The following is a 72,089-nucleotide window of genomic DNA, read 5'->3' as shown; positions in this document are numbered from 1 at the left end:
TTCAAGAATCAGGAATCGTCACATCACAAATGTATGGAAACAGCGCTGGTTGAGCCACTCAAACAGGGTAGCAACACAGCCAAATAATTCAACACAGCAGACACCAAGAGGCCTTATTTTTTGTGGTCATTCAGCCGTGTTGACAAACAAATACCCTGCATGTCCATGAAGCCGCATCTCTATAAAATTGTTGTCACCACTGTAAGTAAAACTCTGTTGTACTGATTCTTTTACCTGCACGCTGCTATTTGTACAAGAGTACATACTCCAATGTTATTTTATATTGCCATGGATGCAATTTCTCTGTGACTAACATATCAAAAGCTCTACTGAATTCACTAGAAACAGCAAACACACATAAAACGAACTTGCTCAAAGGCAGTGTTTTACCAAAATATTGAATGAATAAGGTCAACTAGACATCACACCAGTAACCAATCTGATTGAACCTTTTAGTACACTAGCAGGTTGACAATCTGCATTAATGGATTTGGGATAATCATAATAACTAATTATTATGGACAAGAAAGCCGATTATAGTATAATTTAGCCACATGGAACTAAAACCTGTCAAGAAAAAAGCCAGTGCTAGGCAAACCAGACCAAGAGTAACAATGTTCTTCGGAAATGACATTATGCTTCATCTGTAGTTTGCCAGGTATTGTACTGAACTGGAAATCAAGCCAGCACGAGCGTAAGTACCAGCAAATTGAGCGGCATGATTCAAGCAGATCCAAAGTACATAGACAAATAGTTCAGCCGACAGAAGAGATGGTTCTTGGAGGAAGCACAGGCGTGGCTTGAGGGTAAAGCTACTGCCCATCTGCATCTGGTAAAGCCACTGATAGTACAATTGCCCAACGACCCAAGAAGCGCACTCATGTTCTCAATGACTGAGAGTTTCTTGTGGCTCTTCATCAGAAACAGGATAGGCATCATGACTGGCTGAAGCGTCAAATGCAAAGCCTCTTGGTGGATGTTAATCGCATTCGCAATCTTGCCACCAAGAATGCCTTTGTTGCCCATGAAACCTCTCGCCGCACATGGAAAGGGCTGACGCTGATGTGCTCTGAAGATGATCTTCAAGAGGATGGCTTCTTTGAATGCTTCAAGTTTGACTCCACACCTCCTCGAAGGGCAGTGCTGCGACGAACTCCATCTCTTGAAGACTCTGAGTTCTCTTCCTCTGCTGCAACTGTGAATGCCAGAGTGATCGAGGATGAAGACGATGCTCCTTCACTGCCACCTCCTTCAGCCCGCTTCGACACTGCTCCAAGCTCTACTGCACCACCGTACACCACCGACGACCCTGCTGCTTCACCTACTCTTCATGGGAACGAGTAGATGCTCTATGTCTTCGAACCTTTTTGGTCCTTACTGACAAAAGGGGGAGAAGCATATGAGTTTGATAGTCTTCAAGCGGGTCCATATGGGCGGGTGCTTTATATTTTGCTTCGTGTTTACAACTCTCGTTTTGATACATTTGGTTCTTTGAGTTGTAACACTTAAACTTGATGGTCGTCTGCTACTTATTTGCCACCTTGTGATGCGATGATAAATTCCGCATGTGCGACGATAAATTCCGCACTTAGATCATTTTGCAGACGTCCATTTTCCATTATGCATGTCATTATCTTCACATACCTTCACATGCATAGTGGATTGTCATCATAAGTTGAAGAGGATCTCCACAAGCACAACCTGCCATGTGCATTTGCATTCCAAAAGCAAATTACTTATATGCACATCTTCAGGGGGAGCCCTTGCAACTTATGAAGACAATTCCTTATCCTTTACAATTTCACATATTATATTCCCCGTTGAAAACTTCAACTAGTTTGTCATCAATCACCAAAAAGGGGGAGATTGTAAGTGCATCTAGTGCCACCCCTAGTTGGTTTTGGAGTATTGACGACAAACCTAGTTGAGGGACTAATGTGTTTGTGAGAATTGCAGGATAACACAGGTAGAAGTCCCTTATTGATTCGGTTTTCCTACCAGAGATGACCCCTAAAAATGTATGAAGACATTGATGTCAAAGGTGGTATATGAAGATATTCACATTGAAGACTATGACAAGAGAAGACATCGCATGAAGCCTATGGAGCTCGAAGACTTAGATCTTTCGTAGTTCTTTTTCTTCTTTGTTGAGTCATAGGAACCACTGTACTGTTAAGTGGGGTCCAAGAGAACCTGTCAGAATGACTGAAGTGATGCTTAACCAAAACCTATGTCTTCGAGTGAAGACTATGAGAGCGAATCTTGTCCAGAGTCGGACAAGTCAGCTTTGCTTGTAGCCCAAGTAAAGTTGACGTGTGAGTTTGAAATCTGACCGTTGGAACACGTGTCAGTTCCTTAGTGACCCAGGGTCATTTCGGACAAATCAGGTCGGGTTGCCTAGTGGCTATAAATAGCCCACCCCCTACAACCATAAACGGTTGGCTGCTCAGAGTTAGAGTACGGCTTTTGTCGTTTGAGAGCAACCCACCTCGAAGCCTTTGAGAGAGAATTCCTTGCGAGGATAAAGCCCTAACCACCCAGAGCCAAAAAGAATTAGGCATCACTTAAGTCTTCTTGTCTGTGTGATTTGAAGACTTATTACACTTGAGGACTGTGAATCCTCCAGCCGGTTAGGCTTCGCGTTCTGAGCGTCCAAGAGACATTGTGGATCGCCGGTGAACGAAGTCTGTGAAGGTTTGGGAGTCTACCTTGAAGACTTACCAGAGTGATTGGGCGAGGTCTGTGTGACCTTAGCTGAAGGGGAATACGGTGAGGACTGGGTGTCCTGAGCCGCGTGTTCAGGACTGGGTGTCCGGGACTGTGTGTCCTCAGGTTTAAATACCTAGCCGCCCTAACCAGACGTACAGTTGTCACAGCAACTGGAACTGCTCCGACAAATCAGTGTCTTCAACTAGTCACTGGTTTCATCCTTCCCTTCCCTTTACTTACTGTTGGTCCTTGTGAACTCATTGTATGATTGCTCTATCTTTTGTCTTCACAGAGTGACTGCGTGTTCTGTTTGGCTTCATAATATCTTCCTACCTGATCCTTACTACCTAGCTGCTATTAGTCATTGTGCTTTCACTTTATTGAATACTTGACTATGGTTTACCTAGTGTAGTCTACCTTCCGCTGCATGGTAATAGGTTTATTTCTATCGTTTGTCTTCAAAACTTCCAGGTTTTGAAGACTTTCATAAAAATCGCCTATTCACCCCCCCTCTAGTCGATATAACGCATTTTCAATTGGTATCAGAGCAAGATACTCCCTTGTTCTGTGTGATTCGGTTTAATCACCTGGAGTTTAGCTATGTTGACTGCAGGGATAATTAAAGTCTCCGCTGCGTGCCCCGTCTTCGATGGAATTGAATATCCCTACTGGAGGAATAAGATGCGCATGCATCTTGAAGCCATTGACGTCGACCTATGGTATGTCGTCATGAACGGCGTTCCCAAGGCTGGAGAAGGTGTCACTGCTACTGATGTCAAGAAGTTTGTTCAACTGGACTCTACTGCCAAGAATATCATCTGTGGTCATCTGACCAAAGGACAGTATGGCCGTGTGAGTGCTTTGGAAACATCTAAGCTAGTCTGGGACTGGCTCTCCAAGGTCAACGAAGGCGTATCAACCCAGAGAGATCAGAGAATCAGTGTCCTTCGCAACCTCTTCAACCTCTTCAAGCGAAATGACAATGAGAATGTACAGCTCACGTTTGATCGACTCACTGACATCACAAATGAGCTTCAAGCCCTCGGCGCTACTGAATCACCAAGCATGAAGTCGTCAAGAGACTACTGAGATTACTTGACAGTTCGTTTGACACCCTAGCCCTGATGATTCAAGAACGCCCTGATTTCAAGACACTCGATCCATCCGACATACTTGAGAGGCTCAACACACATGAGTTTCAGCTTTCTGAGAAAAGAGATATCTACGGTCCAAACTATGGGCGAGCTCGTGCCTTGAAGGCAAAAGTTGTCTCCTCATCTGAAGAAGAATCTGACAGCAGTTCTGATGACCCTGAAGACATTGGAAAGGAACTTGCTATGCTTGTGAAGAAGTTCCAAAAATTCACCAAGAAGAAAGGCTTCAGGAAGTCTTCATGATCAAGCTCAAGGAATGATGAAGCTTCTGCTCATGACTACAAGAAGAAAACATGCCACAAGTGCAAGAAAACTGGCCACTTCATCTCTGAGTGTCCGCAGTGGGACAATGAGAACAAAAATAAAAAGAAGAGCAAGGAATATGACTCTAACGACAAGAAGAAGAAATACTCAAAGTCTTCATCCAAGTCTTCCTCAAAGTCTTCGTCACACAAGAAGAGCTCATCTGGCAAGGCACGTGCGTTTGTTGGCAAGGAAATGGATTCAGAGGAGGAGTCCGCTTCTGAGGAGGCGGAGGTGGAGTCTGAGGAGGAGTCTGATTCTGGCGTTGCAAGTCTGGCTACAACATACGTTGCCAAGTCCATCTTCAACACTGAAGACAATGACTTCATCACCGACACCAATGCAAATGACAAGGACTACTCCGCTCCTACCTACTGCTTCATGGCACGCGGTGCCAAGGTAAACACGCGCACTACTCACTATCAAACATCTAGTGAAGATGACTCTGATTGTGGTTCAAGACCCAGCTACAAAACACTTGCTAAAATTGCAACTGAACAACAGAAAGCTATGGAACATATTCAAAAACTGTTAGACAAAAGCGATGATCTGTTAGGCACTGAAATGACTCGATCTGAGTCCTTAATTGAAGACATAAAAAATCTTCACGTTAAGTATGAGGAACTTGAAAGTCGTCATGAAACGCTCTCAACAACTCATGAAAAGCTTTCCTATGATTATCTTCAAAGGAAGCAAGATCTTGAGAAATTGAGAGCGGCTCATGAAGATCTTCAAAAGGAAAACGAGTCACTTCGCGCCGAACAGATCAGTCCCGCTCAGGAAGGATTTGAACCACCATGTCTTAAATGCATTGAGCGTGATAATGCTACTTCTGTTGTTGAATGTTCTACTGCTGCTACTGTTGCAATATCTTCAACTGATGATGTGGTAACTAACCCCTCTGCTGAGGATACCACTGCTACTGCTGATGAGAATGCTAGGTTGAAGACATTGCTTGAAACAGGGATGTACAAAAGTCTTAAAGGGCATCAGACACTATGTGATGTCCTCAAAAGGCAGATTCTGAACCAAAACCCGAGGAAAGAGGGTGTTGGGTTCGTAAGGAAAATGAATGTTGATGGCTCTTACTGGAAACCTGAGCAGTACCCCAAAACCACATGGGTTGCTGCAAAGGAACCTTCAGCAGATCCATCCAATCTATCTGGCTTCACTTGTGCTAACCACATTGTCATTGATGAATCCTTTGATGCAAACTATAAACTGTTTAAGAATCAGAATGGTGAAGTGTTTGCCAGGTATATTGGTACTAACTGCAGGAATGGGCCGCCTATGAAGAAGATCTGGGTGCTGAAAAAGTGTTTGGAAAATCTTCCTGTGAATGTCATCATCACACCACAGGTGAAGAAGACAAACCCCAGACCACAGGCTTCATACGGTCCAAAGGCTTCATACAGATAGAGGACTCACCTGAGTCGCACTAACGCAAATGTTTTGCAGGGAAACCATACTCAGGCCTATGAATATGAGCGCGGTTCATCGAACCGCCATGTTCATAAGACCAAGAACTATTCTGCTTATTCTTATGAGTACTATTGTCCGTCTGCAAGACTTTTTGCTAGGGCTCCAAAGCCAAAGTTCTCAGACGCTGCACTCAGACTTATCGCTTCTAAGCCACCCTTGAAGATGTGGGTGGCTAAGAAAGCTTAACTCTCTTTTGCAGGGAAAGGTCTCCAGCAGAAAACCAAAATCGTCTGACGCTATTGCTGGGGACCTTAAACATCTTGTAGGGCGCAAGATCAAATGCCCGAATGGTCTTACTATGTACTTCGTTCCTGAATCGCTTGCTACTCTCCCTATCAGTCCTAATCTGGATCTAAGCTTTCATAACCCACTGGTTTGTCAAATGTTTTTGCTTCACAATTCTCTTCATGAAGCCTATCCCCCTAACTGCACTGTAGGGTATGACACCAGCGTCTTCAGAATGGATTATTGATAGTGGGTGTACCAACCACATGACTGGCAAAAGAAGCCTTCTTATGGACTCAACCTTACGTCCATCCGACAAGAGTCACATCACATTTGCCGACACTGGTAAAAGTAAGGTATTGGGTCTAGGTAGAGTTGCAATCTCAAAGGATCAACACATGGATAAAGTCATGCTTGTTGAATCCCTTGGCTTCAACTTAATGTCTGTCTCAATGCTTTGCGATTTGAACATGATCGTAATATTTGGAAAATATCGTTGCCTTGTTCTAATGGAATCTGACAAGTCTCTAGTGTTTGAAGGGTATCGGAAAGATGATTTGTACGTGGTAGATTTCTCAGCAGGACCATAGCTTGCCGTATGTCTTCTAGCAAAAGCTTCAGAGTGCCGGCTCTGGCATCGGAGGCTAGGGCATTGTAACGCCCCGGATGTAACTTTTCCAATATGTATTCCAACTCTTGCCGTTTCCGGCGTTAAGTTATTTTATTTTCTCGGGTTCGGGTCTTTGTCTCCGTGTGTTGTTGTCGTTGTCATGCATCTCATATCATGTCATCATGTGCATTGCATTTGCATACATGTTCATCTCATGCATTCGAGCATTTTCCCCGTTGTCCGTTTTGCATTCCGGCGCTTCGTTCTCCTCCGGTGGTCAATTCTACCTTTCTTTCGTGTGTGGGGATTAAGCATTTCCGGATTGGACCGAGACTTGCCATGCGGCCTTGGTTTACTACCGGTAGACCGCCTGTCAAGTTTCGTATCATTTGGACTTCGTTTGATACTCCAACGGTTAACCGAGGGACCGAAAAGGCCTCGTGTGTGTTGCAGCCCAACACCCCTCCATTTTGGCCCAAAACCCACCTAACTCTGCTCCATCATCTAGAGCGTTTGATCATGATCGCGTGGCCGAAAACCGCACCTCATTTGGACTCTCCTAGCTCCTCCAATGTCTATATAAAGACCCCCCGTTTTTCGGATCTCCTCCTTCCCCCGAAACCCTAGAAATCGCCCCCGCACCGGCCGGACACGTCCGCCCCGGCCGGACGCGTCCGCTCCACCGCCCGCGCCCACTCCCACGCTGCCACGTGGTGCTGTGCCCACTTTGTCGTCGCCCGCCGCCGCCGGCCCGCGGGGCCCGTTCCCCTCCGCCCTCCGCGCCAAGCTCCAGGGAGAGGAGCTCCCGAGCCCCGGCGACCTCCACTCGGCGTCCTCCGCCGCCCGCCGCCCGGAGCCGCCCGCCGCCTCCAGCCGCCTCCGCCCGGCGCCACCGCGACGCCGCCGCCTCCGCAGCGCCGCCCCACCGCAGCCGCCGCCGCCGACTCCGCCCGGCCAGATCGGGTCGCCGCGCCACCGGATCCGGCCACCGCCTCCTCTCGCCGGCCGCTGCTTCTTCTTCCCGGCGACCGTCGGCGAACAGTGCGTGCCGCCGCCTCGATCTGCGTGCCTCGGGTCAAACCCTAGATCTGGGAGGCTGAAATTTCGTCTAAGTCCCTAAAAATTGCAGATCCAAGTTGCTATGTTCGTGGCCCCGTAACTTTGCATCCGTAGCTCCGATTCATGCATATAGCATATCAGAATGTTCATCTCAGAGAGTACATCATTTCATTCCATTGCATCATTTTCATTTGAGTTCATCTTGATGCACGAAATGCTGTTAGAAGAGGGCTACTTGAGTTAATTGTCAGATCTGCTACTCCATCTTAGACATTTGTCATTTTTGCCATGATTAATGTGTGCATGATATGCCCTGATGCTTTACATATGTTTTCTTAAGGGTTTTGTCATCTTTCCAGAGGTGCAACCCATGTATTTTTGTGATGTGTGTGGTGGCTAGTGCAAGCTTGCAAAGTGTTGCACTTGGTAATTCTGTTTTCAAGGACTTAGTAATTTCACTAAGTCATGGGATCGTTCATCTCATGATGCCATATGTTCATGTTGTTTCCTAGTGATCCGTGCCTCTTTTGAGGATGATCAGTAAAGGAGTTTTGTTAATATTGTGGTGCTCTATCCATCCATGCCTTTGTTTGCAATTATGGAGCACCCTAGCTTGAGTCAATCGAGCTCTACTTTTGCTACTTTGTGAATCTGGGCAGATTGTCAACTTGTTTGCAATTTTGCCGATGATGTTGTAGTTGATCCGTGCATGCTATGCCATTGTTCTTGCCATGTCTAGCTTGCATTTTGTGCCTTCTTAATGGATGTATGCTTGTCTTGCCATGACTTGCTTCGTAGTGAGTGCATCGAGCTCGTAAACATGCCTACTTGAGTTATGTTTCAGCATGTGTCAGTTTTCACTAAGTCTGAAAACTGATTATGTTTTTGCGATGTTCACGTGCTTGTTAGTATATTTTCTGATCCCTTTTGGCTCAAGGTCACTAAGGGACTTTTGTTAAGCTATTTGAGTAGCTTCATGCCATGTTTTACTTTGCCATGTTCAGGTCCTGTAGCATGTTGTTTTGTTGCTCCGAAGAGTGCTACTTGGTCTGAAATTCCAGACAAGTGTTGATTTCACAAAGTCTGAGATCTGTTTGCCATTTGCATTTTTGCCATGCTTGTTCGAACCTGTTAATGGATGAATTGGCCGTAGCTCAGTGCTAGAATTTTGTTAAGCATCTTGAATGCTTCCCTGCCATGTATTTTGATGCCATGTTTGAGTGCTGTAGCATGTTCATCTCATTGCATTTAGATGCCTACTTGCTGTAAATCGCAGACCGGTGCCAATTTTGAATCGCTTGCCATTTCCAAACCGTAACTCCGATTCCGGCGTTCTTTATATCGTTTTCAAGCGATTTCATCTCATCTTTCCAGTGACAAACTTGGATTTCCACGTTGAGGCCAGATTCATGCATTTCCTGTCACATCTTGCATATGCATCCCGCATCGCATCCCGCATAGCATACCATGTTTGCATCTTATTGTTTGATCCTTGCACGTGGTTGACTGTGCCCTTGTTGCTTGTTTGTCTTGTTTGGGTAGAGCCGGGAGACGAGTTCGCTAACGAGGAGCCCGTTGAGTTTGCTTTCGAGGATCCAGTCAACTCTGACAGCTTTGCAGGCAAGATGATCATACCCTCGAAATCACTACTATCTTTGCTATGCTAGTTTTTCTCGCTCTTTTGCTATGCCAATGCTGCGATGCCTACCATTTTCTTGTCAGCCTCCCAAATTGCCATGTCAAACCTCTAACCCACCTTGTCCTAGCAAACTGTTGATTGGCTATGTTACCGCTTTGCTCAGCCCCTCTTACAGTGTTGCTAGTTGCAGTTGAAGTTTGAAGGCCGTTCCTTGTTGGAACATTTATTTACTTGTTGGGATATCATTATATTGCCATGTTATTTTAATGCATCTATATACTTGGTAAAGGGTGGAAGGCTCGGCCTCTCGCCTAGTGTTTTGTTCTACTCTTGCCGCCCTAGTTTCCGTCATATCGGTGTTATGTTCCCGGATTTTGCGTTCCTTACGCGGTTGGGTTATAATGGGAACCCCTTGACAGTCCGCCTTGAATAAAACTCCTCCAGCAATGCCCAACCTTGGTTTTACCATTTGCCACCTAGCCCCTTTTCCCTTGGGTTTCGCGGACTCAAGGGTCATCTTATTTTAAACCCCCGGGCCAGTGCTCCTCTGAGTGTTGGTCCAACCTAGAGCACCGTGCGGGGCCGTCCCTTGGCAACTTGGGTTACGTTGGCTCCCGTACGCTTAGCTTATCCGGTGTGCCCTGAGAACAAGATATGTGCAGCTCCTATCGGGATTTGTCGGCACAGCGGGTGGTGTTGCTGGACTTGTTTTACCATTGTCGGAGTTGTCTTGAAGAACCTGTTGGAAATATGCCCTAGAGGCAATAATAAAAGTATTATTATTATATTTCTTTGATCATGATAATTGTCTTTATTCATGCTATAACTGTATTATCCGGAAATCGTAATACACGTGTGAATACATAGACCATAATATGTCCCTAGTAAGCCTCTAGTTGACTAGCTCGTTGATCAACAGATAGTCATGGTTTCCTGGCTATGGACATTGGATGTCATTGATAACGGGATCACATCATTAGGAGAATGATGTGATGGACAAGACCTAATCCTAAGCATAGCACAAGATCGTGTAGTTCGTTTGCTAGAGCTTTTCCAATGTCAAGTATCTTTTCCTTTGACCATGAGATCGTGTAACTCCCGGATACCGTAAGAGTGCTTTGGGTGTATCAAACGTCACAACGTAACTGGGTGACTATAAAGGTGCACTACAGGTATTTCTGAAAGTGTCTGTTGGGTTGACACGGATCGAGACTGGGATTTGTCACTCCATATAACGGAGAGGTATCACTGGGCCCACTCGGTAATGCATCATCATTATGAGCTCAAGGTGACCAAGTGGTTGATCACGGGATCATGCATTACGGTACCAGTAAAGTGACTTGCCGGTAACGAGACTGAACAAGGTATTGGGATACCAACGATCGAGTCTCGGGCAAGTAACATACCGATTGACAAAGGGAATTGTATACGGGGTTGATTAAATCCTCGACATCGTGGTTCATCCGATGAGATCATCGTGGAGCATGTGGGAGCCAACATGGGTATCCAGATCCCGCTGTTGGTTATTGACCGGAGAGTCGTCTCGGTCATGTCTGCTTGTCTCCCGAACCCGTAGGGTCTACACACTTAAGGTTCAGTGATGCTAGGGTTGTGAAGATATGTATATGCAGTAACCCGAATGTTGTTCGGAGTCCCGGATGAGATCTCGGACGTCACGAGGAGTTCCGGAATGGTCCGGAGGTAAAGAATTATATATAGGAAGTGCTGTTTCGGCCATCGGGACAAGTTTCGGGGTTATCGGTATTGTACCGGGACCACCGGAGGGGTCCCGGGGGCCCACCGGGTGGGGCCACCTGTCCCAGGGGGCCACATGGGCTGTAGGGGGTGCGCCTTGGCCTAGATGGGCCAAGGGCACCAGCCCCAAAAAGCCCATGCGCCTAGGGTTCCACTTAAGGGAAGAGTCCCAATGGTGGAAGGCACCTCTAGGTGCCTTGGGGGGAGGGAAACCTCCCCTTGGCTGCCGCACCTAGGAGATTGGATCTCCTAGGCTGGCGCACCACCCCCCTTGGCCCTCCTATATATAGTGGGGGAGAGGAGGGACTTGAGACACCAGCCCCTGGCGCCTCCCTCTCTCCCCGTTACGTCTCTCTCTCATAGTATAGGCGAAGCCCTGCTACTGTGACGCCCTGCATCCACCACCACGCCGTCGTGCTGCTGGATCTTCATCAACCTCTCCTTTCCTCTTGCTGGATCAAGAAGGAGGAGACGTCTCCCGTCCCTTACGTGTGTTGAATGCGGAGGTGCCGTCCGTTCGGCGCTTGCTCATCGGTGATTTGGATCACGTCGTGTTCGACTACATCATCACCGTTCTTTGAACGCTTCCGCACGCGATCTACAAAGGTATGTAGATGCATCCGATGACTCGTTGCTAGATGAACTCCTAGATGGATCTTGGTGAAACGAGTAGGAAATTTTTGTTTTCTGCAACGTTCCCGAATAGTGGTATCAGAGCTAGGTCTATGCGTAGTTCTCTTGCACGAGTAGAACACAATTTGTTGTGGGCGTTGATGTTGTCAACTTTCTTGCCGCTACTAGTCTTATCTTGCTTCAATGGAATTGTGGGATGAAGCGGCCCGGACCAACCTTACACGTATGCTTACGTGAGACCGGTTCCACCGACAAACATGCACAAGTTGCATAAGGTGGCTGGCGGGTGTCTGTCTCTCCTACTTTAGTTGGAACTGATTCGATGAACAGGGTCCTTATGAAGGGTAAATAGAAGTTGACAAATCACGTTGTGGCTTTCACGTAGGTAGGAAAACGTTCTTGTTAGAACCCTACTTCAGCCACGTAAAACCTGCAACAACAATTAGAGGACGTCTAACTTGTTTTTGCAGCAAGTGCTTTGTGATATGATATGGCCAAAGTTGTGATGAATGATGAATTATCTATATGTGATGTATGAGATGTTCATGCTATTGTACAAGGAATCACAACTTACATGTCGATGAGTATGACGGTGACAGGATGATCATGGAGCCCCAAGATGGAGATCAAAGGAGCCATGTGATATTGGCCATATCATGTCACTATTATTATTTGATTGCATGTGATGTTTATCATGTTTTGCATCTTGTTTACTTAGAACGACAGTAGTAAATAAGATGATCCCTTACAACAATTTCAAGAAGTGTTCTCCCCTAACTGTGCACCGTTGCTACAGTTCGTCGTTTCGAAGCACCACGTGTTAATCGGGTGTGATAGATCCTTACGTTCACATACAACGGGTGTAAGACAGTTTTACACATGCAAAAACACTTAGGGTTAACTTGACGAGCCTAGCATGTACAGACATGGCCTCGGAACACAGAGACCGAAAGGTCGAACACGAGTCGTATGGAAGATACGATCAACATGAAGATGTTCACCGACGATGACTAGTCCGTCTCACGTGTTAACCGGACACGGCCTAGTCGACTCGGATCGTGTAACACTTAGATGACTAGAGGGATGTCTAAGCTGAGTGGGTGTTCATTAATAATTTGATTAGATGAACTTAATTATCATGAACTTAGTCTAAAATCTTTACAATATGTCTTGTAGATCAAATGGCCAACGTTGTATTCAATTTCAACACGTTCCTAGAGAAAACCTAGCTGAAAGACGATGGCAGCAACTATACGGACTGGGTCCGGAACCTGAGGATCATCCTCATAGCTGCCAAGAAAGATTATGTCCTACAAGCACCGCTAGGTGATCCACCCGTCCCACAGAACCAAGACGCTATGAACGCTTGGCAGACACGTACTGATGACTACTCCCTCGTTCAGTGCGGCATGCTTTACAGCTTAGAGCCGGGGCTCCAAAAGCGTTTTGAGAGACATGGAGCATATGAGATGTTCGAAGAGCTAAAAATGGTTTTTCAAGCTCACGCCCGGATCGAGAGATATGAAGTCTCCGATAAGTTCTTCAGCTGTAAGATGGAGGAAAATAGTTCTGTCAGTGAGCACATACTCACTATGTCTGGGTTACATAACCGCTTGACTCAGCTGGGAGTTAATCTCCCGGATGACGCGGTCATTGACAGAATCCTCCAGTCGCTTCCACCAAGCTACAAGAGCTTTGTGATGAACTTCAATATGCAGGGGATGGTAAAGACCATTCCTGAAGTATTTTGCTATGCTGAAATCAGCAGAGGTAGAAGTCAAGAAGGAACATCAAGTGTTGATGATGAATAAAACCACTAAGTTCAAGAAGGGCAAGGGTAAAAAGAACTTCAAGAAGGACGGCAAGGAAGTTGCTGCGCCCGGCAAGCAAGCTATCGGGAAGAAGTCAAAGAATGGACCCAAGCCTGAGACAGAGTGCTTTTATTGCAAAGGGAAGGGTCACTGGAAGCGGAACTGCCCCAAATACTTAGCGGACAAGAAGGCCGGCAACACCAAAGGTATATTTGATATACATGTAATTGATGTGTACCTTACCAGTACTCGTAGTAACTCCTGGTTATTTGATACCGGTGCCGTTGCTCATATTTGTAACTCACAGCAGGAGCTGCGGAATAAACGGAAACTGGCGAAGGACGAGGTGACGATGCACGTCGGGAATGGTTCCAAGGTCGATGTGATCGCCGTCGGCACGCTACCTCTACATTTACCTACGGGATTAGTTATAAACCTCAATAATTGTTATTTAGTGCCATGTTTGAGCATGAACATTGTATCAGGATCTCGTTTAATACGAGATGGCTACTCATTTAAATCCGTGAATAATGGTTGTTCTATTTATATGAGAGATATGTTTTATGGTCATGCTCCGATAGTCAATGGTTTATTCTTAATGAATCTCGAGCGTATTACTACACATGTTCATAGTGTGAGTACCAAAAGATGTAAGGTTGATAATGATAGTCCCACATACTTGTGGCACTGCCGCCTTGGTCACATAGGTGTCAAACGCATGAAGAAGCTCCATGCAGATGGACTTTTAGAGTCTCTTGATTATGAATCATTTGACACGTGAGAACCATGCCTCATGGGAAAAATGACCAAGACTCCGTTCTCAGGAACAATGGAGCGAGCAACCAACTTATTGGAAATCATACATACTGATGTGTGCGGTCCAATGAGTGTTGAGGCTCGCGGTGGCTATCGTTATGTTCTTACCCTCACTGATGACTTGAGTAGATATGGGTATGTCTACTTAATGAAACACAAGTCTGAAACCTTTGAAAAGTTCAAGGAATTTCAGAGTGAGGTTGAAAATCAACGTGACAGGAAAATCAAGTTTCTACGATCAGATCGTGGAGGAGAATACTTGAGTCACGAATTTGGCACACACTTAAGAAAATGTGGAATAGTTTCACAACTCACGCCGCCTGGAACACCTCAGCGTAACGGTGTGTCCGGACGTCGTAATCGCACTCTATTAGATATGGTGCGATCTATGATGTCTCTTACCGATTTACCGCTATCTTTTTGGGGCTATGCTTTAGAGACTGCCGCATTCACTTTAAATAGGGCTCCGTCGAAATCCGTTGAGACGACACCGTATGAATTATGGTTTGGGAAGAAACCTAAGCTGTCGTTTCTAAAAGTTTGGGGATGCGATGCTTATGTCAAGAAACTTCAACCTGAAAAGCTCGAACCCAAGTCGGAAAAATGCGTCTTCATAGGATACCCTAAAGAAACTGCTGGGTATACCTTCTACCTCAGATCCGAAGGCAAGATCTTTGTTGCCAGGAATGGATCCTTTCTAGAGAAAGAGTTTCTCTCGAAAGAAGTAAGTGGGAGGAAAGTAGAACTTGATGAAGTATTGCCTCTTGAACCGGTAAATGGCGCAACTCAAGAAAATGTTCCTGAGGTGCCTGCACCGACTAGAGAGGAAGTTATTCATGATGATCAACATACTTCTGATCAAGCTCCTACTGAAATTCGAAGGTCCACAAGGACACGTTCCGCACCAGAGTGGTACGGCAACCCTGTCTTGGAAATCATGTTGTTAGACAATGGTGAACCTTCGAACTATGAAGAAGCGATGGCGGGCCCGAATTCCAACAAATGGCTAGAAGCCATGAAATCCGAGATAGGATCCATGTATGAAAACGAAGTATGGACTTTGACTGACTTGCCCGTTGAACGGCGAGCCATAGAAAATAAATGGATCTTTAAGAAGAAGACAGACGCGGATGGTAATGTGACCATCTATAAAGCTAGGCTTGTCGCTAAGGGTTATCGACAAGTTCAAGGGGTTGACTACGATGAGACTTTCTCACCGGTGGCGAAGCTGAAGTCCGTCCGAATCATGTTAGCAATTGCCGCATTCTACGATTATGAAATATGGCAAATGGACGTCAAAACGGCATTCCTTAATGGTTTCCTTAAGGAAGAATTGTATATGATGCAGCCAGAAGGTTTTGTCGATCCTAAGAATGCTAACAAGGTGTGCAAGCTCCAACGCTCGATTTATGGGCTGGTGCAAGCATCTCGGAGTTGGAACATTCGCTTTGATGAGATGATCAAAGCGTTTGGGTTTACGCAGACTTATGGAGAAGCCTGCGTTTACAAGAAAGTGAGTGGGAGCTCTGTAGCATTTCTCATACTATATGTAGATGACATACTTTTGATGGGAAATGATATAGAACTCTTGGACAGCATCAAGGCCTACTTGAATAAGAGTTTTTCAATGAAGGACCTTGGAGAAGCTGCTTATATATTAGGCATCAAGATCTATAGAGATAGATCAAGACGCCTCATAGGTCTTTCACAAAGCACATACCTTGATAAGATTTTGAAGAAGTTCAAAATGGATCAGTCCAAGAAAGGGTTCTTGCCTGTTTTGCAAGGTGTGAGATTGAGCTCGGCTCAATGCCCGACCACGGCAGAAGATATAGAAGAGATGAGTGTCATCCCCTATGCCTCAGCCATAGGTTCTATTATGTATGCCATGCTGTGTACCAGACCTGATGTAAACCTTGCCGTAAGTTTGGTAGGAAGGTATCAAAGTAATCCCGGCAAGGAACACTGGACAGCGGTCAAGAATATCCTGAAGTACCTGAAAAGGACTAAGGAAATGTTTCTCGTTTATGGAGGTGACGAAGAGCTCGTCGTAAATGGTTACGTCGACGCTAGCTTCGACACAGATCTGGATGACTCTAAGTCACAAACCGGATACGTGTATATGTTGAATGGTGGAGCAGTGAGCTGGTGCAGCTGCAAATAGAGCGTCGTGGCGGGATCTACATGTGAAGCGGAGTACATGGCAGCCTCGGAGGCAGCACATGAAGCAATATGGGTGAAGGAGTTCATCACCGACCTAGGAGTCATACCCAATGTGTCGGGGCCAATCAAACTCTTTTGTGACAACACTGGAGCTATTGCACTTGCCAAGGAGCCCAGGTTTCACAAGAAGACAAGGCACATCAAGCGTCGCTTCAACTCCATTCGTGAAAATGTTCAAGATGGAGACATAGAGATTTGTAAAGTACATACGGACCTGAATATAGCAGATCCGTTGACTAAACCTCTCCCTAGGGCAAAACATGATCAACACCAGAATTCCATGGGTGTTCGATTCATCACAATGTAACTAGATTATTGACTCTAGTGCAAGTGGGAGACTGTTGGAAATATGCCCTAGAGGCAATAATAAAAGTATTATTATTATATTTCTTTGATCATGATAATTGTCTTTATTCATGCTATAACTGTATTATCCGGAAATCGTAATACACGTGTGAATACATAGACCATAATATGTCCCTAGTAAGCCTCTAGTTGACTAGCTCGTTGATCAACAGATAGTCATGGTTTCCTGGCTATGGACATTGGATGTCATTGATAATGGGATCACATCATTAGGAGAATGATGTGATGGACAAGACCTAATCCTAAGCATAGCACAAGATCGTGTAGTTCGTTTGCTAGAGCTTTTCCAATGTCAAGTATCTTTTCCTTTGACCATGAGATCGTGTAACTCCTGGATACCGTAAGAGTGCTTTGGGTGTATCAAACGTCACAAGGTAACTGGGTGACTATAAAGGTGCACTACAGGTATTTCCGAAAGTGTCTGTTGGGTTGACACGGATCGAGACTGGGATTTGTCACTCCATATAACGGAGAGGTATCACTGGGCCCACTCGGTAATGCATCATCATTATGAGCTCAAGGTGACCAAGTGGTTGATCACGGGATCATGCATTACGGTACCAGTAAAGTGACTTGCCGGTAACGAGACTGAACAAGGTATTGGGATACCAACGATCGAGTCTCGGGCAAGTAACATACCGATTGACAAAGGGAATTGTATACGGGGTTGATTAAATCCTCGACATCGTGGTTCATCCGATGAGATCATCGTGGAGCATGTGGGAGCCAACATGGGTATCCAGATCCCGCTGTTGGTTATTGACCGGAGAGTCGTCTCGGTCATGTCTGCTTGTCTCCCGAACCCGTAGGGTCTACACACTTAAGGTTCGGTGACGCTAGGGTTGTGAAGATATGTATATGCAGTAACCCGAATGTTGTTCGGAGTCCCGGATGAGATCCCGGACGTCACGAGGAGTTCCGGAATGGTCCGGAGGTAAAGAATTATATATAGGAAGTGCTGTTTCGGCCATCGGGACAAGTTTCGGGGTTATCGGTATTGTACCGGGACCACCGGAGGGGTCCCGGGGGCCCACCGGGTGGGGCCACCTGTCCTGGGGGGCCACATGGGCTGTAGGGGGTGCGCCTTGGCCTAGATGGGCCAAGGGCACCAGCCCCAAAAAGCCCATGCGCCTAGGGTTCCACTTAAGGGAAGAGTCCCAATGGTGGAAGGCACCTCTAGGTGCCTTGGGGGGGAGGGAAACCTCCCCTTGGCTGCCGCACCTAGGAGATTGGATCTCCTAGGCTGGCCCTCCTATATATAGTGGGGGAGAGGAGGGACTTGAGACACCAGCCCCTGGCGCCTCCCTCTCTCCCCGTTACGTCTCTCTCTCATAGTATAGGCGAAGCCCTGCTACTGTGACGCCCTGCATCCACCACCACGCCGTCGTGCTGCTGGATCTTCATCAACCTCTCCTTTCCTCTTGCTGGATCAAGAAGGAGGAGACGTCTCCCGTCCCGTACGTGTGTTGAACGCGGAGGTGCCGTCCGTTCGGCGCTTGCTCATCGGTGATTTGGATCACGTCGTGTTCGACTACATCATCACCGTTCTTTGAACGCTTCCGCACGCGATCTACAAAGGTATGTAGATGCATCCGATGACTCGTTGCTAGATGAACTCCTAGATGGATCTTGGTGAAACGAGTAGGAAAATTTTTGTTTTCTGCAACGTTCCCCAACAGAACCGAGGTACCGAGTCTGATCGGAACGTCTCGGGAGGAGGTCTATTCCTTCGTTGACCGTGAGAGCTTGCCATGGGCTAAGTTGGGACTCCCCTGCAGGGATTGAAACTTTCGAAAGTCGTGCCCGCGGTTATGGGCAGATGGGAATTTGTTAATGTCCGGTTGTAGATAACTTGAACCTTAACTTAATTAAAATGAATCAACAATGTGTGTTACCGTGATGGCCCCTTCTCGGCGGAGTCCGGGAAGTGGACACGGTGTTGGAGTAATGCTTGCACAGGTTGCTCTCTAGTTTCTTGCTCGCGCTTTGCCTCCTCTTCTCGCTCTCTTTTGCGAATAAGTTAGCCACCATTTATGCTAGTCGCTTGCTGCAGCTCCACATATATTTACCTTACCCTACCTATTAAGCTTAAATAGTATTGATCGCGAGGGTGCGAGATTGCTGAGTCCCTGTGGCTCACAGATTACTATTACACCAGATGCAGGTCCAGGTGATTCCGCTCCAGGTGACGCATTCGAGCTCAAGTGGGAGTTCGACGAGGACTCTCAACGTTACTATGTTTCCTTTCCTGATGATCAGTAGTGGTGCCCAGTTGGGGGTGATCGGGACCATGTCGCTTGTTGGGTTATCTTTCATTTTGGCGCCGTAGTCAGGCCATGAGTGTTTGGATGATGTATGTTATTTATGTACTTGATTGACATGGCGAGTGTAAGCCAACTATGTTATCCATTTTCATTATCTATATTACATGGGATGTTTGTGATGATTACCTGACTTGCGACATATGCCTTCAATGCGATTATGCCTCTAAGTCGTGCCTCGACACGTGGGAGATATAGTCGCATCGAGGGTGTTACAAGTTGGTAATCAGAGCCTTCCCCGACCTTAGGAGCCCCATTGCTTGATCGTTTTTAGCAGCCGAGTTGTGTCTAGAAAAATGTTTTGAGTCATTTTGGAGTTATATATCGGAGAGTTTAGGAATTCTTTTTACTTCCCAGTCTCCTCATCGCTCTGGTGGCATCCTGACGTAGAGTTTTGACTCTTCTCTTCTCAAATTTCACTAAAAAAAATTTAGGATCATGCGGGTATCTTGGAATCGTTCCGATGGTTTTATGATGAGAACATTGTCTTGGTGCCTCCTGTCAGGGGTTTAGTGGAAGTGTCCCGGGGAGTTGAGCTCTGAGGTGTTGTCATCATAATTTTATCGTTGCAATTCTGGTATACCTAATTTTAGTACGCCGACATCGAAAATCTCTTTTATGCAGTTCGTTGGTGAGATAACCTCGACGCCACCCAGTACTGGGGCGGGAGTTCGGGAGTATCGCCATAACTTGTATAACGGATGCTTTTCGAAGGTTGAGGTAGATGGTTTCCGAAGGTTTCTCGGTTATGTGTTGAAGGATGGATACAGCTGGATGTAGGATTTGCTAGTTTGGGTGAGATATTATGCTTCCCCTGTATCCCCAACACCTGATTGCATAACCGGAAAGGTTCGGGAGTTTCATAGGTGGGAATTCTTGTAGCTCTAGTTTCTTCTTCCACGGATATTGGTTTGAGATGGGGATTTCTTACCGATTATTCGTTCTTGACCCGTACCTTGTTGATTTATGTATCTACCTTCATTCTACGTGGCTTCGCAATTTATGGATGTGTGACCATTTCAAGAGGAATGCATTCGTTCATTTTGTTCGGATGTGAAGACTTTATGTTGCAATTTTCATTCCGTTGGATTCAGCTTCAATATTTGTCTATCAATGTGCTAATGGATGTCAACCTCTTCAGGATGGCTCCTCCAACGCGCACGACTCCGAATCCTGATCCTCCACCACCTCCACCTCCTCCGGAGGCATGGCAAGCTGTGATGGCCGCAACCAATGCAAACACACAGTTGATCATGCAAATTCTCCAAGAGCGCAATCAAGGCAACCAGGGGAATCAAGGCAACAATCAGAATCACTTTGCTACACTCAACCAGTTCCTTGCTAATGGGCCAAAGACGTTCAGCAATTGTGTTGAGGCAACCGATGCTGATGATTGGCTCGTGGATCTGTGTAAGAATTTTGAGTGCAGCAACGTCAGGCCTGAAGATTTCGTCAACTTCGCTTCTTTCCAACTCAAAGATCAAGCTACAGAATGGTTCCAGCAGTACAAGGATTCCAGAGGTGGACGTCTGATCACTTGGGATGAATTTCGTCAAGATTTCCGAGCTCATCACATCCCTAAGACCGTGGTTGAAAGTAAGCGTGAGGAATTCCGCAACTTGAAGCAAGGCTCTTTGTTTGTCTATGACTACAACAAGTTGTTTCAGAAGCTCGCCCGCTTTGCCAAGCAGGACGTACCTGATGAGAAGAGCATGATATACCAGTTCAGGGGTGGTCTCAGAGAAGAAATCCAGCTCGCTCTTGTCCTCTTTGAGCCCTTGAGGTACGATGAGTTCTACAACATGGCACTGAAGCAAGAGGCCGCTCAGTTGAGGTGTGATGCTTCCAAGAAGCGAGTCAGAGACACTACGCCTTCTTCCTCTACTCAAGTGGCCAAGCAACAGAAGTATTGGCTCCCTCCTCCTCCGTTCCATCAGCCGTATCAGCAGAAGAGCAAAGGTGGCAGTGGTTCTTCCCACCCACCCAACCCTGGATTTCAGAACAAGACTTCGTCTCAACCTCCAAGATCGAGTGCTCCGTACCACCGTCCGCTTTCAGAGGTCACGTGCAACAAGTGCCAAGAAAAGGGTCACTATGCCAACAAGTGTTCCAACCAGAGGCGTCTTCCTCCTCCTCCTCCTGTGAGATCGGCAAGTACAGCTGTGGTCAAGCATAACCCCAAGCACGCCAAGGTCAACTTGCTGAATGCAGCTCAGGCAGACGACTCATCAGATGTTATCATGGGTAACTTTCCAGTTAACTCTTTTCCCGCAAAAGTTCTTTTTGACACGGGTGCATCGCATTGTTTCATGTCAAGATCATTTGCTTCCAAGCATGACTTCGTTTCACAAATGTTGGGTAAACCGATGGGAGTAGTTTCTCCGGCTAAGTCTATGAGGGCTACTTCAATAGTCCCGGATATTTCTATCATGATGGGTGATTTCAAGTTTCTGGCTTCTCCAATGGATCTTGGTAACTCGGATATTGATCTTATTCTCGGAATGGATTGGCTTTCTAAGCACAAGGCTCAGCTTGATTGTGCAGCCAGGCAGATTCAATTGACTCATTCGTCTGAGGATGTAATTGTCTTTGCCGCTAATGATGATACAATCCGTCTGTTTTCTCTCAATGAGAAGGGTGAACTCGATGCCATCTCGCAAATTCCAGTCGTTTGCGAATATCAAGACGTCTTTCCAGAAGAGCATCCAGGAATGCCTCCGCACCGACCAGTTGAATTCGTTATTGATCTTGAGCCTGGTACGGAACCTGTGTGCAAGCGTCCTTACAAGCTCGGACCTGAAGAGTTGAAGGAGCTGAAGAAACAACTCGATATTCAAGAAAGAATGGGTCTCATCCGGCCTAGTTCTTCTCCGTGGGGTTGTGGTGTTCTTTTTGTGAAGAAGAAGGATGGAACGGACCGACTTTGTGTTGATTACCGTCCATTGAACAAGAAGACCATCAAGAACAAATACCCACTTCCCAACATCAATGAGCTGTTCGAACAACTCAAAGGTGCCCAAGTATTCTCCAAGCTTGATCTCCGTATGGGTTATCATCAGATTCGAATCCGTGAGCAAGATATTCCCAAGACGGCTTTCAGGACAAGCTATGGTTCATATGAATACACTGTCATGTCTTTTGGCCTCGTCAACGCTCCTCCGACGTTCTCTCGCATGATGAACTTCATCTTCAACGCCTACACCAATGACTTCGTTTTGGTCTATCTCGATGACATTCTGGTTTTCTCGAAGAACAAGGAAGATCATGCCAAGCACTTGCGTTTGGTGCTCGATAAGCTCAGAGAACATCAGTTCTACGCCAAGTTTTCCAAGTGTGAATTTTGGCACGATGAGGTTCTTTATCTTGGTCATATCATCTCTGCCAAGGGCATTGCCGTGAATCCTGAGAAGGTGTCTGCAATTGTAAATTGGGAACCTCCTCAGAACGTGAAGCAACTCCGTAGCTTCCTCGGTCTCGCAAGCTATTGCCGAAGATTCGTTGAAAACTTTTCTAAGATCGCGAAGCCTCTCTCTAATCTCCTCCAGAAGCACGTCAAGTACGTTTGGTCTCCGGAGTGTGACATTGCTTTCAACACTTTGAAAGAGAAATTGATCACTGCTCCAGTTCCGACTCCGCCTGATGAATCCAAACCGTACGAGGTCTTTTGTGATGCCTCTCTCCAAGGTCTTGGCGCAGTGTTGATGCAAGAGAAGAAAGTTGTTGCTTATACCTCTCGCCAGTTGAAGCCTAATGAGAAGAACTACCCCACTCATGATCTCGAGTTGGCGGCAGTTGTGCATGCTCTTTTGACTTGGAGACATCTTCTATTGGGAAGAAAAGTGGACATTTTCACTAATCACAAGAGTCTCAAGTACATCTTCACTCAGCCTAATCTCAACCTCAGGTAAACTCGATGGGTCGAAATGATTCAAGAGTATAATCCGAGTATCGAGTATACTCCAGGCAAGGCCAATGTGATTGCTGACGCATTGAGCAGGAAGGCTTATTGCAACAGTCTGATTCTTAAGCCTTGTCAACCCGAGCTTTCTGAAGCTTTCCGCAAACTTAATCTGCAAGTTGTTCCTCAAGGTTTCCTCGCCAACCTTCAAGTCTCTCCTACCTTGGAAGACCAGATTCGCCAAGCCCAGCTTCTTGATGCTATGGTGAAAAAGGTGAAGGTTGGGATTGCCAAGAGTCAACCCAAGTACAAGTGCTACCGCCTTGATGACAAGGACACTCTCTTCTTCGAGGATCGTATTGTCGTGCCCAAAGGTGAACTTCATAAAGTGATCATGAACGAGGCTCACAATTCTCTCCTCTCCATCCACCCTGGGAGCACGAAGATGTATCAGGACCTTAAGCAAGCTTATTGGTGGACTCGAATGAAGCGCGAGATCGCTAAATTCGTGAATGAATGTGATATCTGCAGAAGAGTGAAGGCAGAACACCAAAGGCCAGCAGGTCTCCTCCAACCTCTTGCCATTCCAGAATGGAAGTTTGACCACATTGAAATGGACTTCGTGACTGGGTTTCCAAAGTCCAAACGTGGCAATGATGCTATATTCGTTGTCATCGACAAACTCACCAAAGTGGCTCACTTGCTGCCTATCAAAGAGTCAATCACTGCAGCTCAATTGGCAGAACTCTATACCTCTCAAATTTTCTCTCTGCACGGTATTCCACAAGTGATATCTTCAAACCGTGGCAGCATCTTTACCTCCAAGTTTTGGGATTCTTTTCAGAAGGCCATGGGCACCAACATCCGCTTCAGCACAGCTTTCCATCCTCAAACAAGCGGTCAAGTCGAGCGTGTCAACCAGATTCTTGAAGATATGCTCAGGGCTTGTGTGATCTCCTTCGGCATGAAGTGGGAGGATTGTCTTCCTTATGCTGAATTCTCCTACAACAACAGTTTTCAAGCAAGTTCGGGCAAGGCCCCATTTGAAATTCTGTATGGCAGGAAGTGCCGTACCCCTCTCAACTGGTCTGAAACCGGTGAACGTCAGCTTTTGGGCAATGACTTAATCACAGAAGCAGAAGAAATGTGCAAAGTCATTCATGATAACCTCAAAGCAGCCCAATCCCGCCAGAAGAGCTACTATGATAGTAAGCACCGTGATTTGGCTTTCGAGATCGGAGATCACGTTTACCTCCGCGTCTATCCTATGAAAGGTACTCGTCGCTTTGGTATCAAAGGGAAGCTTGCCCCTAGATACGTGGGACCTTTCAAGATTTTCAGCAAGAGAGGCGACCTCGCCTATCAACTCGAGCTTCCGTCAAACTTTGCAAATGTTCATGATGTGTTCCATGTCTCTCAGCTCCGAAAGTGCTTCAAGACTCCTGACCGCACCGTCAACTTCGAGGACATTGAGCTCCAAGAAGATCTCTCTTATCGTGAGCACCCAGTTGCTATTCTTGAAGAGACTGAACGCAAGACTCGCAACAAGTCAATCAAATTTCTCAAAGTCAAGTGGTCACACCAATCCGACCGTGAAGCTACCTGGGAATGCGAGGATCACCTCCGTTCTGAGTACCCGGCGTTCTTTCAGTCCTAGATCTCGGGACGAGATCCTTTCATAGTGGTGGAGTGTTGTAACGCCCCGGATGTAACTTTCCCAATATGTATTCCAACTCTTGCCGTTTCTAGTGTTAAGCTATTTTATTTTCTCGGGTTCGGGACTTTGTCTCCATGTGTTGTTGTCATTGTCATGCATCTCATATCATGTCATCATGTGCATTGCATTTGCATACGTGTTCATCTCATGCATTCGAGCATTTTCCCCGTTGTCCGTTTTGCATTCCGGCGCTTCGTTCTCCTCCGGTGGTCAATTCTACCTTTCTTTCGTGTGTGGGGATTAAGCATTTCCGGATTGGAACGAGACTTGCCATGCGGCCTTGGTTTACTACCGGTAGACCGCCTGTCAAGTTTCGTATCATTTGGACTTCGTTTGATACTCCAACGGTTAACCGAGGGATCGAAAAGGCCTCGTGTATGTTGCAGCCCAACACCCCTCCATTTTGGTCCAAAACCCATCTAACTCTGCTCCATCATCTAGAGCGTTTGATCACGATCGCGTGGCCGAAAACCGCACCTCATTTGGACTCTCCTAGCTCCTCCAATGTCTATATAAAGACCCCCCATTTTTCGGATCTCCTCCTTCCCTCGAAACCCTAGAAATCGCCCCCGCACCGGCCGGACACGTCCGCCCCGGCCGGACGCGTCCGCTCCACCGCCCGCGCCCACTCCCACGCTGCCACGTGGTGTTGTGCCCACTTCGTCGTCGCCCGCCGCCGCCGGCCCGCGGGGCCCGTTCCCCTCCGCCCTTCGCGCCAAGCTCCAGGGAGAGGAGCTCCCGAGCCCCGGCGACCTCCGCCCGGCGTCCTCCGCCGCCCGCCGCCTCCAGCCGCCTCCGCCCGGCGCCACCGCGACGCCGCCGCCTCCGCAGCGCCGCCCCACTGCAGCCGCTGCCGCCGACTCCGCCCGGCCAGATCCGGTCGCCGCGCCACCGGATCCGGCCACCGCCTCCTCTCGCCGGCCGCTGCTTCTTCTTCCCGGCGACCACCGGCGAACAGTGCGCGCCGCCACCTCGATCTGCGTGCCTCGGGTCAAACCCTAGATCTGGGAGGTTGAAATTTCGTCTAAGTCCCTAAAAATTGCAGATCCAAGTTGCTATGTTCGTGGCCCCGTAACTTTGCATCCGTAGCTCCGATTCATGCATATAGCATATCAGAATGTTCACCTCAGAGAGTACATGATTTCATTCCATTGCATCATTTTCATTTGAGTTCATCTTGATGCCCGAAATGCTGTTAGAAGAGGGCTACTTGAGTTAATTGTCAGATCTGCTACTCCATCTTAGACATTTGTCATTTTGGCATGATTAATGTGTGCATGATATGCCCTGATGCTTTACATATGTTTTGTTAAGGGTTTTGTCATCTTTCCAGAGGTGCAACCCATGTATTTTTGTGATGTGTGTGGTGGCTAGTGCAAGCTTGCAAAGTGTTGCACTTGGTAATTCTGTTTTCAAGGACTTAGTAATTTCACTAAGTCCTGGGATCGTTTATCTCATGATGCCATATGTTCATGTTGGTTCCTAGTGATCCGTGCCTCTTTTGAGGATGATCAGTAAAGGAGTTTTGTTAATATTGTGGTGCTCTATCCATCCATGCCTTTGTTTGCAATTATGGAGCACCCTAGCTTGAGTCAATCGAGCTCTACTTTTGCTACTTTGTGAATCTGGGCAGATTGTCAACTTGTTTGCAATTTTGCTGATGATGTTGTAGTTGATCTGTGCATGCTATGCAATTGTTCTTGCCATGTCTGGCTTGAATTTTGTGCCTTATTAATGGATGTATGCTTTTATTGCCATGACTTTCTCCGTAGTGAGTGCATCGAGCTCGTAAACATGCCTACTTGAGTTACGTTTCAGCATGTGTCAGTTTTCACTAAGTCTGAAAACTGATTATGTTTTTGCGATGTTCACGTGCCTGTTAGTATATTTTCTGATCCCTTTTGGCTCAAGGTCACTAAGGGACTTTTGTTAAGATATTTGAGTATCTCCATGCCATGTTTTACTTTGCCATGTTCAGGTCCTGTAGCATGTTGTTTTGTTGCTCCGAAGAGTGCTACTTGGTCTGAAATTCCAGACAAGTGTTGATTTCACTAAGTCTGAGATCTGTTTGCCATTTGCATTTTTGCCATGCTTGTTTGAACCTGTTAATGGATGAATTGGCCGTAGCTCACTGCTAGACTTTTGTTAAGAATCTTGAATGCTTCCCTGCCATGTATTTTGATGCCATGTTTGAGTGCTGTAGCATGTTCATCTCATTGCATTTAGATGCCTACTTGCTGTAAATCGCAGACCGGTGCCAATTTTGAATCGCTTGCCATTTCCAAACCGTAACTCCGATTCCGGCGTTCTTTATATCGTTTTCAAGCGATTTCATCTCATCTTTCCAGTGGCACACTTGGATTTCCAAGTTGAGTCCAGGTTCATGCATTTCCTGTCACATCTTGCATATGCATCCCGCATCGCATCCCGCATAGCATACCATGTTTGCATCTTATTGTTTGATCCTTGCACGTGGTTGATTGTGCCCTTGTTGCTTGTTTGTCTTGTTTGGGTAGAGCCGAGAGACGAGTTCGCTAACGAGGAGCCCGTTGAGTTTGCTTTCGGGGATCCAGTCAACTCTGACAGCTTTGCAGGCAAGATGATCATACCCTCGAAATCACTACTATCTTTGCTATGCTAGTTTTGCTCGCTCTTTTGCTATGCCAATGCTGCGATGCCTACCATTTGCTTGTCAGCCTCCCAAATTGCCATGTCAAACCTCTAACCCACCTTGTCCTAGCAAACCGTTGATTGGCTATGTTACCGCTTTGCTCAGCCCCTCTTATAGCGTTGCTAGTTGCAGGTGAAGTTTGAAGGCCGTTCCTTGTTGGAACATTTATTTACTTGTTGGGATATCATTATATTGCCATGTTATTTTAATGCATCTATATACTTGGTAAAGGGTGGAAGGCTCGGCCTCTCGCCTAGTGTTCTGTTCCACTCTTGCCGCCCTAGTTTCCGTCATATCGGTGTTATGTTCCCGGATTTTGCGTTCCTTACGCGGTTGGGTTATAATGGGAACCCCTTGACAGTCCGCCTTGAATAAAACTCCTCCAGCAATTCCCAACCTTGGTTTTACCATTTGCCACCTAGCCCCTTTTCCCTTGGGTTTCGTGGACTCAAGGGTCATCTTATTTTAAACCCCCGGGCCAGTGCTCCTCTGAGTGTTGGTCCAACCTAGAGCACCGTGCGGGGCCGTCCCTTGGCAACTTGGGTTACGTTGGCTCCCGTATGCTTAGCTTATCCGGTGTGCCCTGAGAACGAGATATGTGCAGCTCCTATCGGGATTTGTCGGCACAGCGGATGGTGTTGCTGGACTTGTTTTACCATTGTCGGAGTTGTCTTGAAGAACCGAGGTACCGAGTCTAATCGGAACGTCTCGGGAGGAGGTCTATTCCTTCGTTGACCGTGAGAGCTTGCCATGGGCTAAGTTGGGACTCCCCTGCAGGGATTTGAACTTTCGAAAGCCGTGCCCGCGGTTATGGGCAGATGGGAATTTGTTAATGTCCGGTTGTAGATAACTTGAACCTTAACTTAATTAAAATGAATCAATAGTGTGTGTTACCGTGATGGCCCCTTCTCGGCGGAGTCCGGGAAGTGGACACGGTGTTGGAGTAATGCTTGCGCAGATTGCTCTCTAGTTTCTCGCTCGCGCTTTGCCTCCTCTTCTCGCTCTCTTTTGCGAATAAGTTAGCCACCATTTATGCTAGTCGCTTGCTGCAGCTCCACATATATTTACCTTACCCTACCTATTAAGCTTAAATAGTCTTGATCGCGAGGGTGCGAGATTGCTGAGTCCTTGTGGCTCACAGATTACTATTACACCAGATGCAGGTCCAGGTGATTCCGCTCCAGGTGACGTGTTCGAGCTCAAGTGGGAGTCCGACGAGAACTCTCAACGTTACTATGTTTCCTTTCCTGATGATCAGTAGTGGTGCCCAGTTGGGGGTGATCGGGACCATGTCGCTTGTTGGGTTATCTTTCATTTTGGCGCCGTAGTCGGGCCATGAGTGTTTGGATGATGTATGTTATTTATGTACTTGATTGACGTGGCGAGTGTAAGCCAACTATGTTATCCCTTTTCATTATCTATATTACATGGGATGTTTGTGATGATTACCTGACTTGTGACATATGCCTTCAATGTGATTATGCCTCTAAGTCGTGCCTCGACACGTGGGAGATATAGTCACATCGAGGGTGTTACAGGCATGCTGGCATGAGGAACCTCCACACCCTTGCAAAGAAGAAGCATGTCATAGGCATCGAGGGCGTCAAGTTCAAGAAAGATCACTTATGCGGTGCCTGTGAAGCAGGAAAGATGACGAGGGCCAAACATCCCTCGAAGACAATCATGACTACTACTCGACCCTTCGAACTGCTCCACATGGATCTTTTCGGTCCCACTCATTACTCAACTCTTACTACTACTGCTTGTCTCTATGGCTTTGTCATTGTTGATGATTATTCTAGATATACTTGGGTGCACATAATCCTCTACAAGACTGAAGTGCAGGATGTCTTCAGACGCTTCGGCAATCGAGCAATGAACAACTATGGCGCCAAGATAAAGCACATCAGAAGTGACAATGGCACTGAATTCAAGAACACTAGCCTTGATACATATCTTGATACCTTGGGCATCACACATGAATTCTCATCCCCGTACACGCCACAGCAGATTGGCGTCGTCGAACGCAAGAACAGAACACTCATTGAGATGGCCCAAACGATGCTTTATGAATACAAGACTCCAAGAAAATTCTGGCCTGAAGCCATTGATACTGCATGCCATACAATCAATCGTGTTTATCTTCACAAGCTTCTGAACAAGACATCTTATGAGCTCCTTACTGGCAAGAAGCCAAATGTCAGTTACTTCAGAGTATTTGGCGCCAGGTGCTGGATCAAGGATCCACATCACACTTCAAAATTTGCACCAAAAGCACATGAGGGTTTTATGCTTGGATATGGAAAGGATTCGCACTCCTACAGAGTCTTCAATCTCTTTCATTATAAAGTGGTTGAAACAGTGGATGTGCGATTTGATGAGACTAACGGTTCACAAAGAGAACACCTGCCAAATGTGCTAGATGAAGTTCCATCCAGCGAATCAATCAAGCTAATGGGAACTGGAGAAATCATACCTTATGAAGCTCAACCTGAAGAGGAACTTATCATCTCCGCACCTGATCAACCTGAAGACAATGCTCATCCTGAAGACAATCCCTCTAACAACGACAATGATCAGCAAGAGCAAAATCTTCGCCCTGTACATCCTCGTGTTGCCAATGAAGTGCAGATTGAGAGAATAATTGACAACATCAATGCACCCGGTCCGCTCACTCATTCAAGGGCAACTCAGCTAGCAAATTTCTGTGGGCACTTCGCATTCGTCTCAATAACAGAACCCAAGAAAGTTGAAGAAGCCTTCATGAAACCTGAATGGATTCAAGCTATGCAAGAAGAGCTTCAACAATTTGAGCTGAATAATGTATGGGAACTGGTTAAGCGTCCTGATCCTCGGAAGCACAACATTATAGGCACCAAATGGATATACCGCAACAAGCAAGATGAGCATGGTCAAGTTGTCAGAAACAAAGCTCGTCTCGTTGCTCAAGGATATATTCAAGTGGAAGGCATTGACTTCGATGAAACATGTGCTCCTGTGGCTAGACTTGAAGCCATACGCATACTGCTGGCCTATGCAAATCATCATAACATACTTCTATATCAAATGGATGTGAAGAGCGCCTTTCTCAATGGCAAGATTGAAGAAGAAGTGTATGTTGCACAACCGCCTGGCTTTGAAGATCCAAAACATCCTGACATGGTATACAAGCTCAACAAGGCACTGTATGGCCTCAAACAAGCCCCTCGGGCCTGGTATGACACACTCAAATACTTCCTAAAGAGCAAAGGCTTCATAACTGGTTCCCTCGACCCTACTCTCATCACGAAGACATATGATGGTGAACTGTTTGTGTGCCAAATATATGTGGATGACATTATCTTCGGCTGCACCAATTAGAAGTATAGTGAAGAGTTTGGATATATGATGCAAGAGCAATATCAGATGTCCATGATGGGAGAGCTGAAGTTCTTCCTCGGTCTTCAAATACGATAGCAACGCAACGGCATCTTCATATCTCAAGAGAAGTATCTCAAAGATTGCCTGAAGAAGTTCGGTATGCAAGACTGCAAAGGCTTCACGACGCCAATGCCAGCCAAGCATCATCTGGGTCCTGACGACAATGGTAAAGAGTTCGATCAAAAGGTATACCGCTCCATGATTGGTTCTTTGCTTTATCTATGTGCATCTAGGCCAGATATTATGCTTAGTGTTTCCATGTGTGCTCGATTTCAAGCGGCACCAAAGGAGTCGCATCACTTAGCTGTGAAGCGAATTCTTCGATATTTGGCTCACACCCCAACTCTAGGATTATGGTATCCAAAGGGCTCAGAGTTTGATCTGGTTGGATTCTCGGATGTTGATTATGCTGGTGACAAAGTGGATCGCAAGTCTACATCAGGCACATGTCATTTTCTGGGACGATCACTTGTATGTTGGTCTTCAAAGAAGCAGAACTGTGTATCTCTCTCCACTGCTGAATCTAAATACATTGCTGCTGGATCTTGCTGCGCTCAGCTTCTGTGGATGAAGCAAACACTCAAGGACTATGGCATTCATCTGAAGCAAGTGCCACTCTATTGCGACGACGAAAGCGCCATCAAGATTGCCAACAACCCAGTTCAGCACTCGAAGACAAAGCACATTGAAATTCGTCATCACTTTCTCAGAGATCATGTTGTGAAGGAAGATATTGATATCATACACGTCAACACTGAAGAGCAATTGGCAGATATCTTCACCAAGACCTTGGATGAGAAGAGATTTTGCAAGTTACGGTGTGAGCTAAATATCTTGGAATCCTCAAATGTCCTGTGATCAGGCACATTTCCTAACACTTATGCATATTGATGACTTAGATGTGCAACACACGAAGTAAAGTATATCTTCAATCAATGAAGACATACATTCTAAGTGTGAATACATTAATGTGGAATTTGACTTCGGAGCACCACGATAATTGTGCGCCGTGTCTGGGTCTAATACTTCCTATACGGTGGGTAATGCCACCACCAAATGTTCTGTTTGAAGTGTTTCACTCATGGCGTTACATTTGCTATGTCTTCACATTTGGTTTGACTTCAATCTCAACATGTCTTCATGATTATCTTCACTATGTTGATTATATATATATACTAGTGTTCTGTCCTCTACAGCATTCACTTATAGCTATGTCTTCTTGTTGAATCTTTTGAACTAAGTGAATGTGATCGGACCCTAACCTCTCTATGCTTTCTATCTCAAACTCTATCTCTCCAAATCATATGCATTCTATTGAAACTGTCGAATGTCTTCTCGGCATCCTTGTCAGCAGAAGATACAAAGACAAACATTAAGTTCGTTTTCAATGCTCATTCCTTCACCTGAAACCCGGAGAAGCAGGAACGACCACCCGACAATCCAGGCGTGCGTGGGACGTGGAACAACCCCTGATATGCTTCATGACGGCCACGTGTCCCTCGGATCTGAATCGCCAGGGGCACCTGTGTAATAACGCAGTACCGCCCCTGTACCTATAAATACACGCCTCATCACAGTCATTATCTCTTCTTCCACTCTCGCACGAACCCTAGCGCCACCGCTAGCCCTCGACGACGCCGGCGACGAAGCGCTTCGCTGCCGCAACCTCTCCGACGCCGTCTTCACGCCGATCGCGGATATCGTCTTCTCCACCGTCGCCGTAGGTGTCCTCCGTCGCCAAGTTAGGGCACGGAAGATCGAACTGCTCGGCCTCCTTTTCCACTCCGTCTAGCAGTTCTTCGCGTGGTAAATAAAACTTCCTTTTTACGGCCCCGTTGATCCTTTAGCTTTATCACTTTCTACCACAAGCAGTTTCTATTCACACAAGTTGGATCTCTTTCATACTGCATCTCATAACATGCCTAGTATATTCACTTGTACTGATCCGTGGATTCGTACAAATCTGGAACCAACTCCTTATCTATGAGTGAATGTCTTCGCACGATGAGGTCAATGTCTTCTAAACTGATTTATCTTCAAAATCTTCTGAGAATGCATATGACCTCTTCCCCTTCCCTCGCACCTTAATGTTGTCACAGGTACATGTCCGTGGGAGAATCCCTTGGTTCTCATAGTCTGCATTCATTTGCAGAATTCTTACAGTATCACAAATTCTCCCGAAGCCAGTTCCTGTCTGTCCAGCAAGCGAAAGCCTTTGAAGCCTTTGAATGTATTGAAGCCTTTCAGTTTAAAGTTCATGGCTTCAGAGAAATCAGCAAGGAAGGGTGGCAGAAGGCGTCGTGGAGAAACATCAAGAGATATGCCCGATGACCTCTCAGAACTGTACAAGACAGATCCTAAAGAGGATTACAATCAGCGCAAGACACGAATCCAATGGATTCGACGCTACTGGGCAGAACAGTGGTTCAAGTACAGATTTGTGACAAAGGAATATGCTGAAAAGAATGCCATCAAGCGACCATGGGGAGACATCCTCTACAAAAATCTTCAACCCAGGACCAGAGATGAAGCCATTGAACAAGGCTTCTATCCCTGCATGGTCCGTGGGCCACAGCCTGCAGATGCACACTCATCGTCACTACTATGGTGTCGTGACGACATTTTGTTCAAGCGCAACTTCCAGTTTGCCCAGAACTCAGCAAAGCAGAACAAGAAGTCATTGGGACTAGACTTCAACCCTGGTCCTTCTGCTCCAAGGGCTGATGGCACACGAGATGCAGAACCCAATGTCGTCGGTCCTTTCTACAACCTTGAAGGTCTCATCACCCATATCTTGGTTCAAGGGACTGCCGTGAATGAGCCTGCAGATGACGCTGAATCAGATGAAGCGCCTGCAGCGCCGAAGCCAAAGAAGCAGCCTAAAGCTTCAAAGCCTGCCTCTGCTCCAAAAATCTCACGGGCGAAGACACTGGCCACTGCACCTCCTGAAGACAGTGTGCAGTCTGAAGATTTATCACGCATCTCCAGGCCTCAGAAAGTCAAGATGCCTCTGCCACACACCGGCCAAGAACTGATCGCTGCTGCCATTCTGCGTAATGATGCCATCAATCTGTCCAGTGATGAAGATCTTGCAGATGACGCTCTTGAGCAACTGATCAAGAGCAAAGAAGAAGCAGAAATCTTCAATAATCTGCCTCTCTTTGATGTGGCAATCATCCACAACTTCATTGATGAATGGTTTGACACGCCCAATATCAGCTTCGAAGATCTGCAACTACCCATTGGCCTCAGTGTCGCCTTCCATGGCGCCATTGCTTCAGAGCTAGCTATCGCCCAGTGCATAGTTGAACTGAAGCAGAAGATTGACTTTGAGAAATCTTAGTTCAAGAAGCATATGGCAAAGCTCAGCGTGCAAGAGGTGAAGAACTTCAAGATTATGCTGCACGAGCTCAAAGAATCCTTTCTCAAGAAACGTGTAGAAGCTCAAGGTTCTCGTGAGCGCATGAAGGTCCTGGCTGACAAGTGTGTGCAAGCCTACAATGAGGCTGAGAAGCGCAAGGCCCTTGGGCGTCCTGGCATCGACCCCAGGATGGCTGCAAAGAAGAAAAGAAGCCCGCTATGGCTGACCCCGACGCACCAAGGCAGGAAGCAGCTCCCATTGTCTTCCCAACTAGCATGACTGGCTCGAAGCCAAAAGCCAGGTCTACTGCTTCAGAACTGAAGAAGACGAGGACTGCTGAGGCTGAAGCAAGGAAGAGGAAACATCCTGAAGCCTCTGCTACTGCCCCCTCCAAGAAGAAGAGAAAGACCAAGAAGGAACGGGCTGCTCCCACAGAGCCCTTGATTGTTGAACCCATCTCCATGGTTCACCCTGACGCTGAACCTCAAGAGCGCTAACTGACTGTCCCTGAGCCTGCTTTCACAGGGGCTCATGAAGCTGAAGACATTCCAGCAGCTGATCCCATCGCTGCTGAAGACATTGGTCATCATGACCATGTTGAAGATGATGCAGTTCTTCCTCAGCTCGAGCACCAACAGGTATCATTGCCTGTGCTAACGCACAGCGAACTCATCAGCATTGGTCGTCCTCTGACGCCAATTGCTCAGGATGCATCATGGGCTGATCGCCCACAAGCACAAGAGGAAGAAGACTTTGAGGCCCAGCCAACACCAACTCCACAGGCGTCGCCAGCGTTACGCAGGCTTCGCAAAGGACCAAGGCCTCCAGTCTCTGAGTCTGAAGCTAAAGCTACTGAAGACATTCCGGCTGCATCAGCCGATGAAGAAGAAACACCAAGCGCTGCTACACCCCCGTCTCACCAAGAAGCTGTTCTCGAGAAGAACATGACTGTGACCGACCCTCCAGCTCGTCAAGTGGAGGTTGAGAATCCTGAGGCTGCCACCACCAACACCAATGAAGCCACTGACGCTGTCATGGCTGAACCTAATGTGGAGCCTTAACCAACCCAAGCACCAGAAGTCAGCGAAGCCACTGATCCCACTACTTCTGTTCCTGCACCTGCTGCTGGTCCTCAGTTCGACTATCACGTTGAGCACAGGCCTCAGGTACAGAAGCCAATCCCAAGATTGCCCAGGTTTCCAGGTCCTGCATCAGCACCTGGATCCTTCAATATCAATGGCTTCAAAGCAGACAACACTTTCTTCAATAGCTCCAGGAACCCCTACTCAAGGGAAAGAATATCATCTGATCGGTTCTGGAGCTATCCGCAACGAAGCTTTTACTCCTGCATTCTATATAATCAAGGTCGCATCTTCCCACATAAGCGTCTTGACATTGAAGCAATAGCTGGTCTGCCCTGTCTGGAAGAAGCTCTGGATTGCTTCAAAGAGGTTGGATTGTTGCCGTTCGTCACCGACCAAGAGCATTGGAATGAAGAGTTGCTGCTCCAATTCTATGCCACACTTCACATCCGTGGGTACAACAGAGATCCAAAGACTTGGGTCCTGGAGTGGATGACAGGACATGTTCATCACGAAGCCAAATCCTTTGACATCATTGAGCTCACTGGTCTGCCCACTCCTGGCGATCTCTACGAACATGGCTGTCAGCTTCACAGTGAAGCTGTGGAGAGCATCTTTCAGAAGCCTAAACCTAACATGAGTCAGATGCTCAGTATGATGAAGCCATTGCCCCAAGATGCTGCATATCCCACGGAGTTCTTCGTTGAAGACCTTGAGTATCTGCCAAGGACTATTTATCACATCATAAGGCGAACTCTCTGGCCAATCAAAGGACATTCTCCACATGCCAAGCTGGAAGGTGCAATGAAGACTTTGGTCTTCTATATTCTTCATGGAAAATGCTTCAATGCACAGGACTTCTTCATCCGCCAACTTGCTACATCAGGCTCTGGTCTTTTTGGCTTGAAGTTCTACGCTCCATGGATAATGCGGCTGATCAAACTCCACTCCGCCATCTCATATCAGCCTTCTGCTCGCAATCATCGGATCTTTCTGCCTGATGTGGATATGTCTGTTGACGCAATTTATCCTGAGCCTGCCAAGGAACCTCTAAGTCTTCAGAATGCGGAGCATCAAAGTTTTTCTCAGAACATTGAAGGAGTTGAAGCAGTCACTCGTGTGTATCCTTTGGCTGGAACTACACGTGCACCGCATCCTGCTCTCACTGAAGCCACTGATAGCACAATTGCCCAATGACCCAAGAAGCACACTCGTGTTCTCAATGACCGAGAGCTTCTTGTGGCTCTTCATCAGAAACAGGATAGGCATCATGACTGGCTGAAGCGTCAAATGCAAAGCCTCTTGGTGGATGTTAATCGCATTCGCAATCTTGCCACCAAGAATGCCTTTGTTGCCCATGAAACCTCTCGCCGCACATGGAAAGGGCTGACGCTGATGTGCTCTGAAGATGATCTTCAAGAGGATGGCTTCTTTGAATGCTTCAAGTTTGACTCCACACCTCCTCGAAGGGCAGTGCTGCGACGAACTCCATCTCTTGAAGACTCTGAGTTCTCTTCCTCTGCTGCAACTGTGAATGCCAGAGTGATCGAGGATGAAGACGATGCTCCTTCACTGCCACCTCCTTCAGCCCGCTTCGACACTGCTCCAAGCTCTACTGCACCACCGTACACCACCGACGACCCTGCTGCTTCACCTACTCTTCATGGGAACGAGTAGATGCTCTATGTCTTCGAACCTTTTTGGTCCTTACTGACAAAAGGGGGAGAAGCATATGAGTTTGATAGTCTTCAAGCGGGTCCATATGGGCGGGTGCTTTATATTTTGCTTCGTGTTTACAACTCTCGTTTTGATACATTTGGTTCTTTGAGTTGTAACACTTAAACTTGATGGTCGTCTGCTACTTATTTGCCACCTTGTGATGCGATGATAAATTCCGCATGTGCGACGATAAATTCCGCACTTAGATCATTTTGCAGACGTCCATTTTCCATTATGCATGTCATTATCTTCACATACCTTCACATGCATAGTGGATTGTCATCATAAGTTGAAGAGGATCTCCACAAGCACAACCTGCCATGTGCATTTGCATTCCAAAAGCAAATTACTTATATGCACATCTTCAGGGGGAGCCCTTGCAACTTATGAAGACAATTCCTTATCTTATACAATTTCACATATTATATTCCCCGTTGAAAACTTCAACTAGTTTGTCATCAATCACCAAAAAGTGAGAGATTGTAAGTGCATCTAGTGCCACCCCTAGTTGGTTTTGGAGTATTGACGACAAACCTAGTTGAGGGACTAATGTGTTTGTGAGAATTGCAGGATAACACAGGTAGAAGTCCCTCATTGATTCGGTTTTCCTACCAGAGATGACCCCTAAAAATGTATGAAGACATTGATGTCAAAGGTGGTATATGAAGATATTCACATTGAAGACTATGACAAGAGAAGACATCGCATGAAGCCTATGGAGCTCGAGACTTAGATCTTTCATAGTTCTTTTTCTTCTTTGTTGAGTCATAGGAACCACCGTACTGTTAAGTGGGGTCCAAGAGAACCAGTCAGAATGACTGAAGTGATGCTTAACCAAAACCTATGTCTTCGAGCGAAGACTATGAGAGCGAATCTTGTCCAGAGTCGGACAAGTCAGCTTTGCTTGTAGCCCAAGTAAAGTTGACGTGTGAGTTTGAAATCTGACCGTTGGAACACGTGTCAGTTCCTTAGTGACCCAGGGTCATTTCGGACAAATCAGGTTGGGTTGCCTACTGGCTATAAATAGCCCACCCCCTACAACCATAAACGGTTGGCTGCTCAGAGTTAGAGTACGGCTTTTGTCGTTTGAGAGAAACCCACCTCGAAGCCTTTGAGAGAGAATTCCTTGCGAGGATAAAGCCCTAACCACCCAGAGCCAAAGAGAATTAGGCATCACTTAAGTCTTCTTGTCTGTGTGATCTGAAGACTTATTACACTTGAGGACTGTGAATCCTCCAGACGGTTAGGCGTCGCGTTCTGAGCGTCCAAGAGACATTGTGGATCGCCGGTGAACGAAGTCTGTGAAGGTTTGGGAGTTTACCTTGAAGACTTACCAGAGTGATTGGGCGAGGTCTGTGTGACCTTATTTCAAGGGGAATACGGTGAGGACTAGGTGTCCTGAGCTGCGTGTTCAGGACTGGGTGTCCTGGACTGTGTGTCCTTAGATTTAAATACCTAGCCGCCCTAACCAGACGTACAGTTTTCACAGCAACTGGAACTGGTCCAACAAATCATTGTCTTCAACTAGTCACTGGTTTCATCCTTCCCTTTACTTACTGTTGGTCCTTGTGAACTCATTGTATGATTGCTCTATCTTTTGTCTTCACAGAGTGATTACGTGTTCTGTTTGGCTTCATAATATTTTCCTACCTGATCCTTACTACCTAGCTGCTATTAGTCATTGTGCTTTCACTTCATTGAATACTTGACTATGGTTTACCTAGTGTAGTCTACCTTCCGCTGCATGGTAATAGGTTTATTTCTATCGTTCGTCTTCAAAACTTTCACGTTTTGAAGACTTTCATAAAAATCGCCTATTCACCCCCCCCTCTAGTCGATATAACACACTTTCACCATCCACGTGGTCATTGGCAGCATGAGGCATCTGCCCATCCTCATTTGCAAAGGTCTTCTCCCACTCTCGGTCATGAATGAAGATCCTGCGGTGGTTCGTCAATACCACCCGCTCATCCTCGATGGACTCAAGATGGTGTAGGCTTCGCCAATGAGGGACGCTTTAGTGTATAGCTCGACGAGGGCTATAGCGTCCGACTGCACCGCCTCAACCTGCCCTCCCCCTCGAGGTGCTCATTCCACCATCGAGAGGCGGAAGTGCTCCCGCGCGTCCTCCATCAAGAGGTGGGGTGATGTCGGCCCGTTGACAAGGGCGTCCACCATCTCTAACCTGGGGCCAATTGGGTCACCCACCAAGACCACCTCCTCTAAGACATCTCCCTCCGAACCTGAGCCTTCTCTAGACGTTTTTTCCACATCGCTTTTGAATTTTTCACAAACTGGTTTTTCGATTTTTTTTCTGTTTTATTTCTTCTTGTTTTTATTTTTCTTTTTTCACATCACAAACTTTTTTAATTCGCATTTTTTTAAATTCAGGTACTTTTATGACAATCTTAAACAATTTTCAAATTTGTGAACATGTTCTAAAACTTGTGAATATTTTCTTGGAACTCACGAACAAATTTTTGATAATCGTGAACAATTTTCAAATTTGTTAACATTTCCTTAAACTTATGAATATTTTCTTGGAATTCCCAAAATAATTCTTGATATTATTGAAAAAAATTTAAACATGTGAGCATTCTTTGATGTTAGTGAGCATTTTTTGAACTTCATGAAATTTTTTGAATTCGTGAACATTTTTTGAAATCGTGAACATTTTCCTAATTTATGAATATATATTTTCAAATATTGAACACTTATTGAAATTTCAGGACCTTATTTTTTAATTCATAAACATTTTTTTAATTCTTAATTTTTCATCCACAAACATGTTTTTGCTGTTGCAAACATCTTTTGAAGTTCTTGGACATTTATTGAATCCGTGAACATTTTCTCAAATAGCCAAACATTTGTGTTGAATTCGAGAACTTTTTTTGAATTCACGAATATTTTGGAAAATCACTAATAATTTTTGAATGCACGAACAATTTTTCAAGTTCAAGAACATTTTTTTGAACTCACGAACATTTTTTGAAACTGAGAGCATTTTTCAAATTCTTAAACATATTTTTTTTCATTTTTTGTTTGAAATCCTGAACAATATGAAGCCAAACAAGAAAAAGAGAAAAGAAAAGGAAAACAAACAGGGGCACAACTCGCCCGCACATGGGCCAGCCCAAATTTTGTGCGGGAGGCGCACCTGTTTGTAATTCTGAGGGGATTACTAAGATCTAAGTACTACTTTGTGTTCTTTTGCACTTGACTACGGATAATTAACATCTGATGTCAATTCTTCTCTCCAACAAAAATGGGATGTCAATTCTTCTCTCAAAGGAGCTTCACCTGCTACAACGGGAGGGGTCAGCTGCCGCTCCACCTGCTCAAATAGATTGCCTGCCTTCTCCCGTGGGCAGAGAGACAGCCTTCGCCATGGAGTGGGCTGTTCCAACAAATGACTAAGATCTACTTTGTGTTCTAGACACTCTTTTTCACTGGATTATGGATAATTAACATGACAAATATTTTCTCCAACAAAAAGGGGGTGTCAATTCTTCTCTCAAAGGAGCTTCTGCCGCTCCACCCGCTGGCATGGGTTGTTCCAACAGGGACAAATGACGGTTAAGGTTCAGAGACAGTAATACAACAGTGTTTGCACAGTCGGTTAGTTTCTTGCAGTTACCATCATCTTCCCATTGTTAACACTGCAGAATAAGGCAAAGCTTTTGCCAACGCTTCAAAAGGATGCATATTCACATTCAGGAAAAAAATAGATTGAACTAGCTTTCACTTGACGAGATTCTGTCTAAAAGTTTGAAAAAAGAGATAATAGAGATTCACTTTCATTCAGAATTAAAAGGTTGTGTCAATTCCCGCCCAATTCCAGTTCAGTACACAGGCTTAAAAGTATTAACTACCTAACCTACCAATTAAAATGATGCCAGGGGGGTTTATCTATTGGGATTAAACCCGACGTCCTAGTACACATCAGCGTATGTGTCCGAGTGGTACAGCATATATGATACCGAGTAGGATTATTATTACTAAGTACAAGTCGGTTAGCTACTAGGCTGTCCTATGCATATATATATATGCTTGTACCCTGCCCCTTGTACTACAACCGATCAAAGCAATACAAAGAAAAGCAAGGCTCGATACGAGCCTTTGGCTATCCATCGATTCGCTTGTGTTCGTAAGTTCTCGCCGGAAGAAGTTGATCAATCCAGTCTAGCCAGCTCTACCGCGCTCACATACGTACGTGAAGTATTTTTGCATGTGCATGGCTACTGTTCATCAATCAAGGTGACTGTTAGCTAGCTTTGCACCTACGAGTGCTGTTGCTCCGGTGAACTGATCTAGCGATCAAAAGCCAACATTATCAGGTTTAAGTAAGAAAGCATACGCGCTAGACATTATAGGATTTCTAGGATTTTTTTTTTTCGAGGAGATCAGGAGCATTCATTCATTACAGAGGCAGATTACAAGTAAAATACAAATCTTGATCCATGGCCACCATTATTAGCTGTCGAAAAAAAAAGCAGCGCCTTAATCAGCTGCCCCTTGATGTCAGTATCGCCACTATTAGCTGCTCAAAATATAAGGTGTTCGTCCTAAAGCTCCTTGATGCCAGTATCACCACTATTAGTTGCTCAAGTAACATACACAGCTATATATTTAAAGATCAGCTGCCCCTTTTCACTTCTCCGGCAGGGCTACGAAACTATGACGGGAATAATACACTGCTACAAGGGTGACGGACGGGTGGTTCGGGTGCATCAGCAAGGCCTCTTTGAGTGTGTCCCCGACATCCTTGGCATTGGGGACACAATACACTTTGATCTCCTGGAGGTGTAACAAGTGCTCCATGCCGACTGGTATAGTGCCGCCCCAGTCGCACGCACTGAAACAGAGTGTTCGTAAACTGGGCATAGCACCTGCCTCGAAGCCCAGGTACGCTGTAGTGTCTTTCCTAGACGAGATTTTTAGGGACTCCAAAACTGGGAATAGCCCCGTGCCTAACATAGCTCTTTCATCAGGGATTTCACCTGCTTTGAGTTCCAGGTCGACGAGGGAGGGAAGCTCTCCAAGCAGATGAACATCCTGAGTTGATGTCTTTTCAACACACAGCTTAAGGAAGCGCAGGCAATGGAGACCAAACAACCATTTTGGAACTCTCCAAAACCCCCAGTCATCCAATTCAAAACGCTCAATTTGTTGAAAAGGATTGGATAGTGAGCCCAGCTTCGGGCTATCCTCATGCTCAACATGATTGCCGCCAGAGATAAACAGAGATTTAAGGTTACAGAGCTTTCCAATGGAGCGGGCCAAAGCATCAACTTTTGGCAAACCCAAACTAATAAAACCTAGTGACATATGCAGTTCCCTCAGATTGGTCAGCTCGCTGAGACCCATAAAACACTCCAGCGAGCTCTTCTCCATGTCAAGCCCTCGCAGAGTCCGCAGTGATTTCATATTCCCGATACCTTCAGGCAGCTGTGTCCAACCTGGAAGAAGCAGAGACGACAGGCGGGGCAAATTAACTATATCTGAGGGGATGCTCTCCATCTGTTCGCAAATTTCCATGTCCAGTGTCTCCAAGTAAACAAGCTCACCAAGTTTAGTAGGGAGTTTTATCTCCACAAAAGCACTTACCGTCAGACACCTCAGCTGAAACAATTGGCTAACAACGGTGAGGTCAACTATCTCCCACCTATAGCGCCCATCCAAAAGGATTAGAACCCTGAGGTACTTGAACCACAAAAGAGGGAGTATAGGATTACATCCGGTCTTGAACAGTAATGGTAGCCTAGCAGCAATAGCAGTGTCATATGTTGCTCCACCAACATCCATGGGGCACAAGGATAATCGGCGAACCTTGTATTTGCGGAGATGCAGCAGCCTTCCCATGACCTCAGAATTGTATGCCACCCTTAAAAAATTATATTCCACACACTTGCTTTGGATCAAATCAAGCATCATGTCGTGTACTCTGCAAGACAACACCTCTCCATAGCTAATTTTGCATGGCTGAATCATGCTTCTATTGACGAGCTCATTGAAATAACTCCTGCCAACATCCTCCAAATCTGGTCCATGCAAAATGTTGACAAAGCCTTCACCTATCCATTGTTTAACCAGATCATCCCGTGGTATGATGTGATCCTCAGAATACATACCAAGGTACAGAAAACATGGCCGGAGATGAAGAGGAAGATGGGTGTAGCTAAGGTTTAATATACTGTTCATCTCTTTCAATGAAGGATTTGTAGCAGAATGGGCACCCAGAGATTTCCTTATGCTCTCCCAGTGTTACTTGCTACTCAAGTGAGATCAAGGAAACACTGGGAGAGCATAAGGAAATCTCTGGGTGCCCATTCTGCTACAAATCCTTCATTGAAAGAGATGAATAGTATATTAAACCTTAGCTACACCCATCTTCCTCTTCATCTCCGGCCATGTTTTCTGTACCTTGGTATGTATTCTGAGGACCACATCATACCACGGGATGATCTGGTTAAACAATGGATAGGTGAAGGCTTTGTCAGCAGTTTGCATGGACCAGATTTGGAGCATGTTGGCAGGAGTTATTTCAATGAGCTTATCAATAGAAGCATGATTCAGCCGGCAGAAAATGATGAAAATGAGTATGGAGAGGTGTTGTGTTGCAGAGTACACGATATGATGCTTGATTTGATCTTAAGCAAGTGTGTAGAAGATAATTTTGTAAGTGTGGCACACAATTCTGAGGACATGGCAAGACTGCTGCATCTCTGCAAATACAAGGTTCGCCGATTATCCCTGTGCTCCGTGGCTGTTGGTGGAGCAACATATGACACTGCTATTGCTACTAGGCTTTCACAAGTTCGATCATTACTGTTAGAGAACACTATACTCCCTATTTTGTGGTTCAAGTACCTCAGGGTGCTAATCATTTTTAATGACTGGGACGGGGAGATAGTTGACCTCACCGCTGCTAGCCAATTGTTTCTGCTGCGGTATCTGATGGTTAGAGCTTCGTGGGTAGAGCTCCCTACTGAACTTGGTGGGCTTGTTTACTTGGAGACGCTGGACATAAATGAGTGTGACTGTGAACGGATGGAGAGCATTCCCTCAGCTATAGTTCATTTGCCCCGCCTGTCGTCTCTGCTTCTTCCAGTTTTTACATACCTGCCTGAAGGTATCGAGAATATGAAATCATTGCACACTCTGCGAGGGCTTGAGATGGAAAAGAGCTCGCTGGAGTGTTTTATGGGTCTCAGCGAGCTGACCAATCTGAGGGAACTGGATATGTCAGTAGGTTGTAGTTTGGGGTTGCCAAAAGTTGATGCTTTGGCCCGCTCCATTGGAATGCTCGGCAACCTTGAATATCTGAGCATCTCTGGCATTCATGTTGAGTGTGAGGATAGCCAGCAGCTGGGCTCATTATCCAATCCTTTTCAACATATTGAGCGTCTTGAATTGCATGGGTGGCGGTTGTGGAGAGTTCCAAAATGGTTGTGTGGTCTCCATTGCCTGCGCTTCCTTAAGCTATCTGTTGAACAGACATCAACTCAGGATGTTTATCTGCTTGGAGAGCTTCCCTCTCTCGTCCACCTCGAATTCGGAGCATGTGAAATCCCTGATGAAAGAGCTATGTTAGGCACAGGGCTATTCCCAGTTCTGGAGTACCTAGAATTCTGGTCTATGGAAGACACTACGGCGTACCTGGGCTTTGAGGCAGGTGCTGTGCCCAGTTTACGAACACTCTTGTTCAGTGCGTCTGACTGGGGCGGCACTGTACCAGTCGGCATGGAGCACTTGTTACACCTCCAAGAGATCCATGTGTTCCTGCGTTACTGCTATAGCTATACGTTAAATGAGGCCCAGGATGTGTTCAAGGAGGCCTTGCTGATGCACCCGAACCGCCCTTCCGTCGAAGTTCATAGCAGACCATAATTCCTGCATGCATCGTACTATGTCTATCTTTCATAGCCCTGCCGGAGAAGTGAAAAGGGGCAGCTGATTAAGGTGCTCCTGATCTTTATGTGTGTCCGCTGGATCAAGGAGCTTGCCACGAATGTATTTAACTTTTCCTGATGTGGTTGTACTGCCAATTGTGTCCTCTGAATCTTTGTTTTTGACAGCTAATGGGGATTATGGATCAAGATCTCTGTTTTTCTTGTAATCTGCCTCTCTGTAACGGCTGCAATCCTGATGATTAATGAATGCTCCTCCTAATCGCCCTGAAAAAGGTAATCCTAGGATTCAGGCTGCATTTTTGTTGGAGAGAAGAATTGACATCACATGTTAATTATCCGTAGTCAAGTGCAAAGAACACAAAGTAGTACATAGATCTTAGTAATCCCTTCAGAATTACAAAGCGAGGCGGAAAACGATGAGAGCAGAAACTATTTTCTCGATTTGCCCTGCATATTTAAGTCCACCCCTTTCTTTGTAGTACTTTGCTGCCATCTCACAACCGGGTTCAGTTCAAATATCACCTAATAAAAGCTGGAAATAATAAAAGCTGCGAACAAGAACATCTCATTTTCCCATTCAACTTTGGCCAAACAGTTGAAGCAGACCGAGATGCAAGGACTTGGGTGTTATGTTAATAAAACATGTGAAGGAAGTCAATACAAAGAGTTCATAGAGACAGAGTGTCGTTAACCCGGTTGAATGGGGCGCGGTTTTCACAGACTGAGACTGCGCTTCATGATCTGCATTGGATCACGGCTGTTTGTAACAAGTGGAGAGAAAATAAAAACCTAAGAAAAACAATAACGAAATACAGAAAATAACAGAAAAAAAAACAAAAGAAAGCGAAAAAAGAAAAAACCGAAGCTAAGAACCAGTGAAGAAAACATGAGTGATCGAACGAATGGGTCTGGCCCTGTATGTACTGTGGCGAGCGTGGGGATCCATCAGTGAGAGCTCCTTCCATCTCGCTTAATGCGAGACATAGCTCTCGCGGGAGGTCTCGTGCACAAAGGCGCACCCCTCGCTCCCTCCCGCACAAAATTTGGGCTGGCCCATGTGCGGGCGAGTTGCGCCCCTGTTTGTTCTTCTTTTCTTTTCTATTTTTTTGTTTGGCTTCATATTGTTCAGGATTTCAAACAAAAAAAAATGAAAATATATGTTTAAGAATTTGAAAGATGCTCTTTGTTTGAAAAAGTGCTCGTGAGTAAAAAAAATGTTCTTGAACTTCAAAAAATGTCAGTGCATTCAAAATTATTTGTGATTTTCCAAAATATTCGTGAATTCAAAAAAAGTTCCCAAATTCAACACACATGCTTGGCTATTTGAGAAAATGTTCACGAATTCAATAAATGTCCAAGAACTTCAAAAGATGTTTGCAACAGCAAAAACATGTTTGTGGATAAAACATCAAGAATTGAAAAAATGTTTATGAATTTAAAAATAAGGTCCTGAAATTTCAAAAAGTGTTCAATATTTGAAAATATATATTCATGAATTAGGAAAATGTTCACGATTTCAAAAACTGTTCACGTTTTTAAAAATTTCATGAAGTTCAAAACATGTTCACTAACATCAAAGATCACATGTTTAAAAAGTTTTCACTAATATCAAGAATTATTTTGTGAGTTCCAAGAAAATATTCATAAGTTTTGGAAATCTTAACAAATTTGAAAATTGTTCACGAATATCAAAATTTTGTTCGTGAGTTCCAAGAAAATATTCACAAGCTTTAGAACATGTTCACAAATTTGAAAATTGTTTATGATTTTCATAAAAGTACATGAATTTAAAAAAATTGCGAATTTAAAAAGTTTGTGATGTGAAAAAAGAAAGAAAGAAAAATAAAAAGAAAAAGAAATAAAACAGAAGAAAATTGAAAAACCAGTTTGTGGAAAGTTCAAAAGCGATGTGGAAAAAACTTCTAGAGAAGGCTCGGGTTCGGAGGGAGATGTCTCAGAGGAGGTGGTCTTGGCAGTTGACCCAATTGGCCCCAGGATGGAGATGGTGGACGCCCTTGTCGACGGGCCGACATCATCCCCACCTCTTAATGGAGGACGCGCGGGAGCACTTCCGCCTCTCGATGGTGGAAGGAGCACCTCGAGGGGGAGGTGCAGCTTGAGGCGGTGCAGTCGGACACTATAGCCCTCGTCGAGCTATACGCTAACACGTCCCTCATTGGCGAAGCCTACGCCATCATTGAGTCCATCGAGGATGAGCGGGTGGTGTTGACGAACCGCCGAAGATCTTCATTCATGACCGAGAGCGGGAGAAGACCTTTGCAAATGAGGATGGGCAGATGCCTCATGCCGCCAATGACCACGTGGATGGTTGTTTCGGCAAAGCGATGATCCCGATCCCCTCATACAAGGAGCAGATAGATTAGTTTGTGGTATATGTAAATTTTATTCCTGGATGTAGTTCTAGCTTGTTTAATTTATGAATAAATGAATCTATGAATGAGTTGTAGCTGTAGCTGGTTTGTAGTTCTATGTTGCATTGTTGCATGCTTTTGCACATAATTTCGAAGGTTAAAAAATAGTGAGTCAGACACCCCCTGAACTCTTAATTTCCCTGTGCCGGGCTGGCTAAGTGGGCCCCAGGGAACAAATATGCTGTTGGAAGTACGAACGCTTGGCAGATCGAAAGCATGCCTCAACTTACCATCTTATATATTGAGCTATGTACATTTTTCTATTGTTTTGCGCAACACTGATGCCGAAGTCATGGGTCTTTTTGCAGTGCGATTTATGCTTTCATGTGTTCTTCTCCAGCAAGCGTATATTGGTGATCTTGCTCTTTTGTTTCAGAATGAATGCATCCTTATTTCTGTTTGTTTCATCCACCATGCATGTTCACTACATTAGTGAAAATGCAACTTTATTTATCAATTGATTATTCTCTCAATCTGTCTTACGATGATTGGAGTTTTCGGCACCGGGTACTCCTTTTTTTTAATGATGGGTGTAGTTATGTAAGCATGGGTTATTACTTCGTTTCATGTTTTTGCTGAAATCATCTCAGTGTGGTTATATTTCATTTTTGATCGCTCAGAGTTTCTAGTTTTTATTTCTGGTGGCATGATGATTATATGACGACAAGCAAGATAGGGACTGCACCGTTCCCGATTTCAAATCAGAGACACGAATGATACATTATTGTAGGGGAATTTCCGATGCTATTCTCACTTCCCTTTTATGTTTTTTTTCTTGCATTTTGTTTGTCTCCACTCTTATGTTATTTTGATTTTGGTGCCTGTAACTAACTGTGTTGAATAAGATAGAAGCATTTTTGCAATAAGAATGCTTAATCTGAGGCACTTGACAGTTGACACTTGTTCATGTAGGGGGGGGGGGGGGGGGGGGGGTACACTGAGCTGCCAAGCCTGATGATGATTAGCGTCAAGAACAGAGATCTGAATCTACTTCTCCGTTGAATCCCATTAGCCCGCTGTGCTTCATGGCCCTATGTATTAGTTCGAGGCTTCACACTATCCATGGTTTACTGCTAGAGGTTTTGCTCTTCAAACCATCTTGGATAGATTTGTTGGAATCTGATCAGTCCTTTCATAGGTAAGGCATGACGAATTCGTGAATTAAAGTACTTTACATCTTTCGACACGAGCAAGATTAGCAGATGATGAGAAGCAAGACAAGAATATCTCATTAATCAAATCAGGAACATCGTGTGCTCAGCCAGCCTGATGATTACCTTTGCACTAAGAATGTTGATCGGAATACACTCGTCAGCTCTGTTGAAGCTATCTTGGCTGTTGTGATGTCTTACTCCCCTCCGTTTCTAAATAGCTAAAGCAATTCCCTCTTGGGAGTAAATTTGTTCATGCATGCATATATTTCTCTGATCTTCCACCAACCTGGCTAAGCGTGCTCTGGTGAGGTTATATTGGTTTGAATACACAGAAAGTATGAAGGTTTTGGTGAATGCTCGGTTCTCTAGTGCAATTACCCACTAGTTATCAGTCAAAGACGTTTGTGGACTCACATAGCAACTTCCTCAGATTGATGATTTATTGCAAATAGTTGTGATGTTTCTGGTTTATGTTGAGATATGCTATTTGTGCAACCTTCCCAAATTGCTGGATGTTGATGGGTCTTCTCCTGCAAGTGAATTAGATTAGCTCGCCCGTAGCGGACAGTTGATATTTCAGCTAGTTAGGCAGTCCTTGCGATTGGCTGTTTAATTACCATTCACAGGATCCGGACTGTGTCTCTGTTGCTAATGTGGTGGAGCTCCATGCCATGCGTGGTGAGGTTCACCATGACTTCTGCGAGAACTTGAACAGCTTCCTCAGAAGCAATATCTTTATGTGAAAACGCTGTTGACAATTTGAACTATGTAGGTGCCATGTGTGTTGGATTGTGATATCTTATAATTCAAAAAGGCCAGCTGCCTGCAATCAAAATTGCTAGACTTATGGACAATTACTTATGGATTCTGGTTACGGGATGTTTTCCACCAATAACTCCTCCCTGATTTTACTCTATGCCACCAATAACTCCTCCCTGATTTTACTCTATGGGCCCCCCTGATTTCCAGCAGGCCAAGTATTTAGTGCCACATCTTTCCGTAAACTTGAACCAGTAAACAATTGCCTGTAGCTGTAGCATTTTTCGCCTGCAATAGAACTCAGCTTCTTCTTTAAGAATCTGAAAAAAATAACTAACAATTGATTGCAAATTAGTAAGATGCTATATCATCAAAGTGCCGTAAATGCACCTTGATAACTTACATAAGTTGACTACACTTTGGCAGACTAGGATATGGAGCGAAATCATTTATCATGTAAGTAATAATTTGAAAGATAGTATTACTTACATGATAAATGATTTCGCGGTTGATACTACTCCCTCCGTGTAGCCACGAATGATCTCTACTCCTAAGGGAGCAGTTGGTAGTCTCGCTTCCAGATTTTTTTTAGTCCCACCTTCCACGGTTTATTTTGGTACCTCCTCCCACCTCTGACTAAGCCACCACAAACCGAAAAAACCTGCTCCTGAGTCCCAAACCCGCACCATTACACGTGCGAACCTCAATAGACGTTCGAAGGAAAACGTGCGACAAAAAAACCTACAACGGTTAACCAGCGATAGGAAAACCGTGCGGCCACACGTAGGAGCGAGTCCTGTTATCGAGCTAGGCCTCGCTTCAGTCGCAACCCTACATCCTCGCCGCCCTACATCCTCGCCGCCCTACATCCTCGCCCCCCTCCATCCTGGTTGACGTCCCCGCCCCGCATCACTCGCCTTCCTCCATCCGCGTCCATCCTGGACAAGGTCGCCGCTGCCCTCCATCAATTTGCCGCCGAGTTCAACACCTCGACGATCCGGCGCTATTCCGCGCTGGTCCTGGATTAGGTCGCCGACGCCATCCATCACTTCGCCGCCGCGCTGGATACAGGATTCGGTGCTGATCCTGGACGCGGATACGCGGACACGTCCAGGACCCGGCCAAAACACGTCCTGGATCCGAAAAATAGGTATACAAACCATCTCAAACGTCAATCGCATCTAATACATCTCAAATTCCATACATAACTACCATACAATCGCATCTCATCCAGCCATGGCAAGTGCTTTGACATGGGATGAATCCGCCTGCATGATTGATTTCTATTCTACACAGTTTAGGTTTTTTTTCATGTTAATAATAGTCTCAAGTACACATGTTTAAATATCCTGCATCTTGCATTTGTATAAATATGGCAAGAAAGAAAACACAGACCATACTGGACCAAAGAGTATGTTTCCAAGAAAGTACAGAGATGTAGAACACGTCCTGGATCCGAAAAATAGGTATACAAACCATCTCAAACGTCAATCTCATCTAATACATCTCAAATTCCATACATAACTACCATACAATCGCATCTCATCCAGCCATGGCAAGTGCTTTGACATGGGATGAATCCGCCTGCATGATTGATTTCTATTCTACACAGTTTAGGTTTTTTTTCATGTTAATAATAGTCTCAAGTACACATGTTTAAATATCCTGCATCCTGCATTTGTATAAATATGGCAAGAAAGAAAAGACAGACCATACTGGACCACAGAGTATGTTTCGAAGATAGTACAGAGATGTAGAAGATGCAGATGAAAGTGCCATTGCATTATATATGTAGAATAAAAAACCATTTCTGTCTTCATGTTTTTTGCCATTCAATAGTTGCATATGGGGAATTCAAAAAGCACAGCGGGCGAACATCAACCAGAAGACGACGTAACTACAGGTATGCTGCAGTCTACCATGTTTCCGTTTAGTCGTGAGACCTGAATATCTAACAGTGACATACTATATGCATAACGTCTTCCAGGTCTTACATGTGGGAGTAGTGATGCAGACCACAATGCGAGCATCATACCCGTAGCTAATAATGTTGATAACATTTACACGACGGAGTCAGGTATAATGCAAACTTCATCCCCTTACATGCAAGTATAAGACTGTGTCAACATTGCTGATAATGTTTCATGCATAATATATTTTGTTGATTGCTAAGCTGTAGGGCGGGAAACTTCAAACGACGGGATTCCGTCGTATTCTGAGAATAATATGGATGGTATGACTAAGCTACAAGATGATACTCAAGGTATTCACAGGCATGCTTATACAGCTTCCAAATAGACATCTTCGGTAGGGGATCAGAGAGGTTAAGTCCATGTTCCCAGATGAGCTTAATGGGCTTTGTGGTTTTTACGCTTAACGTAATGCAGATGACAAAACTTGCGAGCAGCATGCAACAGTATGCATATTTAATGAAGAGAATCAAATAGTTGGCGAAACAAGGGACCAGTTCAACGCACAGAGGCGTGAATCTTATCGGAAGAAAAAAGAGGAGGATATGGTCAGATTACAAAAAGATTATCAGCCATCCCTTACAAAGTCTGGTAAGTATTTACGCGTGATTGTGCTCACTAATCTTGGTGTTTTCTGAATACCTATAGTATGCAACTTAATCGTTATGGTAACCTGACTTCATAGATGTTCCCCGTGTTGGTTTCATAGATTTTGCATCAACATATATCTAATTGATTTGTACGTACCTTTGTTGTTCTCTAACTGTCATCCATGTTGTAACAGTGGTAGACAATAGGGATCTTATCAACGCGTGGAGGCGGGCATCTTATCGCACTAAGAAGGCAGATGGTTTTATAAACCAGACAGACGATGGGACGATTGTTCACCGCCGTACTCTATGTGATATCACAAATGTTCAACAACCTTCATATGTGATCCCTGGTACAATGTCGTTAGTTATATGTGTGTATTTGATAATCATACTGTTTGTGATTATGTTTAACTTATCTTTGCTTTCTGAACGCCCGTGCTGGATTACAATAGGAACTAATGTTGGGGCAGATCATATTTTGGGGCAGCCAATCAAACCCACGCGAGATGATAAGCACCGGAAAGATGATCTTCGTCCCCTTTGTAATTCAAGTAATATTATTTTATGTTACATCCTAGCATTCATGGTTCAGCCATTTTAATAAGTAGTAACCTAACATTTTATATCAGATGACCCTGCAAGCTCGGTTGATACATCAATCTTGCATAATGAATCAACATATCCACCTAAAGCTACGAGCACGTCGGATGTAATTGCAGATAAAAATATAGAAGGTAAAATGATTGAGCTATTTCCATACTCGTTTGCTGTCATGTTGTTTTTACCTTTCGTTTTTGAGATAATGACATGGAAGACATCAGTAGATGACTTGAATGATACCACAGAAAATACGCAAGTAACAGAAGAAGAACGCAAAAGAGATCGTAAAAATGCCTTGAGGAGAGCTGCATATCGGCAGAGAAAAGATCGGAATCTACAAGATCAACATGCACATGCTATTAATTTATCTGGTAACCTCTAACGGTTTTTACCATTATAGTCAGTACCCGACTTCATGTCTTAACGATTGTTTAACCGATTTGTTGATCCGATTTGTTTAACCAGACAACCCAACTAGCTCCAACTATACATCATTTTCGGTTGATGCGACAACATTTCATGCTACTACTATAGTCACATCTGGTCTCAATGATGACAAAGAAGTACAAGGTAATCCATTTGTGCGTACTCCATTCGGTTGATCCGATTTCATGCTGTCATTGTTATGATTTATTGTCTAATGTCCTGATCGACATCAGATGTGATCTTCAATGACACACTAGAAACAAAGCAAAAAACCGACGAAGAACTCAAGAGAGATCGTAGAAACGCACTGCGGAGAGCTGCTTACAAGAGGAGAAAGGATAAGCTTATCCATGATGAAAACCTACGTCCACTTTCGTTATCAGGTAAAACATGATCTATATTTTCACCATGAATTACATATCTTCTTGTAATGTTCATAGGTAAATGTTCTTTTAGCCACCATCATGTTCTTGGCCTACATTTTATTGCGGCATATTAATGCACCATCATGGTTTTTTTTGGTAAAGACGTCTTAAATAATATTGGTTCTAACTATGTTTTCAAATCAACATGAAACCAGCCAACCCTAATAGCTCCAGCTATATTGAATTCGAGGGTGATGCAGCAATAATTCCCCATTCAACATTAGACGTGTCTGTTGTCACTCATGACAATGATCTAGCTAGGAGGAGAAAGGATAAGCTTATCCATGATGAAAACCTACGTCCACTTTCGTTATCAGGTAAAACATGATCTATATTTTCATCATGAATTAGATATCTTCTTGTAATGTTCATATGTAAATGTTCTTTTAGCCAAAATCATGCTATTCGCGTACAGTTTATTGCAGCATATTATTAATTTATCTGGTAACCTCTAACGGTTTTTACCATTATAGTCAGTACCCGACTTCATGTCTTAATGATTGTTTAACCGATTTGTTGATCCGATTTGTTTAACCAGACAACCCAACTAGCTCCAACTATACATCATTTTCGGTTGATGCGACAACATTTCATGCTACTACTACAGTCACATCTGGTCTCAATAATGACAAAGAAGTACAAGGTAATCCATTTGTGCGCACTCCATTCGGTTGATCCGATTTCATGCTATCATTGTTATGATTTATTGTCTAATGTCCTGATCGACATCAAATGTGATCTTCAATGACACACTAGAAACAAAGCAAAAAACCGACGAAGAACTCAAGAGAGATCGTAGAAACGCACTGCGGAGAGCTGCTTACAAGAGGAGAAAGGATAAGCTTATCCATGATGAAAACCTACGTCCACTTTCGTTATCAGGTAAAACATGATCTATATTTTCACCATGAATTACATATCTTCTTGTAATGTTCATAGGTAAATGTTCTTTTAGCCACCATCATGCTCTTGGCCTACATTTTATTGCGGCATATTAATGCACCATCATGTTTTTTTTTTGGTAAAGACGTCTTAAATAATATTGGTTCTAACTATGTTTTCAAATCAACACGAAACCAGCCAACCCTAATAGCTCCAGCTATATTGAATTCGAGGGTGACGCAGCAATAATTCCCCATTCAACATTAGACGCGTTTGTTGTCACTCATGACAATGATCTAGCTAGGAGGAGAAAGGATAAGCTTATCCATGATGAAAACCTACGTCCACTTTCGTTATCAGGTAAAACATGATCTATATTTTCATCATGAATTAGATATCTTCTTGTAATGTTCATATGTAAATGTTCTTTTAGCCAAAATCATGCTATTCGCGTACAGTTTATTGCAGCATATTAATACAACATCATGGTTTTTTTCCTAAAGACGTCTAAAATAATATTGGTTCTAACTATGTTTTCAAATCAACATGAAACCAGACAACCCTAATAGCTCCAGCTATATTGAATTCGAGGGTGACGCAGCAATATTTCCCTATTCAACATTAGACGCGTCTATTGTCACTCATGACAATGATCTAGCTAGGAGGCAACGTGATAATGAGCGGAAAAGAAATTTAACAAACGAGCAAAGGGAGCAAATAAACGCACAGAGGCGTGCAGATTATCAACGGAATAAGGAAGATGTGTCCGTTGATGTCAGAGAAACAGTGAATGAAAAAGTACGAGAGAAGCGAATGCAACGTCGCAAAAGCATGTCAGTGATTGAGAAGGGGGAGTCAAGTTCTCGGAGGAAGGCCAATTATGCCAGAAGAAAAAACACCCCATGCAACGAATCCATCGCGCTCCCACGTCCAGACCTAGCAAACTCAACCTTTGAATGTCCCACTTTAATCTGTCGTGCATCAGCCGTCTCTCGGGCGGCCGAAGATGATACATCTGATGGCGACCCTCCGATGAACAAGACAAATTACATTGATGGTATCGAAGGTATGAAGTTGCTACTGTCAATTTCGTGTTGTCATTATCATCAACCATCTTCTAACATGATTTTATCTATGGTGACATTCGCAACGACGAATGTCCAGAGGACATCGAATTTTTTCAAAGCGGCATCATGGGCGATGAGCCGACAGCAGCCGAATTGATGGATGAGGAGTACTACATGTTCCGCAACGAAGGTATGAACAGATATGAAGTACGACGGCGTGCAGCTATATTGTAGTTAAATTTTTTATGTAATTATTATTTTGAACGTTATGTTTCAAAAAATGCACGTAGGGTCCGATGATGATAACATGGATGCTGACGAGGAAGAAAGCATGTCGTTTGCCATACCTAGCGAGGTTGATCCATTAGAATTTGTTTACACAAACATCCCAGACACCACTCACATCCTGAAGCTCGACCCAAACTGCAAACACTGCAAGGCCAAAAAGTTTGTGTCTGAGACCGACGGGTTCTGCTGTCGCAATGGCCAAATCGAACTTAAACAACCGGAACCAATCCCAGAGCTGATGAGGCTATGGTCAAGCATGGATGCAGATTGTAGACATTTTCGGGAGAACATACGGTTCTTCAACGGGCATTTCGCCTTCACAACCCTTGGCGTCAGCCTTGATGAGAACTACACAAACATGAAGTCTGGGGTGTACACATTCCGTGCCCATGGCTCCATCTACCACAATGTGCATTCGTTCGGGCCTAGCTCCCGTCCAGAACATCTGCAGTTGTACTTCTATGATGACGACCCAACCATAACTCATCGTAAGGTGGCCACCAAGCAATTAGACCAGGATGTCGTGAAGAAGTTAGTAGACATACTCAAAGAAAACTCGTACTCTCAGCAATTTAGGAGTTTGGGTGCACACAAGGACAACCTTGATGATTATAGGATAGACCTAAACACCGACAAGAGGCTTGACCAAAGAAGATATAATAGACCGTTGTCATCTGAGGTCGCTGCAATTTGGGTTGAGGGCAACGACCTAGCAAAAATATTTGATAGGAGGATAACACTTTGTGGTAACAACAACGAAAGGCACAGTATACGTGTGACGTCCGGAGCATATGACCCGTTGTCTTATCCCCTATTCTATCCAAGGGGGGAGCTAGGTTGGCATCCAAAGCTACTTAAACGTAATGTTCCGGATGAGGTTGTACTACATCCTCAACTGGTCCATGATGATGATGAGGATGCAGGTATGCCGTCTGCGTCCCATTTTGCTACAAATAATGTCTTATTTCTCGAATATATCCTCATTTTGATTGTACTTAATCATGTGTAGAGGGCAACAACAGGTTGTGCGTCTCTGTCAGAGACTACTACTGTTACATGCTGCAGACACGGCCTGGAATCTTCAATCCCATACTCTATGGAGCACGCCTCTTGCAGCAATGGGCGGTCGACATGTACGTCAAGATTGAAAGTTGTCGGTTGAGGTGGTACAGGAAAAACCAGACGCAGATTCGTGCTGACTTGTATAAAGGAGTTGTTGATGCAATAACATCGGGGGAGACCCGAGCAAGCGCTGTTGGGGTAAGAATAGTGCTCCCTGGAACATACCCTGGTGGCGACCGCGCCATGAAGAAGAGGCATATGGATGCCATGGCAATTGTTCATACATACGGGAAGCCTGACATCTTCTTGATGATGACTTGCAATCCTAAATGGGAAGAGATAACGAATGAGTTGCTGCCTGGTCAGACGGCACAAGACCGACCTGATATTGTGGCTCGCGTGTTCTACGGCAAGCTAGAGGCTATGAAGGACATGTTGTTCAAGAAGCACATCCTGGGTGTGGTTGTCGCATATGTATACGTAGTCAAGTTCCAAAAAAGGGGCCTCCCCCATGCACATTTTTTGTTGATCATGGACTCTAAATATAAGCTTATCGTCCCGGAGCAGTATGACCGACTCATTTCCGCAGAGCTCCCAGACAAGCATAAGTATCCGGAATTGTATGCTATGGTGGTAAAACATATGATGCACGGACCGTGCGGTGCTCTCAACCCGAAGAATGTTTGCATGCAAGAAAGCGGATGCAAATGCAGATACCCACGGCCGTTCAATGAAAACACATCACAAGGGAAGGACTCGTACCCAATTTATCGGCGTAGAGACGATGGAAGGCGTGCTAAGGTCCGAGGGAAGATGTTGGACAACAGATGGGTTGTGCCATATAACCCATACCTTCTGCGGATGTTCAATTGCCACATCAACGTTGAGGTCTGCTCCAGCATAAAGGCCGTCAAATATCTTTATAAGTACATTTACAAGGGCCATGATAAGGCTTCTTTCAGCATCGACCAGCCCGACGCCGATGGTAACATTGATGAGATCAAGAGATACATTGATGCAAGGTGGATCACCCCTCCGGAGGCTATGTGGAGGATATTTGGCTTTCCACTTTGCGCCAATTACCCGCCTGTGTTGCAGTTGCCTCTTCATCTCCCGAATATGCACAGGGTCGCATTCAATGCGCAGGCTGACTTGAATAATGTTGTCGCATCTGAAAATAATTCAAAATCCATGTTAACGGAGTATTTCAAGGCTAACCAGGAACACCCTCGGGCTAGGCATATATTGTACAAGGATTTTCCCGGAACCTTCATGTGGCAGAAGAAAAAGAAGTTTTGGAAGCCGCGCGTTGAGCGTTTTCAAATAGGTCGCATCGTGTCTGCCAATCCTGCCGAGGGTGACCGATACTACCTGCGTGTGTTGCTAAACCATGTTACGGGCAAAACATCCTTCGATGACTTGCTCACCGTGGATGGCGTTCTATGTGGGAGCTTTAGAGAGGCTGCTGAAAGGTTGGGAATCATCGAGGCAGACAACACGCTAGACGACTGTCTTACTGAGGCTGAGCAGTGGGCGATGCCATGTTCTCTTAGGAGGCTCTTCGCAACCATCTTGGTGCACTGCGAGCCAGACGACGTTCGTGGTTTATGGCATAGGCACCTCGATCCTATGTCAGATGACTATCGTCGATCACGCACGTCCCCTATCGAGGTGGAGCAGATGGTGTTGCTTGACATTAGGGGTATGTTGCAATCCATGGGTAAAGACATTGTTGATTTCGCTCTTCCAAGCATAGATGATGCGTTTGACCCAACCGAGGGTGAGGCAAGAGAGGTCATCGAGGAATCAACCGTTGAGTTTGACGTGCATGACACTAATTTGGCATCTTCCCTGAACTTGGAGCAGAGGGCCGCATACAACGAGATACTAGCGACTGTTGAATGCGGTGATGGGGGTGTATTCTTTGTTGACGGCCCTGGAGGTACAGGGAAGACCTTTCTATACAGGGCGATTCTTGCCAAGGTGAGGAGCGATGGCAAGATTGGTATCGCTACCGCGACGTCGGGCGTCGCCGCTTCTATCATGCCTGGCGGCAGGACTGCCCACTCGAGGTTCAAGATCCCATTGAGTTGCGATGATGGAGCCTCGTGCAGCTTCACGAAGCAGAGTGGGACCGCCAAGTTGCTTAGGATGGCCTCATTGATAATATGGGACGAGGCCAGCATGACGAAACGACAAGCGGTCGAGGCATTGGATAATAGCATGCGCGACATCATGGGAATACGCGACCGACCCTTTGGAGGAAAGACTGTTGTTTTTGGCGGGGACTTTAGGCAGGTGCTTCCGGTCGTCAGAAGGGGGTCGTGGGGCCAGATAATTGATGCAACCCTACGAAGTTCTCATCTATGGAAGGGTATGCGGCAGCTTCGGCTCATCACCAACATGAGGGCTCATAATGACACGTGGTTTGCAAATTACTTGCTAAGGGTCGGCAATGGCACTGAGGAAGTCGACGATCAAGGCAACATACTACTCCCTGAAGACATTTGTCTGCCGTCTACAGGCGAGGCTGACGACCTGGAGAAGCTTATTCACCATGTGTTTCCGAGTCTAGATGACAACATGTCTGATTCAAATTACATGACATCTCGAGCAATCCTTTCCACGACAAACGACAATGTCGACAAGATAAACATACGCATGATAGAGCGTTTTCAGGGAGATGAAGTAATATACCATAGCTTTGACAGTGCGGAGGACGACCCATATGGCTACTACGCTCAGGAATTTCTGAATGGATTGACTCCTAACGGTCTTCCTCCGCATGCACTCAAGCTAAAGCTGAACTGCCCTGTCATACTTCTAAGGAACATTGATCCAGCAAATGGATTGTGTAACGGCAGTAGGCTTGTTGTTAGAGGTTTTGAGAGGAACACCATTGATGCTGAAATCGTGATTGGACAACACGCTGGCAGGAGGGTCTTCCTTCCTCGAATACCTCTCTGCCCATCTGAAAACGACATGTTTCCATTCAAGTTTAAGAGGAAGCAATTTCCTATAAGGCTTAGCTTTGCTATGACCATTAACAAGGCTCAAGGGCAGACAATCCCGATTGTTGGTGTCTACCTACCCAATCCCGTGTTCTCTCATGGTCAGCTCTACGTTGCTTTGTCTCGAGCCACCGCAAAGAGAAATATAAAGATACTCATTCAGAAGGAGAAGCCGAAGGAGAAGTCCAACAAGCAAAAGGACAATCCAAAGAAGCGAAAAAGTCCGACCGTGTCCTTACTGACCTCGATGAAGAACATCGTCTACAAGGAAGTCCTTACAGGCTGAAGTCCGGTCTTAATAGACAGGCAGGTTATATAATGACGCAACATTTACTCTTGTGATGGTCAAGATTTATTGTAATTCGTTTTTTACATATATCCTTTTTATTTGGTATTTTGATAGTTGGATGTATACTCCATTTAGTTGAGCTACTAAATGCATTTCAATAATCAACCGTCATGTTGGCACCATCATCGCTGTTATATATTTTCTACTATCGCAATGTTTCTGGCAGTGTACATGTCACCCACCGTAGTATTTCATGTGTGATATGTGATTCAGATATAATGATTGGCCTGAAAAATACATGGAACATGCAATGAAACTTTTGTGTTACGGCAAGTGATCATATCCATTGTTATTATTTTGGTATTTTGATAGTATGATTGAATGTAAATTTATTGGCGTCCTTATTAGCCCTGTATTATTCTAATATGTCAGAAGTACAGGATTATGATTTGTCTGAATTATAAGACCAACACACACAGAAGGGAAGTTTGTGTAGCTTTTCAAGATATTTTTTGCATATGTACATCTAATAAACAATAAAATGGTAGCCTGCGTACTTGCAAATATGTTCAAATGGACGTGCTACTCTGGAGAATGTGACAATGCACGTGTCTGATCGCTGAAGTGTGCAGTATTTTGGAAAAAAGATTTATTATCTGTACTTTCACGTATCTAAACTAATTATTTATCAGTTCAGCTCAAGTTTCATTTTAATTTCTTGCGTTGGCTCATGTACCTTCATGAGTTTAATGCCGATCTGAAAGAGTTCTAACCTAAAAAATTGTAGAAGGCTGCATTAATCTACGACCTGGCGAGTATTGGTTCAGAGAGGAAGCATCGTTCTGTAGTATTTTAATGACGCTGGTTGGGCTGAGGGTCGTCGACTTAAAGGTTGCACCCAGCCAAGACGTTTGGCTGTACAGGTATCAACTGTTTAAATGTTCATCAAAATGTGTATCCTTTTCTAGATGCCATTTAATACTAGGTTTCTCTATTTACCTTCTGATCATAGCATGCACCAGATTATATTCTTTTGGGTACGTCCGTAGCAACTAGCATGGCGACTAAGGCTCTTAGCTAATTATCTAGAGCAAGCTTCTGTATTACTTATGGATTTTCTGGTGCAACATGATTCAAACCCGGGCAACATGAATCAAATAAATAAATTATTAGAGATTGATAACTCCTAAAAGATAAGCTTGGAGGACTTTCTCTGGCCTCAGCCACGGAGATTTATCCAGCTTCCCCTTTGTGACCTACCCGTTTGTGACAGGGTTGCCATGTGGTAGTGGCCATAGTGTCCAAAAGTGTGTCTGTAACAGGAGACTTCAGCCTGCAAAATTATTCATGTGCTCCGGCAGTGATTTCTAACATCCTATACGGAGTAGTCAGCTGATTGAACCATAACTGTACTGCTTAGAAGATGGTAGCTGAAAATGTTTGAATTTGTTTCCTGCTCTTAGGCTACCTTTGTAGATGCATATCCTCTGCTCTCACTTACCTTTTCAAACCATTTTAATAATTTGAACAGACGCTTGCATCTAGAGTAGCTGAAGAAGTTGGTGTGGAACCTGGAGAAGAAGTACGATATACAATAAGATTTGAGGATGAAACAAACCCTGTATGATATAAGTTTTTATCCTTTCACTGGTTTTCTTTGTCTGAATTCTACAACGTGGAACACATTTTTGTACTAATTTGTTTAATGTCATGTACTCTGCTTATGCCTACATCGTTTGACACGGCATGACCATGATCATATTGCCTACATCCGCGCGTTTGCGTGGCCGCCGAGGCTGGATACCTGGAGCTGCTAGAAGGATGGTGGCATCGGCCGCTACTGGAGGGGATCAGTTTGTTTCGAGTTGTAGGGAGAGAATAGAGGGACGGATGGAGGAAGGCGAGTCCATGGGCTTGCTGGCTTCTGCTGCTCCTTTCGGGAGAGAGAGCGAGAGATGAGCCATTTTTTTTGACCGAATGATGTCGCTCATGTGCTGCTTCTGCTAATGCATGGACAGAGAGTGGCATCTGTCTAATACCGTTGCTGCTAATGCATTGGCATAGATAGACAAAATTATGTTTATCATTTGTACGTATGTGTGTTGTACAGATTGTTATGATGAAAAAGAACAAACAATATGATATTTTGCAAATCTTTGTTTGACAGAAATATTTGTAGTCCAATAATATTTTTTGATATACATTAGGATCGTAAATTTATTGTGTTATACATGATTTATTTGAAAATACTAAAATTAACATTTGTCCTGTAGCTACGCACGGGCAATAACCTATAACATAATTAAAGATATCATCAAGGTAATGGAAAATAACATAATAGAAGGGAAAACAATAAATAAATTAATGTGATTATCATAAAGGTTAAGAAATATTCATATAGAAGAAAATTAATTTTTCATAGGCAACTGAAAAATCAGATACGTTTTCATAGGCAAGTGATCATAAATCACAAATTTGCATTAATGAAATATAATATGAATCATTACGAAGGATCATGGCCCGATTTTGAGATGTCTGTTTCCTTGTTTAATAAACAATTTTTAATAGGCTGCCAAATATTAAATATCTTAATATAGATATGTCACCCACGGGGGCGTAGCCAGCCAAAAACAAATTTTCATCACTTTCGTTTTCCCGCCGCCCTATGCTTATATAAAAAAAGCCCCGCTGCACCATATTTGTCACCATCTTTATGTAGAGGAGAAGTCATCTCCTCCACGACTACAATGGTAATCTCATACGGATCGTTCACCTCTAAGAGGGTGATGGCGTCGCCGCCAGTTCCTGTCATCAGTCAACCCATCACCCCTCTGATTAACAGGCAAGATAGAATAATCTTTTTGTACGTATAGTTGCCATCACTAGATAATGTGTTATTTTATTGAAATAATCACCATTGTTTGGCCACTAGAATGTTATGTTCGTTGTTTGGTTATTTTTATCCTTCCCTTGCAAAATAATTTTACCTCATCCTTTTGTTTTTATTCTACGCACAGGAACTTGAATTTTCATCGCGTCCAAATGGAGCACATATATCAGAATTGCTGGATTATTCAAGCTAGGGTCATGTGGAAGGCTCACATCAAAGAGAATGCCATGGGAAACTTGTACCTTCAGTTCATACTACTTGATCGGCTGGTAAGGCATTAATCATCTACTTGATAGCCCGCATTTTCAAAATACAATATTGATAAACATGTATTTTTTTGCTCATAGTTGTTATGATTCATAAATATATATTAGGGAACAAAGTTGGAAGCGATTGCGTACAACAGGCAGGCAATCCGTTTCAACAGCATACTACAAACCGGTAGGACCTATGATTTCAATCGCGTCGGGTTCAACCCCACAGATTTGCCAGATGGACATTTCTGGTACCTAGCCATGGACTTTGTCACCACACTAACTGCTACGACTGAGGTTAGGATGTCGGCACAGCAAATAACGCCGACAATTTTCCCACCGTGCTTCCCACAATTTGGAGAAATATTTGAGCTACGGGACAAAACCATCACTGGTGCATCATCTTTATATTTGTTCTTGCATATTAATCCGTACAACTCAGCGCCTCATTGTTATTTCAAATTTGCAATTTCAAATTTGCAGATGTGGTTGCTATCCTTGCCTACGTTGGTCAGATAGAATATAAGTGGGATTCAATATATGAACGCCGCGTCCCTTCACTCGAGATTGGCCTCATGAACTTTCAGTAAGCGCCATTTATGATTTGAGATTTTCATATGCTTTTTTTGTAATTTTATTGTTGCAATGATAGACTAACATTTGTATTTGTCTGTAGACGGCAGATAATTTTCTTACGTGTATGTGAAGAGCACGTTGGGCGACACTTCTGCCACTTGCAATGCACTGACAAGCTTTTCGAGAAGCTTGTTGTTACTTACATTCAGGTAAATCGAAGGCAGCGATGCTTGCAAACTATGAGGGAGAGCACATTCTTCTTCTCTCCTAACATTAATGATGATCATCATTATCTACAAGGTAGGGGTTGCGTTCTATTTTAAATTTGTTGTCAATGTATTTTTTATGTACTACTATGTCACTACTATATAACACTGATTTTTATCGTAGATATCCATGAAGCCAGCCTCATGACACTTGATGAAACACGTGCGTACGTCAATGGTGTTGTTCAAGCTAGGAACAATGGAGGCTAGAATTATATTTGTACACAAGTGCACAATTTGTCTTAGATATAAAAATGTATGAACGCTTTGCATGCAACATTTTGTTGCCAATTGTCACATTATGAAGTGTTCGATTATGTCTTGGAGGTTTAATAATATGTGATATTCAATAAAAAATCTATCTAACAGTGCCGTAATATTTCAGAGCCATATAATGTGAAGTTCTGAACTATATATTTGACTAATATATATTTGATGACCAAACTGTCCATAATGGACTTCAAATGGTAGCCTGTCTACTCTCATTTGAGCTACACGTACGAATCTCTTTCAGTCTAGGTTCAAATTTGTTAATATACAGTGCAGCGCAAAAAGGAAAATATGTTTACCTTGACAGATGCTATCGCATGCTATCATGCATTATGACATTCCAAAGATAATATAATTAATTTTGTACATGGAATCAAGGACTGCCGTATGCCCATGCGTTGTGTTTTTTTCTACACACGGAAACAATAGTTCTTCAAGTGACGCGGGCTTTTTGATCGTGGTGAGGAGGACAAAAATATAAGAAGAAAAACTTTGTGTTTCTTTATATTTCTCGGACGCCCGTGTTTGACGTATATTTGGGAAATAAACTAATTGTTTCCTTTTATATATCTGGAGGCAAAGTTTGGAAAGGAGTCATAAATTAGGAAATATATAATCCGGCGTTGATACATTTGCCAGGTGGAGCATGCAACGAAAATACTTTTATACCATGTTTTCCTATAGTTTTTGTTATGGAATATTGCCATTACGGAAGGATATGGGCCACCTTCCGAGTACATGCCCACGATTCCTCCCGGCGAGGATATGTCAATTAGAATTATAATTATCATTAAAGTCATTTCCTTCCAAAATGTTATATTGTCCAATCTCCCGGTCCGGCCTACCATACGTTCAATGGGTTTCCCAGTGTGGCCATTAATATTCCCTTAATCGGATATGTTTCTAAGGAAAGTTATATTAGGCTTCTTCCGATCGGGAAAGAGAGACATATATAATAGATATATAATCCGGCATATATTTATTTGCCCAGTGGAGTTTGGAAGAAAAATATATGCTTGTCCTTTTATTAGCAAGGATCTATAATGGAAACGTGCACGGATGGAATAATAAAGGGCACCTTCCAATCCATACAACATGCTAATGCGTCACCGACCTGGTGCCGGGCACTCATATATACTCATATATATGGTCCGGCTGTGAGTCCACCGTTGTCCACTGCCCCCTCGCTCGCTTGTGTTGGTGCTAAGACGACTTTCTGCCTGTGCCAATGGCTGCAATGCCGATTTTTGATGGAGTGAACGACGCAGTCGAGTACATATACAACTACGTCATGCTTTCCTCAGTTGAGGAGCAGTTAGAGTTTGTTCTGGCAGCCCTAAACTCTATCTACAATTTATTTGCAATTATTAGCTGCAGATCAGTACCATTATATTATGCATTATCGGCATCTTATTTTGAACCCGAGTAAAAATTTGTTCTTTCACATAACCCACATGGATGAGTTGGTCACGCTCATAAGTTGTTGCATGGATGCACTGGTTAGGATCATGCGATCGTTTCTAAGTCCATACGGTTCGTAAGATCTAACGTAGTGGTTGCAAAAATCTGTTCATGCGCTAATATTATCCTTTTACATTACGCCATGTTTGTACCATCCACAGCACGTTATTTTAAACTACAAATTTTCAATGAACTGTAGTATATTGCAACGGGTCCTGGTGCATGATACATGTACCATTTATAGTTTTTATCATATCTGTAATAGGAATAAGTTGCAACCGAACATATCATAATAGATTTGGTTATCTTATGAAATAGTATTTATTTTCCTCAAATGACATGACAACTCCAATTTTTAGGTACATACATTTCAGACCTTTCTAGAGTTGTGAATACTAAGTATTGTTTGCCCACATATTGAAGTACAATATTTTTATGATACCCTGATTTTATCATGCCGGTTTATTTGCAGCACAATATGGATAAGGAGCCCTCGTCCATTCGTGATCGAGTTAAGTCTACGGACTATCCAAGACACCATGCGAGGTGATACATGGATCAATCCGAGCTGCTTCGATCTTGCAGTGCGTAAGCTTAGTAGCGACGCGATACAGAGGAACGCAGGAACAGACTTTGTTGGCTCCACGCATATGTTTGATTTGCAATTCCATGGCCTAGCATGGGTGCTGAGTCAGACTAGCTTATGCCAAGCTGAACGCACCAACTTGTTGATTAACAATGTCATTGTACGGCCTTTGCCGAAATACAACGTGCTCATGACCCCTTCTATTGTAAGGATTTTCCTTTTTAAAATTTGGTGTGTATACTATCTGTTCACCATTAACTTTGTATACTTATTGCAGTACCTATTGCCATTGTATTTGGTGGATTCCTCGTACGGCCTCCTTGCAATTAATATTGAAAATAGGAGGACTCTCCTGATTGATCATTCTAACGAGTCATTCCTAGGCTCAGAGGACTTTCATGACAAGGAACTTAAGAAGGAAGCCCTGATAGTTCTGCAAGAATTTGGCAGTGTATTGCAACAGGAGAGGCCTGGTTTGAATCCCCAACTCGTGGATTGGCCACAAGATCATACCTATATTACAGCCCCGCGGTAAATGTTTTAATTGGTCATGCACATTATAGCCTCACTGGTATAGGTTCTAACATATGGAGTTTTTTTGTCACAGCCTGGACTCTGGATTCAAACTCCTACAAGAGATGGCTCACCAAGATGATACTCTCGGGCATAACATTTCCAGGACTTTGGTAGGTGCATATATAACAAGTTTCTCTCTTCCATATATTTGTTGAATATAAATTTTTGTTCTTCCACTCACATAGGTTTGTTGTGCAATTCATTCTTCAGCAATTTATTTCCTACATATATATAACAATTCATTTTTTTATGTTTTCTAGGATGCAATACAGCTCAGAAAGAACTTGCTGGTCCAGATGCTGACGATCAAAGGCAATGAAGCAGCTGGAAACATCCCAGCTGAAATTACAGCGGCCTTGATGTTTTTGGACGAATGAATATGGACTGATGCATATTCAAATGTCGCAGATATAATAAGCCAATATAGCTTTGTTAGGGATAAAATATCAGATTTATCCTTTTGGCAATATGAATAATGTACTGGATTATATATATGTAGGGAATAAATGCTTCGATGGCACCCTCTAGCGTCGTCTTTGCTTCAACGTTGTCTGCTTGTTTTGGTTCTATCTATATAATTTGGCTTCTATGTATATTTTGTACTATAATACCGGTGCGGTCAGGAGCAGGTTTGTTGCTCCCGGTGAACCGGAGGTATTTTGGAACGGACCATGGCAGGTTGAGCCGGCAAATGAGGTTTTCAGTCATCCCTCACATCATATATCGTGTAACTCCATCCATACACGCTCTGCTATACGTTACAAGGGTCGGAAATCGTCACATGCCAGCTATGGACTAGCCAACTAAAAACATGATGGTTATAAGGCACGTTGCTTCCATTCCCTTTAATCTTAAGTTCTCACGTTATCCAGCATTTTCCGACAAACAGTATACGTGACCAACATTTTTATAATTTGATGTGGGGAGAAGAAAATTATTATTAAGCTACTCTAATGGAGTCACATCTTTTTCAATCAAATATAATATAATCGAAAATAATTTGTGTTCTATGTATGAACTTTCTCTAAACAAAATAGCCATATATTCCTAGATATGACGTTAAATAACAATAAAATAATAAAATAAAGGAGGCACCAATAGCTGATTCAGAGGACGAAAAAATAGGTGTCTTTTTCAAACAGGAAAGAGATAATCAAAAAATGTGCGTGGATTTGGGAAATAAATAAACTAAATTGTTTTATCAAGTTTGGATCTTTTACATATTCTCTAATTTATTAGCAGACGTATTCCGTTGCAATCCTTCGGTGTATATACATTAATATGAGTTCGTACATTAAATATTTCATTTGTCTCGGATAGAAAAATAAGATTGTATTAAATCTAGAGATATGATTTTCCTAATAAAGAAATAATGCTTGTACATGTAAAGGAAGTGGGCTGAAATAATGGATATGGGAAGATATTATCTAATATTGGGAGATATATAAGATCGGTCCACAATTAATAATAATTTCTACAAGGAAATGAATGACGGCATTAATTAAACGGTGTTCAACATTTGGAAGGCAATATCAACTCTCCAATATATTAGATGTCACGGTAACAAAATGATATTCTCCATCTGCCTACTATTTCACCATCCACCCAAGTTCACATATATCCCATCAGCAATTTCCGATCAAGAACGAATTTTCTATCACATGGAGGCGATCATTGGGAACGCTGCGCACGCACCCCAAGAGGGTGCGCCCACGCCCCAGGAGGATGTTCCCGGGCCCCAGGAGGATGTGCCTGCGCCCATGGATCATCTGCCTCCACCAGTGCATGCCGTGGAAGATGCACTCGAATACATATTTCACTTTATCATGGGCATTCGAGACCAAGATACATTAAAGTAAGTTGTCTTCTGCTACATACAAAACATGTTGGAACACTCTGCTACACATCAAGGAAAGATAGCTAGAATGGCAATCCTAAAACATTCGTAGGGTACATGTATACGTTTTTTAGTTGATTTGATACGTGTAGATACGTGTAGGTGAGGACAATGTGACCTCATGCAATGTCATGTAAACGCCATGAATTCAGATTCTAGATTTGATACGTGTAGATACATCTAGGTGAGGACAATTTGACCTCGTGCAATGTCATGCAATCTAAACATGAATTCGGTTTATAGGTTAATGTAGACAAAGTTAAACTAGAAGAGGACCATTTATGTCTTTTGCTATATGTTGTTGTGGATTTTTTCAGCTCAATATGGATAAAAAGCACCCGGCCGTACCAGATCGAAATCAGCCTCCGAATGATCCAGGACACCCTTTTTTTTCATAAGAAACTTCATCCCGAATGTTTCAACCTTGTTGTTCGTAACCTTGCGAGCGCTGAAGTAGAGAGGACCGCAGGCACCAACTGGGTTGGAAGCAAACATTATTTCGACTTGCAGTTTCATGCTCAGTCACAGGCTCTGAGTTACTCCTGGATGACGCAAGGAGAGCGCATCATGACGCTGATTAACTATGTTGTGGTCCAACCTCTTCCTAAATACAATGTGTTCAACTCTATAATTGTAAGAGACGCTCGTTATTAAAGTTAGTTTTTATTATTATAATAGTAATTGACATGTGTCGACCTGCCACAGTATCTACTACCGTTGAAACTTTCGGATTCCTCGTACGGGTTACTTGTAGTCAACCGGCTGAGGAGGAGGGTTGTCGTGATGGATCCATCCTTCAACACGTTTGATCCTGAAGATAGCACTCATAACATATTGATGAGGAAGGAAATCACTTTGCTCAAGGAAGAATTCAACAATGTGTTGCAGACTAGGATCCCGGGTTGGAATACCCAAATCATGGATTGGGAACAAGAAACCATGTCTTCTGCTGGTTGTAGGTAATGGACTAAATTGATCACATACATAAGATGCAGACCATTATAATGTTTAATATTTAATTTTTGTGTTGCAGCAAACACTCTGGCTTATTTGTCCTACAGGAGATGGCCCACCAGATAGGTCGTTTGCGTAGCATGGGCTGGATGAACACTAGCGTAAGTACATATACGATGACTTGCTGTGTGCTAATTATTATCCAACCAATTTATTAAATGATTGAGATTTTGCACCTTTCCTAGGATCCAATACAGCTCAGACACCAAGTTACGGTCCAGATGCTAATGGCCAAAGACAATGAAGCAGCTGCAAACATCCCGCAAGAGATTAGAGCGGCCTTGAGGGTTATAAGCAACTGAAGACGGACTAATGCATGCAGATATGCCAAAAAAATACTATACTTCAGCTTTGTTAGGGATCGATTTGATAATTATTTATTTTTGATATGAATAGTTAGATAATTACTTTATGGGGTCTTCTATACACGTACGTTTAAAAAATTTATGATGTTTTGGTATTATCAAACTATCCAAACTTTATGGTGTTCTGGTATTGTTGAAGTTTGGTTTTACTACAATATTGTTGGATTATTAATTGATTTTGTTGCAACGTCATGAACGAATCATTCGTTTGTCTGCCATGAAGTAGCAGTGAGACCCATTTGGGAAGCTGTTTGTCTACCAACAGCATCTCTGTTTCCCACCAGAAGACTGTTTCCCACCTAAAACTACTTCCCTGCCTGGCTGGCAAGCTCAAGGCGTCCAATGATGTCACGAACTATATCTTTGGCAATAAGAACTATATATAACTATCACGTCAATGCCTACTTATCAAAATCAGCACTAAAAGAAAAGCAGTTGTCATAAATCATAGGGTGATGGAAAGTATGTACCTCATGTTCAAGTCCCTCTGAAATCCAACGATCATTTTCTGCATGTTTTGCCTGCAAATTAAAGTGTAACTTGACCCTATTAGAATGAATTAATGGACTCACTTATCAAAATTTAGTTGAGCATACTCTTACATGATAAGGCTTCAAGGCTGTTCCTGATTGTACATTCACCAAGTTTAGTTTATCAAGGAACACATTTGCACTGAAAACAAACATTTGTACAGGGAAATCAATGAGCCACCACGACACCAAAGTATATTCATGAGAATTTTGATTATAAAAAGAGACTGATAGTAAACGGCCAAATACATTGGAACTTATAAATTGAGCGTAGTAATATTAATATTTCAAATGAGGAAATCATCAAGCAATTTAGGTTTTATTTCTCATTTAATTAAATTCATAGTGTTTGTTATAAATTATTTGGAAACCCATAATATCTATGGATCTTATTACTAAACAGACTAGCCTGGTACTGTTTTATATATGAAATTTTGGTTGGCTAATTGGATCCTAGCCTACCAAGACGACGATGCATTTTGCTTCACACGTGAAAGAAAAAATAACAAATCAAACAGTCTGTTTTGTCTTACACAGATTGTGCAAATATCATCAAGCTTAACATATATAAGACCACTCACAATATCACAGACCCCCACACATATATAACCCCAGGCTTGCATATCCGGTGCAGTGAATGTTCGACATAAACTTGCGAGTAGAGGAACCTACTACTACTAAGCTACTATACTAATCAAGTCACATTTTGTTCAATTTGCTACCGTGTAGTTGTGTAGAGGATGTACCTGGTTGGGCAAAGTCGCTCGAGTCTGCTCTGTCTCACCATCAAAAATCACCACCGTGGCCGTGTCTTGGCCGTCGGGGATACGTCTTCGCCCTGGCCCTGCCTGTGAGGCCGGGTCACGTCTCCTCGATACATCAGCGAGGAGGATATCAGGTCATGGAAGCATAAAGGAAGAATTTTCTTCAAGTTGCTACCATGTATCGGATGTACCTAAAATGGGCAAATTCGCAGGAGTCTGCTCTGTCACAGAGTGGCTGTAGCAGTTCCACGCCCCCTTGTGACCTATGGCCGCTCGTACTCAGTCGATGTCGACCTTGCAAAAGATCGATGATGCATTAGGTGCATTTTGTGTTTTGATTGTGCAAACAACAAAATCCGAAGGCTGCTAATTGCCATATTTCAGAAACAAAACATTTAAGATTGTTTGTTTGTTAATTTAACTTGATTTATAGTACATGTTGAACTCATTAAATACACATAAATTATATATAAAGTTCATGTTTACCCCTTCAAATTGAACAATATTAACAAAAGAATAAATATTTAAATAGACAAATAAGATATTTCATTTTTATATATGGGAAAATTTTATACCTCATAAGAACTAATAAGTAACTTAGTGGCATGCAATCAATGATAAGTTGTTTATTTAATTAATACAACAATTTAATTCTTTAGTAAGTTCTGATTTCTGACATATTTTCTAATTAATTAAGATGTGTGCGTTTGATGAAAAAAGCAAAGATATCTGACCATACAGAAGTACATATCTGAAAAAGGAAAGATATCTGCACCATACATAAGTATATATCTG

At 44.0% G+C, this 72,089-nt stretch overlaps 3 protein-coding genes across 3 annotated transcripts; 2 read left to right on the top strand and 1 right to left on the bottom strand.

Annotated features, from left to right (window-relative positions):
* Positions 1-41,345: 41,345 nt before the first annotated feature.
* LOC147956989 (disease resistance protein RGA5-like) lies at positions 41,346-43,238 on the bottom strand. Its single transcript, XM_087537968.1, has one exon. It carries the CDS (start codon positions 43,173-43,175, stop codon positions 41,625-41,627), a length of 1,551 nt encoding a protein of 516 aa, XP_087394094.1. The 5' UTR covers positions 43,176-43,238; the 3' UTR covers positions 41,346-41,624.
* A 6-nt stretch (positions 43,239-43,244) lies between these two features.
* On the top strand, positions 43,245-45,093 carry LOC147956988 (disease resistance protein RGA5-like). Its single transcript, XM_087537969.1, has one exon. The coding sequence runs from the start codon at positions 43,332-43,334 to the stop codon at positions 44,862-44,864; it is 1,533 nt and encodes a 510-aa protein (XP_087394095.1). The 5' UTR covers positions 43,245-43,331; the 3' UTR covers positions 44,865-45,093.
* Positions 45,094-62,631: 17,538 nt separating this feature from the next.
* On the top strand, positions 62,632-64,180 carry LOC147956987 (replication factor A protein 1-like). The gene is made up of 6 exons (XM_087531532.1): positions 62,632-62,659; positions 62,778-63,004; positions 63,110-63,383; positions 63,473-63,575; positions 63,666-63,865; positions 63,956-64,180. Exons 1-6 carry the CDS (start codon positions 62,632-62,634, stop codon positions 64,039-64,041), a joined length of 918 nt encoding a protein of 305 aa, XP_087387658.1. The 3' UTR covers positions 64,042-64,180.
* Positions 64,181-72,089: the final 7,909 nt, after the last annotated feature.

The sequence above is a fragment of the Triticum urartu genome, chromosome 7A, assembly GCF_056163025.1.
Source record: "Triticum urartu cultivar PI428250 chromosome 7A, HENAU_Tu73, whole genome shotgun sequence".
Lineage (NCBI taxonomy): Eukaryota > Viridiplantae > Streptophyta > Magnoliopsida > Poales > Poaceae > Triticum > Triticum urartu.
This window is presented reverse-complemented; position numbering and strand designations above follow the sequence as displayed.

Coding starts and splice junctions, on each gene's coding strand:
- LOC147956989 (XM_087537968.1), bottom strand. CDS start 43,175: ATGAACAGTATATTAAACCTTAGCTACACCCATCTTCCTCTTCATCTC.
- LOC147956988 (XM_087537969.1), top strand. CDS start 43,332: ATGAATAGTATATTAAACCTTAGCTACACCCATCTTCCTCTTCATCTC.
- LOC147956987 (XM_087531532.1), top strand. CDS start 62,632: ATGGCGTCGCCGCCAGTTCCTGTCATCA. Junction 62,660..62,777: donor GCCGCCAGTTCCTGTCATCA/GTCAACCCATCA, acceptor TTTGGCCACTAG/AATGTTATGTTCGTTGTTTG. Junction 63,576..63,665: donor ATTGGCCTCATGAACTTTCA/GTAAGCGCCATT, acceptor ATTTGTCTGTAG/ACGGCAGATAATTTTCTTAC.